The 67,419-nt window shown below is 54.2% G+C and overlaps 1 protein-coding gene and 1 pseudogene across 1 annotated transcript; one reads left to right on the top strand and one right to left on the bottom strand.

Moving 5' to 3' along the window:
* Window positions 1-6,919: 6,919 nt before the first annotated feature.
* RET (ret proto-oncogene) lies at window positions 6,920-62,824 on the bottom strand. Its single transcript, XM_069571643.1, has 20 exons — window positions 62,506-62,824; window positions 37,057-37,320; window positions 35,005-35,292; window positions 32,438-32,679; window positions 30,959-31,154; window positions 29,456-29,655; window positions 27,054-27,312; window positions 26,215-26,340; window positions 24,568-24,678; window positions 23,643-23,765; window positions 22,431-22,687; window positions 19,841-19,988; window positions 18,318-18,425; window positions 16,930-17,144; window positions 16,725-16,847; window positions 14,533-14,603; window positions 13,110-13,247; window positions 11,962-12,061; window positions 10,340-10,487; window positions 6,920-9,006 (listed from the first exon to the last, which is right to left on the bottom strand). The coding sequence occupies exons 1-20, from the start codon at window positions 62,573-62,575 to the stop codon at window positions 8,849-8,851; spliced, it is 3,345 nt and encodes a 1,114-aa protein (XP_069427744.1). The 5' UTR covers window positions 62,576-62,824; the 3' UTR covers window positions 6,920-8,848.
* Window positions 38,082-40,097, top strand: LOC138430015 (ras GTPase-activating protein-binding protein 1 pseudogene; annotated as a pseudogene).
* Window positions 62,825-67,419: the final 4,595 nt, after the last annotated feature.

Raw genomic sequence — 67,419 nt, 5'->3', positions numbered from 1 at the left:
GACACAAGGTACACAAGCATGACATTCCTACCTCATGTTGCTGGCTCTCATCGTGTTCCCTAAGGAAACCTCCTGCTTCTTATATTGTTTCTTTGCAACACCAACCAGCTCTTGGGTCTATCTTTCTAAATGGCATAACTTCACCAAGGATGTTCTGGGCCTTCAGTGGCCACTCTGAGGAACATTGACTTTGAACAAGTTTGTTCATTTGAGAAATGCATTTGAAATTATGCACCAAAAAATAATGCGGAACAGAATCAACCTGCTTATGAGTAGAGGAGTCCTCTGGAATCTCACAAATAGTCCCCAGTACTCTGGTGTATATTTAGTATTGCATTATTTTTGGTGCATGCCCCAGATAAATACTGAAACTGAACCTGATACTCCATGGGCTCATAGTTCCACTGTTATGGGAAAATAATCAGAAGAGAACCTATTAAAGTTCATATAGATCCTACCAAACCATTGCTTAAACTTCTCCAATAACCCTTGAAACTGTAAGCATAGTAAGGGATCCTGCCATTATAATATGCCCACATTACAAGGACAGGTTTAAGACCACAGGACCATGAATAAAATTGTTACTCCTCACTTCTTAATTCAAATGCCATCCTGTTACTCCTCACTTAACTCAAATACCATACTTTCTGTAGTGAATCTTTGCTTAGCTTTTTCAGTATGCTTCTAGATCAAGACTCAATCAATTGCTTTCTTTGTGGTTGCATGGTAAAATATACGTAACATAAAATTCACAATTTTATCCATTTTAGAGTGCACAGTTCAGTGGCATTAAGTACATTCACGTCCTGATGCAACTGTCACCAATATGTCTAGAATTTTTCATCACCCCCAAACTGAAGCACTAACTTGCCATTTTCCCTCCCCCCACCACTGGCAACCATTTGACTTTCTGTATCTAAGAATTTGACTGCTGTAAGTACTTCATGTAAGTGGAAAAATCTAGTGTTTGTCTCTTTGTGGTCTGTCTTATTTCACTTAGCATAACATTTTCAAGCTTCATCCATGTTGTAGCACATGTCAGAATTTCATGCCTTTTTAAGGCTGAATAACAACAGTCAATACTTTTTCTGCCTTCATCTGGGAGGGAATATGTTATAGCAGTGAAACTTGAGGGCATCAATCCTCGGGTTCATGTTTCACAACTAAGAAGTAATCTGGAATTCCACATAATTGGAAGGCTATCCCAATAGAGGACCTCAAACTGAGGCTTCTGAGACCCCCCAAAGTGGCTGATCTTCAGAAGCAGGGAGCTGACTCAAGACCTTTAGAACAAGCAGACAACCTACGGTAGTGTGCAAGATATAGAATAGTTCTCCCCAAGATGTTAGACCAAAACGCTAATTCTTGTATGTGTGTTTGTGTGTTTATTGGCTTGCTTATTCTTATTCTCATTTTCTGTAGATCTCTGGTTGTCATTTACCAATAATGACCCTTTCTCTCTCCTGTCTTTTCTCTTTATTACAATGGTTATGTCTGAACCTACTCATTCTAACACCATTGATAGATTATCTCAAGAAGTAGCCACTGCCCTAGATCTTAAACTGACTGCTGAGTCTACCCTCCATCTTGAGACCCCGTGATGAAAACCACAAGGAAGCTATCATCTCATCAAAGGAGACAATAAGAACTACAGTTGATGGCAGCTCCATTTGCAGCAACATGGAAAACAACCTTAAACAAGTTCACCCGTGACTCTGCTTGTGTCCTACTTTATCAGAAAAAAGAAAAAAAAAAAACACAGTTATTACAATCTAGGTAATTGCCAGACCTTAGGTTTGAATTCCAGAGTGATAAGTCAAATATTTGCCACCTGTAAAAGACCAACAGCAATCCAAACATGTAGTGAGTGCAACTCATATAAGCCCTGGTTCCAGCCTTCTGTTATGAGTAACTTCTTTCCTAGATCGCCATTGTCCCTACCAGAAATTACATCTTTTGTAATCAGGATGCCTGGTCCTGTTTGCTTTGGGCTTCCCTGGTGGCCCAGCAGTAAAGAATCCACCTGCAATGCAGGAGACACCAGAGATGCAGGTTAGATCCCTGGATCAGGAAGATCCCCTGGAGGAGAGTATGGCAACCCACTCCAGTTTTCTTGCCTGGAGAATCCCACAGACAGGGAAGCCTGGTAGGCTACAGTCCATAGAGTTGCAGAGTCAGACACGACTGAAGTGACATAGCAATATCTCATGCAAGTTAGGAATAATATTCCAAGACTTGTCTGTACACAGACTCTAAGTCTCTAAATGACCAAGGCTGAAAATTCTGAGTTTCAAAACAAAGCCAGCCTTGATTATGCAGCACTCAACCTGGGAGAATTTCTGTCTCATTGTTTATGTGAACAATTAGAGCAGTGTTCCATCAGTAGAAATCATGAATATAGGTTTGTAAGAAACTTATCACTAACTCTGGCAAAAGACATTAGCAGTACCGCCTCTTCCCCAGATGGAACACCGATCAGTCCCATCTTGTTGATACAAGTAGTGACGGACAGTTGCATTGCTCTAGACTTCTTGTTGCTTAGACATAATCTGTGCCATTCCTAATACCCTACTTGTGTCAGTGAAACAGGGAAGCTGGGACAGACAATACAATGCCTTCAGGCAAAGCTACTTCACTCTCTAATAAATTTGATCCTCATGGTCTATATGGGATTTGTGCTTGGCTTGGGTTGGGATTCTTCGTTCAATAAACCTTACAGGGTTTATTAACTGTTCTTATTTTCATCCTAGTGGTCATGATGCTGGTTCTTTGCGTCTACCTGGGACCCAAATGCTTCTGAACAGCCACTTTCTTGTCAGGTGATCAACATGATGATACAACAGGAAGGTAAGGGAAAATCAAGTCCAAACAACCATGGTGTATTACCTCACATTTGTTAGAATGACTCTTATGAAAAAAAAAAAAAAATCAATCAACAGGGACTTCCCTGCTGGTCCAGTGGTTAAGACTCCATGCTTCCAGAATGCAGGGGATATGGGATTCCACATACTCCCCTCAGCATGGCCAAATAAATACACATTGAAAGTAAATAATAAATATAATCCATCCTTTAAAAAACAATACCTCACAATACAGTTAACCATGGAGATGACTGAACAATCAGCCTCTAAGTGGTGCAGGCCTGGATTTATAAACTTCCTTGTATTCATCAATTTTCAAGCAAAAAAATGACCAAATGAGAGGAACTGAGAGACTGAATATACAGACAGACAACGGCCAGCCCACGTATAACCAAAGAACTCCAACCCGTAACTTCTGCAGTAACCAGCCTAAAATGGTCAGGATTTGGTCAGTAACTGCCAGATTCCCTGTTTTGCCCCCGTTTCCAACTTGAATGCCCAAAGAAAGCCAAATATATTCTCCAAGTGAATCACCCAAGATGCTCATTCTAGTTACTTTAGTGCCTTCAGCCGCTTCATGCCAATAGCTTCCAATCACAGTATACCTGAAGCCTCCCCCACTATTTTTTTTTTTCCTGTAAAGCTTTCTTCCTTCTCTGCTTGCCTTTGAGTCTTTGCCAAAAGCAAGAAGATGGTGGCCTCTTCCTTTGCAATAACAAGTGCAGAATAAATAAACCCTGCTCATTTTCTTTTGGGTGGTCTTATTTGTTTCTACAAAGCTATATAGATGATTTAACTCTCTTAAAAAAGTACAATTTCCTGGGAATTCCATGGTGGCCCAGTCATTATGACTCCATGCTTCTATTGCAGGGGGCATGGGTTCAATCCCTGGTTGGGGAATTAAGATACTGCAAGCCACAACAGTGCAGACAAAAAACAATTCTATTTTTTGCCACAACACTTCTAATTTCTTTCAATGACTATCCTTTGAGAAACCGCAATCTTTCCCTCTTCTGTGTCATTCCTGACATTAAAAATTGTTTCCTATGGGCACTTCCCTGATGGTTCAATGGCTAAGACGCCATGCTAAATAAACACATACATACATACATTTGTTTCCTGTAACCTTATCTTTCTTTTAATATGTTCATGAAGTCCTCCGACCCCTTTACCCTGGAGTTCTGAAAAATCCAAGAACTTTGGCTTCTCATATCCTGTGGCCAGAGAGTCTCAAGGAAAATTTTCAAGCTTTTTAAAACTCCCAGAAAAAAAAAGGTACAAAACATGGACCAAGTCACGTGCTCTTGTTGAGAGGAGCTCCTCAGGGCAGAGGCTGTGACAAAGCATATATGGGCTCCTTGAAGTCCTTCAAAGTCCCTTGCCTCCGGTCACAAGAGGCAGCCTTATGTTCTTTTCTTCCGGGCTATGTGTGTGCCGTTGCTCAGCTGCGTCCAACTCTCTGCGCCCCCATAGACTGCAGCCTGCCAGGCTCCTCTGTCCATGGGATTTCCCAGGCAAGAATACTGGAGGGGGCTGCAATTTCCTGCTCCAAGAGATCTTCCCAGTCCAGGGATTGAAGCCCAGTCTCTCGTACCTTCTGCACTGGCAAGCGGATTCTTCACCACTGTGCTACCTAGGGCTGGACCCTTCCCAACCCACAGGAATGACTTTCCTCTAAGGGAAAATGAAAAGTGCAGAAAAGGACTGGACCACAGGTGAAAACCAAGTGCAGCCTGAAAGAGTACCATTGATAAAACTGACATAAATAAAAATCAGGATGTAAAAAATGAACTTTGCATTTTTATTCAAAAAACTCATGGTCTGCATGATAAATAGTCTCTGAAGTATCAAAAATTCTTTTTCTTGAAAAATGATTTTTTCCCCCTTAGTTTTAGAATGTACTTACCTCACCTGCCCACACCAATTTTGAACTTGAACTGTGCAGTGTCATCTGAAAGGATGCAAGATCAAGGTCTCTCCTGGGGTGGTACAGAAGTCCTGGGTCACACTGATTGGGGTGGTCTCTGGTCGCAGCTCCCTCCATGTGCCTGGCCCAGTTCCTGTGACACTGATGTCGCTGAAGCTGACCCAGCAAGATGGCCTCCCTGTCACAGCTCCCCTGAGAGATCTCCATTCGCCAGGTCCTGTGACTTAGCACATTCCAGAAACATCTGCAAAAATATCTCATCACTTGACACAGCAATTGAAACCTGAGGTGCACAGATTAACCGAGATTTCTTTCAAGCATTCACATATGTGCCTCTTTAATTTCGGGAGTGAAGCTTATCCTCCTAGCTGTTAGCTAACACAGCCACCCATCCAGCCTCTTCTGCAGGCACAGCACCATACTCCACACTGAAAAACTCTCTACATACAGGTTCTGGTTTCTCCTGATCTCAGCCAAGAATTATTCATGTGAATCCCAGCTCCCTAAAGATGTGGGAAACTCTACAAAGTTCTTGTAATTATTAAAAAAAAAAAAAAAAACCTTTGGCTGTGCTGGGTGGCATGTGGGGATCTTAGTTCCCTGCCCAGGGATCGAACTCATAACCCCTGCCATGGAAGCATGGAGTCTTAACCACTGGACTGCCAGGGAAGTTCCTATAAAGTTCTAGTGAGCCTACCAAGGTTGTTGCTGTGGAGAAGGGATGGAGTGGGGCAGGGAACCTGAGTGTACGGTGCTTTCTGGATGTATAGGCCCACCCAGAAGGTAAGCACCATGTGCAAATTCACGCAGAAGGGAGGGTGTGCCCCCACTGTGGCACACACCCTTCAGCCCCACTCTTACTGCATCTTTCCAGGGACACAGAGGTAAGGATTTCTTCTGTACTTTCTAGAATCACCCTAAATACCACCATCCAAATATCCCACATATAAACATGCTCAAAGGAGAAGAGGGAAATATCCACTCTTCTGCCTGGAAAAATGCTCTGTTTCTAGTGGGGGAAACTCTGCTTTCCCTTTTATGTTAAGTGTTTGTCCAAGACATTCTCAGACATTATGTTCAAATACCTGCTCAGTTGTTCAGTTGTGTCTGACTCTTTTGTGACCCCATGGCCTGTAGCCCACCAGGCTCCTCTGTCCATGGAATTTTCCAGGCAAGAATACTGGAACAGGTAACCATTCCCTCCTCCAGTATTCAACTCCATTTCTAGCCAAATAAGCTGACCTTGTGAGTAATCCTGTGTGGAGCTTGGTGAAGAATGTGCCTTTTCAGAAAAATAAACCACACATACACACAGACAATACTTATGGAAGCTTTCTCCTCTTGAAAAAGGAGTTTTTCGTATTTTAGTATTAGCTTTTTTCAACACGGGTTTCTAAACATTCAGAGGCAAATAACTGAGTCTAGAAATTATATTCATTTCCCATCCCTGAGGTCTAGATTGAAGGAGGCGCTGAGGGCCAGGAGCTCGAGCACTGTGGGCCTGGGGCAGCCCCTGGGTGACTCTCACACCTGCGTGTACACGTGTGCACCCAAGGCCCTCTGTGTCCAGTGCACAATGTAACCGCAGATCAGACCTATGTTGCTAATAACTTGTGTTTCCCTACTGACCCACCAACTGCTCCTTGCCAGGTTTCTGAGGAGCTCATAGCATTCCTGCATAACCCAACAGGAAGTCATAAACAGAAGCATTTAGTATTTTAGATTTCATAGTGGTTCAGGGCAAAGTTTTTCCTCCAGCAGGCCCTTCAGTCATGACAATGCATTTTAGTCTCTCACAACTGTCCAACTCCAGCTTCAAGAAGCAAACAGCAAATTGCTAGAGAAGAGCAAATACCTGAACTTGACATTGGCTGCTGCTGTTTTAGGGAAGGAATCCTCTGAGTGGCAGAACAAGCTTAGTTTTCACAGTTACTATTAATGTGGCTGTTCGTGTACATATCATACAAGGTAAGTCAACAACATCACCAAGAGGCCCCACAGTCCTTCGATCAGTCTTACTTCCCCAGTGGTCACAATAATAGATCCCCTTGTGACATCTTACTCCTGATATGGAAACTTTAAAATCAGAAACCTAATGTTTCCAACCAGAAAGTTAACAAGAGAAAAGAAGTTTACACATCGTACAATACATGATTTTATTTACATAACTGAAATGATTTTCTTAGTCACCTTGACTACAAAAGCAAATTGACACGGGATGATTTAATAACCTTTCATAAATAGATTTAACAAATTTTAAAACAGATTGTTACTTAATACTCAGTAATCCTTAAATACGTAGTAACTTCTGTGTATATGCATATGAAAATTGTCTGAATAGACTAACAAGTGTGAATACCTGGATAACTCAGGAACAGACAATTAGGTTATGAGTCAAGGGTTAACTCCCCACCACTGGGTCAGCCAGTTAGACTTGGAGTTCTCCCTCTGCTGAGAACAAACCCGCTACAGCCTCTTCACACTGAGTAGGCATTTTTAATAACTTGAGAAAGTTTCTCCCTATTTCTGCATTTAACAAGACTATCATTAAGCACATCTGAAACCCACAAGTTTACTACCATGACTAGGTATCTGTAAAAGAACTTATCACAGTGTGTCTGAACAATGGCCCAAACTAAAGCCATGTCGCATCTGCAGTTAAGTGTTTTTCCAGTGCTCTCCCTGGGGGTGTGCACACACACACACACACACACACACACGGCTCCTCCACATAACTCATCCAAGCCTTCTTGGCCACAAAAATGCCATAATTTTACCACTTTACCACTTTGGTGAAATGGCTGTAAAATCCAGCATTTTCATGAGACATCGTTAAGTTCTTTCACAGTGCTTTAAGTTTAAAGACCAGGCAGTGTTTTGGTAACTGACCCTCTCCTGCAAAGTGACAGCATTGGGACAGAAAGAAGAGCCCCCGGGACTTCCCGAAAGCCACCCCCGCAGGATGGGAGGAGTGCTGAGTGTCTGTGACCACAAACAAGCAGTGAAGAATGACAAGAAGCTTGTGAGTCATGGTCAGAACCTAAAAACAAAAATGTCTTGCCATAGCAGCATTACGTTACAAACACAGGAAGAGTGGACACGTACCTTTTCACACAAGCTCTATAAGAGCCAAAACCCTGTCGTTTCCCATCAGAATTGTCATCAGAGGTGTCACAGTCCTTGGTCACTTGTCGACCCTACTTCTAACCGAACTAGCTGAGACTGAGCCCAAGTCCCAACCACGAACGTGTGAGATGAGCCTCTGCCACTTTGGGGCACTGGATGGGTGGGTACTGAAGGCTGTGGTTGGGGAGGCTGGGGAGTTCGCGGCAGCCAAGTCTCTGTGGTCAGAATCCTTGGAGATGAGTCCACTCCACTCCAAGGCCCCCTCCTCCATACACTTTCCATCACAGGGGTGTGATCTCTCAGCCAGGTGGACAAATGTGTCCTAAAAGCCCCCTCCCCTCACACCACCTACCTACATACTAAATGTGGCATCAAGCCTCTCCGTTGTGCTAAACCTAAGGATTATTTTAATCATAAGAATCAAATGTCTTCCTAAGAAAAGGTTACATGATTAAAAAAAAAAAAACACAACAGGATATTGAAGGTTGTGGCGAGACCTGTCCAGAAAGTCCCCTCTTCCCCTCCAGCCCTGGTCAGGCTCTGACATCCCTATGCGGCCTGGCCGGGCTCTTGTTCTGAACAAGGACAGGTCGTCTGGGCCAGGGTTTTTTTCCCCTGCTGCCTTTTTTGGTGTGTGTGCTTCATGTTTAAATCATGTGGCCTTGTTTGGAGGCAACCAGAAAAAAATCAAACAGTTCAGGTAGTGAGTGAGGGGCCCATACATGTGAGCGCAGAGTGCGTGGTGCCCACGGATGCACCGGCTGGGCGCTGCCGAGGGCTGAAGAAGGAGGAACACCTACACCGTCCAGCACGCTACATCTGCTGGGTGGCAAGACCGCCAGCCAGTGTGAAATGTGCAAGTAGGGGCCGGCAGACCTTCTGTTCTCAGCATGTTTCTTCCCCTCGCGAGTCCATTACTTTTCACAAAGAAATGTTAACTATCAAATGCGTCCATTAATTGTGCCGCTGAGGGTGAAACCATCCAGTTAGCATATACACTATCATTTGCATATCTTGGACACCCAATGTTGGTGCCAGCGGCTCTCGTGAGTGGTACAGGACTCTCTTCAGGCCAGTTCGGGTCTGACATGCCTAAAAATGAAAACAGATCATTTGTTCTGCGCTGAAGAACCCAAACTTCATGTGCAGACAGTAAGGCCTTGGCAAAACTCCCTTTGAGGTTCAAACCAAACTTCTGGTTTCTGGGCCAACTGCCTGCAGGGTTTCATGCTCCAGGTTTCCAAAACATGGGTAATGTTTGGGGGAAGGGGGGAACATCACATGTTCTCTTGGTAACTGTAGCTTACCAGAAACTACCAATTTTGACTTTTGTAAGCTTCAGACTCTCAAATCTGATCAATCTCTGGTGACCTGTTTAACTCTTTCTGTAAGACAGCATAAAGCATCAGAACCTTGCGGTACTGCCTGGCTTACTGCAGCAGGAAGCTTCTATAAAAAGTGCTCTCACGTAAAGGAGCCTACTTGTCTTCCATCCCAGCCTACTACAGAGGAGAGGATCTTCCAAATCAAGGGTGCACGCAGCCCAGTCCCACAGCGTCGACGGGACAAATGGCAAGGAACACTAGCCAGCAAGGAATCAATGACCCAGGAGGCATGCAAAAGGAACAACCTCGGCTGAAAAAAGCTTGAGACTCCAAGATTTCAAAACACTCCATGATGAAGTTAGCAAACAGGAAAAAAATTTCAAGTATTGAAGACAGAAGAAGGAGTTTTGGCAAGAACCGTATTTACTGTCCATCGCAAGACCACAGCACCACAGACTACGTTCTTTCAAAAAGCATTTTGCTCCAGCTTTTAGCACTGACTTCATAAGTGACAACTGTCATGACAGTGTGTGATACAAAGGATGTGAAAACAGTAGTCTGTGTGTGTCCCCCCTGCTCCCCCCGCCAATGGTGGTCCCCAGCACCGGGTGACCTCCAAGCCCCCCACCCCCACTCACCCAGACAGAGCCTGGGGGGATGCTGGCTGTGTTCTCAGTGCAGGCAGGGTAGTGCTGGTTCCGCCTTTCTAGATTAAATGCCTCCCCAGGTCAGGAACATGTACCCCAGTAGTTAAATTAGAAGTACCATGACTAAATCCCCACCCCGGAAATGACTGAGTCATCATTTCTCAATAGCCCCTGAGAGTTCTGCCCCACCCTCTCCTCTATCATCTTAAGCTGCTGGGCAATGTGGTCATCACACATATTTTCACATCCTTTAAAAAAAACATAGTTGTTAAAAAAAAAAATGCCTGAATGTAAACGGATGCAAAGTCAGACATTTACAAACAAAAAGGTTCAGAGCAGACTTTGGTTTCATTCAAACCAGAAATACTCTTAAAAAGCATTACAGAGAGTAAGGACAGTGCAGAGAGCAGGAACAACGTGGCTAGAATCTAGTAAATGCATGTGAAATTCTACCATAGAGTTTGTTTTCAATCCACGTGGAGGGGAGGGTGCGAGGGAGGGGAGCGTTATTACAGTCCACCAGGGGCGTCTCCTCCTCCGACAGGCCGTCGTCATACAGCAGGGAGTCGGATGGGGTGGACGCGGCCAGGTCCAAGTAGTCCTGGAAGGGAGAGAGAGCTGGTCACCCCTGGAGCGGGCCACTGCTGGACACGCCCACCCCACCCCTCACCCACGCCCTGCCTGAGAGCAGAAGCCCCAGCTGAGTCCCATCTTGCACCTATCAACCTCTCACGAGATCTGAGCCCCTGGCCAGGGTTGCCAGCGCTGAGTTCCCTCAGCCTCTGCCTCGTCCAGCCCTGCTCTGTAGTTCTCATTGCAGAGAATCACCTCCTTGGAGGCAGAAAGGTATTCATTCATTGTCCTGGTCCTCTCTCTGCAGCGCTGGGGGCACCAGCCCCAGCACAGGAGAACAGGCCTGTTTATAAAACCTGAGACTCTGGGATTGCAGCCCCGTGACTCATGTGGGAAGGCCAAGACACATTCCCCATCTGCTCCACACTTTCCGGCTTCCCTCCAGGCACTCCTGCTATCTCCAACATCAAGTCAGGACCAAGAAATCTGAGTCATCGGTGTGAGTTTTGCACAAGATGCTGCTAGAGGGTTCAGCTCCCAAGCAGGATGATTTGTGAGGACCAGCTACTTCCCACTGCTCTGGATAAAGGTGTCAAGAATGCTTTCAGTGTGTTTCTGGCTGGTTCTCAGCACTGTTCTAGGAAAGCTGTCTGTAGGCATCAGCTATTACCTCTGTTTAGGGTGAATCATAGGATTTGCCCAAACGATACACTGAGTTTGGGTTTTATTTCAAGGGGCCCAGTCCATATATCTTGCTTTCCATGTCTGGAGAAATGACCACTTTTAGTAACTGTGTTAATATAAGGATGAAACCACCAGAGGGCAAGCAAGGTCTGTGTCTATTTTCTTTACTTGCATCCCCAGCATGTAAGGCAGAATACGGGAGGCAGCCCATTGCCCAATCAATATTAGTGGAAACTGTGTTGACTTCCTCCATCACATAGAGCTGTAAACTGGAGGCACACAGATACGTTGGTTGGCCCACACTGAGCTTTTGGAAATTGCTATAAAAACTGGGAAAAATAAACGTCCCTGAAAATTCAAAAGCCCTGGCATGCTGGCACTCATATTCCTACAGGTTACATGTGTCTATGGTGAGAGGTCCTTCAGAGGCAGCTGGTGGGCTGCTATTTGTCACAGTTTCCACTGCTCCCTTCACTTTCCACCTCTAGCCAGACCCTTCATAGAATCTGAATTTAGGACACATTCATTCCAACTCTACTTTTTCAAGCTCCATTATTGAAAATAATTTTGTTTGGCTTTGGAATATCTTCTTTCCACCCCTGTCTGTGGAGGGCTCTTCCTAAGTGTCAAGGTAAAAATCCTGGAGGTCCAAGAGGCCTGGATTAAGGATAAAGGCTCATGCCCACCCCACCCCCCACCCCCGCACCTGGAGACGACAGGACTATCTCACTCTGCACAGCCGCACTCTGCCTTTGCACTGGGAATTCCACAAACCAGGGTGAGGGAGGTGGCACCAGGGATTGGCTCTGGGTACTCACTCTGCTCTTAACCATCATCTTATCCAGGTCTTTGCTGATGTCGGCAAACACTGGCCTCTTGTCTGGTTCCTGCTTCCAGCACTGCAGCATCAGACTGTACCTGGTGGGACAAACAGGTGGGTGATGGCAATCCAGCAAGGACTGCCCAGTCACAACCACCACACGCAGTACAGTGCGCCCTGGGTGCCAGAGGCTCTGTTCCCAAACCCCGAGGCTGTTCCTGTGTCACTGACATCCTCCTCTGAGCTGGGCCAGGGTATGATGGGTCAGCAGAGGCTCAGTGTCTGGCGCTGTGGTCCAGCCATGCTCACTATGGCAGCTAACGCAGAAATGAGTCCTTCACACTCTTACGAAGGATGAACTGGGTATGAACACAAACACCTGCCAAGCACTCTGTCTTGCACCTCCCTCTTCCCCTGGGGCTCTGGCAGGACTGCAGGGGCCACCCTGTGGGTGAGTGCTGGGCCTGTGCCTGCCAGTCCAGGGTGCCCAGGGAAGCAGCGCCTACTCACCCTTACACTCCCACGGCCCTGAGCCAGGCACATGGCAGGTGCATGACAGACCTTGTAGAATGAATGGACCAGTGTTTTTGCCCATGGACGACCCACTCTCATATGTGCTCAACCTGTCCTCCAAGGATCATCTGATGGAACCACCATTTGATGAGAAGATTCTGGTGCCCTCGAGCTGAAGTCCAGGGGCCACCTGCCTGCTCTTGGCCTGCCTTGGTGTCTCCGCTTGGGTGCTCCCCTACATGCACCCCTGGAGCCATTCTGAATTACCTGCCCCTCCCCAAGCACCCTGGGATAGGTCTTCAGCCTTGGACTGAGCCTGCTCCCTCAGTCTGAAGCACCCCCTCATCCTTCCACCACCTCTCCTGGGGTCCTGCTCCCCCTCAGACTTCTAAGTCCCCCCAGGAGGCCCACCCAGCCCCCAGTGGAATCTGGGTCCCCAGCATCTGCCATCATGCCCAAGAGTGGTTCTCTGTCATCTGTGCCTTTGTCTCAGCCTGTCGCTTCCAGCTGCCCAGTTCGCCTGGGGCTGGCACCCACGGCTGCCCAGCAGCGGGAAAGGATGAGTGCACCCCACCCTGCCAAAGCCCGGAGTATCAGTGTCTCGGGAGGCTGGACCAGAGAAAGCATGCTCACATCTCCTCGCTGCAGTTGTCCGGCCTCTCCATCCGGTAGCCTGTCTTCAGAAGGTTGAAGAGCCGCTCTGGAGGAATCCCAGGGTAGGGGTTGCCGCCCAGGGTCACAATCTCCCACAGCAGGACGCCGAAGGACCACCTGTGGAACCAGAGGGCCAATGAGGGGCTGCACTGGGTCTGCGGCACCCTCAGCACCCCAGATATCATTCCCCTGAGCAGCAACAGGACCCAAGTTCCCTGTACAGAGATCAGTCCAAGTGCCCACGGTTTCAGCCTGGGCTGACCAGACAGATGGAAGTGGAATGGAGGTGGGACCAGGTGTCTGCCTGCCTCACCCTGAGCCCCTGACAAGCTGCTGCCCAAGCTCAGACCCCACACCCAGAAGGGGCAGGTGGCTGACCCCTGAGGTGAAGCTCTGTAGCATCCGAGACGGCACAGGGAATGCAAATGAGCGCAGTGAAAAGCAGGTGGAGCCAAGGCCACGGGACACCGGGGGCACTCTGCAACACCCCTTCACTTTTTCTGTGTACTTGGAAATTTTCATCAGATGTTAAAAGGAAAAAACACTGCAACGGGAAAATACCTAACTGTGAGGGAAAATTTACTGTGAAGTGGGGACAAAATCGTATCACAAAACAGCAGGATCACACAAGCCCACTACAGTAATTACGAATATATACCTGCATGCCACGGACAACTCTAGGCAAGGCCTTTGAGAGCTGGCCCTAGCTATTTAGGGATGGTGGGGTCCCAGTGACTTTTAGTCTCTTCATTATGCTTTCCTCTGCATTTCCAGTTGTTTTACAGTCAACTTGGTAATCAGAACACAGTTGTTAAAACTGTTTAAGAGTTGCCTTTTCACAGCCTACCTTATTCAAAATATGCAAGGCTGTTTACAGCAGAACATTTGGAAACAAGTCTGTTGTGGTTTTGAAAACAATCGAGAATAGTTGGACTATTAGTCCAACTAGTAGTTGGACTTGGAAGACTGAGTTTTGGTCTTGGAGTTTAGGAGACCCACTCAAGGTCACCCCACCCTAAACCCGTCTCTGGGTGGGGACCAGTCCCCGGGGACCTGCTTGAAGCCAGCTCATACTCAGGCCCACAGAGAGGGAACTGTTTGGCTGGGACTGTGTGTCACTGAGATGTCCAAAGAGAGTGCGGGGGAGGCGGGGGAGGCGAGGGGGTCTGCAGCCATGGCTCACGCCCTCATGCAGTGGCACTCAGAACTACCGCCTGGGCCCTTGCCATCTGCTGTGTGAGTACACAAAGCTCCCCCACCTGCAGCCCCCCAGTTTGGGGAGGTCACTCTGGATGGTTGGAATGAGCTGACAGGCACTCAGGGCAGCTCTGTTCCCCTGGGGAGCTGCCCAGACAGGTGCATACGTGTAACCTCCACCCCAGGAAAGGACATCCAGACTCACACATCACTCTGGGTGGTGTAGATATGATCAAAGAGGGACTCGATGGCCATCCACTTGACTGGGATCCGACCCTAAGGAGGGAGTGAGAGAAAGGCATTAACGTTGCTTTGAGATCCGGGGATCTGGTGTAGGGGAGCATGTCTCAGGCTCTTTCAGCTCTGAGGGGACGCTGAGTGATGACTGTAGTGTGTTCCTGGGTCCAGACCAGCAGCACAGCCTCACAGGGGCTGGAGTCCCAGCCCCACCTTCCTAGGCTTGGCTGAGACACCAGAGGGAGTCAGTCAGCCTGCCCACAGCTATACAAGGTGTGCTGGTCACGCACCACTTCCAAGGAATTGATGCTGAGTGCAAGCCAGGCCCCACTGTGGCCACTTCTGGGGAGATCAGGGACACCCCGAGTGCTGCCCAGTGCGTAGGGTGGAAGCACTTCCATCAAGATCTCCCCTGATATCTGAGGGTGAAGGAGTTTGGGAAACCGACATCCAGTGTTTCCATCTTGGGAATTTCTGACACAAACGAACACACTAAAGGCCCTTCTGAGAAGCTCTGAGGGAAGAAATCCGTGTGAGTGTCTTGAGTCTGGTTTTTCCCGCTTGTTTTATCCCGGGGCCCTTTTAGCATCCTCTGGAAGACTGCCCTCCACCATGGAGAGGCTGGGGTTCAACCTAACAAATCCTTTCTAATGCAACGTAAGAAAGAGCTTTTTGGTACAAATAGATCAGGTGGCTTTCCTGGTGGCTCAGTGGTAAAGAATCCACCTGCAGTGCAGGAGATGCGGGTTTGATCCGTGGGTCAGGAAAATCCCCTGGGGGAGGAAATGGCAACCCACTCCAGTATTCTTGCCTGGAGAATTCCATGGACAGAGGATCCTGCGGGGTTACAGTCCATGGGTTGCAAAGAGTTGGAGGTGACTGATCAATTAAACAACAACAAATAGGTCAGCCTCAAGGCACAAATCAATTTTAAAAAAAGGCATTTGCTTTGGATTTTAATGCGTTTATTATAATTCCTTTTTTAAAAAAGTACTATTTAGGATTCATACCCTACGTGAAGTGTGACTGCTTCGAGGGTGTGTGTTTCTAACAACGCCTCCCACAGGCTGTGCTCTCAGGGGCCGAGCTTGGGCACCTTGTGCTTCCTTGCTGGGTGACACAGGGCCTTCCCGAGGACCAGTGCATCAACAGGAAGTTCCATCCACCCCCCTCCACGGGGTACGGAGCACCCCTCTCCACTTCCCCTTCAGCACTTCTAAGATGTGCTGTCACAATGGAAACCCTACAAGAAATCAAACATCATCCTCACAGCCCCGGGAGCACCTGGGCTTCTCATCCCTCAGAGCAAAGCTGAACTGTGTTGTGGTTTTCTATTTTCCTTTTTGAGCAGCATCTGTTCTGAATGCCAGCTTAGCTGTGTGTTTTGAGGGGGCCTGTGATCTGCCCTGTCTAGTCTGTCACAGAGGGGCTACTGGAGAGGGGCTGAGAGGATAACAGCACCAAGAGGGTCAAGACCAATGTCACAGGGAAGGGGACCACACCAGGGAACCAGGTTTCCCAAGAAGGGCCCCAAACCACCTGTTTCAGTGACTTGGAAAAAGCTTCCCAAATCTCTACCCTGCGACTCCAGACTTTGTCTCCAGGACCCACCTGATCGCCTTCCAAACTCACTTAGTCAGTACTTCCTAGGCCCATGGACCAGGAGCATACCCTGTTGTAAAGTGGTTCATGCCTTCTGTGAAGAATGACTAGCAAGCTTGGGTTTAATTCATTTTTTTTCCCCAAGCGAAGGATACAGAGAGTAAAACAGTGACCTTCACTCTGCAGCAGTGAGAGGAACAACTGCAGACAAGAAGACTTATTTCTGCAGTGGTAGGTGACCTTTAGAAGTGATAGTGATGAAAAGCGAGAAGCTGCAGGAGCCCCGCTCCCCAGCAGGCAGCACGTGTGGCTGTGAGGAAGAGAAGGAACAGGCTCAGGACTGAGTCCTGCTCTGCGTCTCTGGGGACCCAGGACTAGGGACGAGTTCGGGGATGAGGACTGGAAGTTTACACTCTAAAAACCTGCTTTAAAAAAAAAATGAAAAAAAAAAAAATAAAAACCTGCTTTATCTTCTTCAGATCAAAATCTGTCCCCACTCTGTGGGCACCCTGACTACTGCCCTCTGCCCTCAGGCCAACACACCCCAGGACCTGGTACCTTGCTCCTCTTCACATAGGAATCCTCTTCATAAACATCTCGGGACAGACCAAAATCTGAGATCTTCATCCTGCGGCCTTCAGCTACCAGGACGTTTCTGGCTGCCAAGTCCCGATGGACGAGCTGTGGGGAAGACAACAGCAGGGACCCCTGAAACCCGGGCCCATGGCCGGCAGAGGGAGCACGGGGCTGGGGTGGCACGCACCTTCATCTCAGCCAGGTACTGCATCCCTCGTGAGATCTGCCAGGCAAAGGAGATGAGGTCGCCCATGGTCAGGGCCCGCTCCTCCGGGTTGTCCAGGTAACTGGAGTTGCGGCTGCCCCCGCTGCCCACGTAGCCAGGCCCCGCCTTGCGGCTCTCTCGGAGGAAGCCCCGCAGGGAGCCGTACTTGGCATACTCCACGATGAGGAGCAGGGGCCCTGGGGGCAGAGCGGTAGGTACGTGGACTGGCTGCCTAGGTGGCCCTGGGCAGGCAGGAGTTGGGCCAGCATGGGGCAATCGCTCCCGGCAGCCTGAGGACTCAAGCCCTGGCTCACTCTCACATCTCTCTGCTCTCCACCCTGCAGTGCTATGTTGCTTCAGCTGTGTCTGACTCTGTGTGACCTACAGACTATAGCCCGCCAGGTTCCTCGTCCATGGGATTTTGCAGGCAAGAATAGTGGAGCGGGTTGCCATGTCCCTCCCAAGGGATCTTCCCGACCCAGGGATTGAACCCAAGTCTTTAATGCCTCCTGCACTGGCAGGCAGGTTCTTTATTACTAGTGCCACTTGGGAAGCTCCTCCATCTTGCAGGGGCTTCGGATTCCAAAGCCAGCTGCCTGGATGGTTGACCACAACCTCTTTCCTGGGGGCCCAGGGCAAGCAGTCACTGCATTTGGAGCTGCCCTGGGAGATAACCGCTGTTGCTCAGATGTCAGGCCTTTCTGTACCCCTGGTCTTGCCACAGTATTGCCTGGGCACAGCTGATGGAGGCAGAGGTTCTGGACTGCCCATGGCCACCCTCTCCCTGCCCTGCCTGCTCTTGGGCCACAGTCCTGCCCGAGGCCTGGCCCTGAGCACTACTGGTGCTGACTGGTGTCCCTGCTGCTCTCTCCCTGTCGGCCTCCCACCTCCCTCACACCCCCACACACACAAAGTGGGAGGCCCCCAGGGTGGCAAAGCAGTTTTGGAAGACCAATAGAGCAGGATGCTCTTATGTGAACAATGGTGATGCTGCCGCTGCCTTTGCCACCCCAGGCTGGGGTGGGGCTGAGATCACCTGGAGGTTATGGCATATCTAAGTAGGTGCCCAGGAGACACTGCTCATCTCTGGACTTCCCTGTCTTAGGGGCTCGGCCTGGGGCTGGCTGACAACCAGGATGTCGCCAGAGACCTCATGGCAGCTCTGGAAAGCCCAGGAACACTCCTGTGGCACCCCTCATGGTCCACTGACACTCAAGTTCCAGGCGAGGGCCAGAGTCAGAGCCATGCTTCCGAGAAGAGAGAGAACAGGCCAGAGAAGAAAAGGATGGGGAAGGGGGAGAATGCAGAATGGAGCGGCCCGGAGCCCCTGGCCTGTGCCCGGGCAGCTGCTAGTCCCCGGCCGCTCTTACCGTCCTGGCTGCAGGCCCCGTACAGCTTGATGACTTGCGGGTGGTTGACCTGCTTCAGGAGGTTGAACTCTGATAGCAGGTCCCGCAGCTCGCTTGGAGAGGCATTCTCTGAAACGCACAGAAACAAAGCGGGTCGCAAAGCCCCTGCTACCACCTTGCTGGGTCACAGACGCACACGAGGGGTCTATACAGACTTGTCTCCTTCCCAGACATCCTACCCAGGTTCAGACTGAGGCCTGCCAGGACTTCACTGCTTGGGGCTACTCTCAGCCCACGGAGGGTCAACAGGGGCCTCAAGTGCCTCCAGGGAGTAAGAACTGGAGGAGCGCACTTTCATGTGAGCAGATCTTTCCATGGAAAGCCTTCTGGGCTGGGCTGTGCACGCAAATGGCATTATTTCCCTGCAATCACCATCTCTCAAAGACAGAGGTGCACAAAGATACCCCTCCATTAACCCTTCTGGGGAGGTAAAGGGACTCCCTGGTGTCCCCAAACACCTGCTGAGCAAGCACTTGGCAATGGGGGTATGTGAGGCCCTGGAGAAAGGTGAAGGCCGTGAGACTTCACGGAAGTCCTCTCGCCACATTGAGCACGTGAGTCCCAAGGGCAGAGAGAGTTGTACTCAGGAGCTTGGGTGTGGAGGTCTCCTGGCCAAACCGTCCTCCTGGGTCATGCCCCACATCCCACGGCCCAGGTGTGCCACTGCCTCTGGCCGTAGACTTGTCTGGAAATAAGACAGCTGGGAGACGGGGTATTGGAACCCTTCGGACCACACATGGGTGACCCAGGGCCAGTCTCACTGTGCCCTCTTAGGGCCTGGGGTCTCATAGGCAAGGGGTGACCCCAGTCTGAGGGCTTGGGTAAGTACACAGAAGTACCTGGCACTGCGTGGCTCCCTGACTGCTTAAGATCAGTGTGCGTTAGCCCAAAATGTGCCCACCACATGGCCACTGGGCCCTCAGTTGGTCCAGCTGAGCCAGAGCTGGGCCATGGCAGAGGACTGTCTACCCAGTCCCTGCTGAGAAGCAGCAGTGAGGATACCCAGCTTGTGGCAAGACTGGGGCAGTGCTGGCCCGCTAAGGGCCAGGGGGGACTAGGCAAGGCAGGGCCCTGGGGAGCAGGGGCCAGTCCTTACGAGTGGTCTCTTCACCAGGACTTCAGTGGACGCTTGGCGAAAGGAATGAATGGGGCAGACTGGGGTGGGGAGAGCTGTCAGTTTTGAACTAAAGGGCTTTTAATTTAAACTCTGATCTTTACCCAACATGGATACAGAAGCAGCATGGCTCTGGAAGCTCTCAAGGGAGGACTGTCTTACCCCACTTCTCCAGGGACCTCACCAGCCCACATCATCCATGGTGGGGGTCCCTAGACTGCAGCCGCTCAAGAGCAGGGGTGGGGGATTGGTTCTTCGGGAGCAGCAGGCTGACTGCCAGAGTCCTGGCTGTCACCAGGGCTTCGTCCACCCGCTGGGGCCCCCGCAGATGTGAGTGGCAGAGCCCCCTCTGTACTACCCGGTCAGGTACCTTTCAGCATCTTCACAGCCACAGTCGTGTACCCCGCTTTGCCTTTCAGCCGGAAGGCTGTGGCCTTGACCACTTTTCCAAATTCGCCTTCTCCCAGAGTTTTTCCAAGCACCAAGTTCTTCCGTGGGAATTCCCACTTGGGATCCTCCTACATTGGGTGTGAAGGAAGAAGAGAGAGAAGAGAGATGATGAAGTTAAGAGCAAAGGAGAAGGCAAGAGCCGGCGGACAAGCTCCAGTGTGCAGACAGGTGACAGTCACCATGGCCAAGGGCAAGACCCCACAGTCAAGCCTTGAGGTGATGACAAGATGTGTCCCCCCACAGGAAGGCAGCTGTTGCCACAGACCGGCTGGACTCCGTATGCTCATACCCTCACTGGCCTCCACCTACTGTAGACGCCCAGGGCCTGGTATCTCCAGTGAGGGACTCAGGGTTTACTCAGCACCCACAGGTGCTCACAGAGGAGCACAGCCCCTTCCCTGGGAGTCAGGCCCAAGCCTCATGGCGCCGCCTCTGCTTTGGACACCAGGCACTGCAGCGGCCCAGGCTCCAGGACTTCCAAGAGAACTCAAGCAGCACCTGTGGCCCCAGGTGCCTACCAGCCCTGGACTCCCAGCTACAGGTGGGGGTGTCAAGGACACCTTCCTGGTGTGGCAGCCTCTAGAAAGTTACCACTGTGCCCCTCAGGAACCCCCGCCCACCCTTCCCTGGAAGGGAAGCATGTGGAAGCATCTGCTCCCCCACAGCCCAGCCACTGCCTAGAACTTGCACACACCAGCCTTCCCAACACGCCATGCCCACTGAAGACCCCTCTGGGGTGGGGCCTTCCCAGACCCCGAGGCTGGCTCGAAGACCTGAACTCTGGGGATGCTGAAGCCTGTCTGGAAGCTGCCCTCCCGTCAACACCGGGTGCCCAGGTCCCCAAGTCTCACTGCGGCTGGGTGTGGCTCCAGGGGCTGCTTATGATGTGCCTGCCAGGCTCGCCTAACCCACAGACACACCACCACTGGGGACCTACTGCCGCGCAGGGACCAGAGCCCTGTGTTCTTACGTCTGGGAGCAGAGGCAGCCTCCTCTCAGCACCACAGTCAGGGGCGCCTTCCAGCCAGCTCCCCAGGCGTCCTGGTGTCTCAGTTTCCCTAAGAACCCATTCTGCTTGTTCTTTAAGTTGCAAAAGAGTCAGTCGTGTCTGACTCCCATGGGCTACAGCCCACGAGGCTCCTCTGTCCATGAGATTCTCCAGGCACTGGAGTGGGTTCCCATTTCCTCCTCCACCAAGAACCCATAGTCAGGCTCAAAGGTGACAACACAGTGCCACTGCCCTGGTGTCCACACTGCACTGGATAACGACTGGCTGCACACAGAGACTGGGCTAAGAGGGGATATCACTGATTTGTTTCTCTTTAAAAGTGCCAAAAACCCAAAGTGTCCTCCCCACTTTACGTGAAACACAACTAAGGCCAAAGGGTCGAATAATGTGTCTAAGACCTCAGAGCTGGTTAGTGTGGCCCCTGGGCCTCATGCCCAGCTCTGGCTTCTCTGCACTCTGGGCTGGAGGCCGAAAATGGACCGTGGCCCCCCCAGAGAAGAACCGCTCTCACTGTGCATCTCAGCACACACCGCCAGGGCATATAAGGCGATCAAATGGCTCATCCCTGGGCCACCAGGGCCATTCCCAGATGTGGTGGCCACAGGGGCCTCCCTCCTGACTTTGCCGGTTCCAATCACTCAGCAGGTGGGGGGTTCCAATCACTCAGCTACAGTCCCCATAGCATTTCAGTCTCCTCAGCAAGCACACTGGAGGGCAGACAGGCAGAGGAGCGGCCTGGTCGGGCAGGAGGTGGTGTCTGAGGCTCCCGCACTGACTGCAGGCCCAGACCATGCCCTGGAGGAGGCGGCTCCGGCTGACTCTTCCCGCCTTGGCAGGCCAGTCACAGAATCCTGGGGCTGGGCTCCCCCACAGATGCCTGAGAGGCCTCTCAGCACCCCCACTCTCCAAGCCACGGACAGACGCCCCTCCCGGCTGCTGCCACCCCTGGCCAAGCCCCCCACCCGCCAGCGTGTCTCGCCTGGATGTGGACAGTGTTTCATCACGGGGCTCCTACCCAACAGACTCCCCAGCAGAGCAACCTGTGGAAATGAAGGCAGAACACGGGCCCCAGCCCTAGGGGGGGTCCTACCCGCTGATAATAAAACTCACACTCCTCCTCAGGGCCTCCCCCCAGACTTTGTCCTCCAGCACTTGGGGCCTCCGCAGAAGAGATCTCAGGTGGGTACAGCATGGCCTGCCCTCTTCTTGGAACCTAACGGCCCAGATCTCGCTCATTTAAATCAGCGCCCATCCTTCTCCACCCTGCTTCACGCTCTCTGCCCCACCCCTGCCTTCTGCCCTCCCTGAAGGGCAGCTCAGCGGAGGTAGAGGACGGCTGGAAGCTCACAGGGTCCTCCCAGTGGGCAAGGGTGCACTAGCCCTAGGGGCCCTGCACCCTCTGTCCCCCCATCCCTTCCCCAGCTGCCCTAGGCCAGAGGCTACCCACAAGCTCCCTGGAGCGGCTTCCTCTCTGGCCCTGCTGCCACACGGAGAACCTCACCGGGATCTTGAAGGTGTCCACCGAAACCTGGTTCTCCATGGAGTCCAGAGAGGGCCGGCGGGCACCAGACGAGGAGTAGCTGACCGGGAAGGCTTGGGCGGGTCGGCGGAAGGTCATCTCGGCCGAGGCAATGGGCGGCTTGTGGGCGTTCTTGTGGTAGCGGTGGATGCAGAAGGTGGACAGGAGCACAGATACGATGAAGGAGAAGAGCACGGCCGCCGTGATCACCGTGCGGCAGAGCTCATCACACAGGGAGTCTGCGGGTAGGCGGGGGCCGTGAGAGAAGACACCCCAGGAAAGGGACCCCCAACACCCCACAGAGCCACACCTGCGACAGCCAAGAAGCGGCTGCTGTGACCGACTGTGAGCTGCCTGCCAACCCTCCAGACCCGTGGCAGGTACTGTTCTGTATGTTTTTGCTACAGGAGACTGTTACTGCCCTTTTCTGGAAGGAATGAGCATTTATAAGCAGCCTGCCTGAGGTCACACACCAGTTGTGCAACCCTGCATCCCACCCCACCCCCCACCCTAGAACGCTGCACTGAAGCCAGAGGCCCAGGGGCCCTCGGGGCAGGAGGAGAAGCTCTTCTCCTGCGCTCCTGATATCTTCTGTTATTTTATGTTCAATATATAGTGGAGAGGAAAGACAAGTAGCCCAGGATCTGGGCCGTCCCAATGACCACTCAAATGCCAGAAAAGCTCCCCATGTGTTCAGTGGGGCCCCCCTGTTCTAGAAGAAGCACCTGGAGGGTGCTGGGAGGGGGAACCCAACTGCCCAATGCCACAGGCCCAGGAAAGGCTCTACACAGGGACAGTCTGAGTAGATGCTGAGTTATTTGGTGGAAGAACTAATTTTTCAGTCCAATCTTTATTACAGAACTTGAGGCCAGGGAATTCTTTGGTGATCCAGCGGTTAGGACAGGGAGCTTTCACTGCCGTGGCCAAGATTCAATCCTTGGTTGGGGAACTAAGATCCCACAAGCCTTGCCAAAAAAAAAAAAAGGAACTTCAGGCCACAAGGCGGTCTTAGTATCCCTGAGCCAGCTCCTTGTCGGCACATATGGGGGAACCGAGACCCCAGGGAAGGAGAAGTTCTCCTAGGTATCTCTTCTCCCTGCAATCGTCTCCCTCGCTCCCTGGAGGCTCAGGGAGGCATCGGGATCCCAGCCAGCTCTGCCACCCCCCCCCCCCCCCCCCAGCACCGCAACGCACCCTGGCTGTCCTCCGGCTCGCAGAAGCACTTCTTCTCCTCAGGGAAGCAGTTGCAAATACCGAAGCCAGCTTTAATCCCCCGGCGTTCCCCAGGCTCGTGCCCACCAATGATGCTGCCGCCCCCTGAGGACAGACACCACCCACTCAGCAGCCCACTCTCAGCCTCCAGGGGGACCTGGCCAGCCAGGACCACCAGACAGGATCATGAGAGGCCCCTCCCCACCTGATGTCAGCACTCTCGGGCCCAGGGAGCACAGTGAGCTCAGAAGTCTGGGTCACCCTGGGCAGGAGCCTCAGCATGCATGTGTGTGTGCTAAGTCGCTTCAGTCATGTCAACTCTTGGCAACACTATGGACTGTAGCCCACCAAGCTCCTCTGCCCATGAGATTCTCCAGGCAGAAATACCGAGTGGGTCACCAGGCCCTTCTTCAGGGGATCTTCCAAATCCAGGGATCAAACCCGCGCATCTCCTGCGTTGGCAGGTGGGTTTCCTTACCACTAGCACCATCTGGGAAGCCCCAGTCGCAGCATGATGGGCCCCCAAACCAGCTCCCTGGCCGTATCGGGCAAGAGGAGGAACCCCTAGGCTGCCCTGGGCCCTGGCCAAGGTCCACACTTGGTAACTTTTCAGAAGCAGAAAAGGGGTAGCAGGGGCAGCTGGGAGTCAGCAAAACGGGGACAGGGAGTAGTGCCCCATGAGTTGGCCAGGGCAACACTGGAGAGTGTGGGTCAAGCCAGCAAGCTCTAGTTTTGGGGGAGGAGCACCTTTATTCAAACAAAACGTTAGGAAAGTGCTAGGCACTCAAAACCCAGGAACTCGGCTGGTCTGGCTGAAGTCCAGGTGAGAGTGGTTACTGCCCGCTCCCCCTCCCATCCAGGCTCCTGCTTGCTCAGGTTCACCATGCAGGCTCATCAGGCTGCTTACGGAGGCAGTCCTGGGGGCAGATGTTGGGGTCTCTGCTCTCCACGGCGTCACAGTGGCCATCGGGGCAGGTCCTGATGCTGGGGGAGCAGGTGGAGAAGTTCCTGGTGATCCCTACAACACAGAGCGGGCAGGTATGAGCACAAGGGAGCAGCTGCCCTGTTCGGACTGCAGAGCCAGGAAGGTAGCACCCCAGGGCCTTTCAGGTCAACCCTGTACCCCACCCCATCCCCTGCAAGGAAGAGCAAACTGAGATCTGAGCAGAGAAGAACCACACACAGAGCCCCACCAGCGGGGCATCCCTGAGGTGCAGGGCAGCCAGGATGGTGAGGGCCAGAGGAGCCAGGCAGTCCCAGAGCTGAGCCAGGCTCACATCAGAGAGGCCAGAAGAGGCTGGGACCCTCTCCAGGCCGCACTGTGGGTGGGACCCTCAGACTGGCGGGCCCAGCTGGCAGCCAGCCACTGTCCACACCCAAGCCTGCCCAGGTCCCTTCTATTTGGGTCCACGTCCCCTGGGCTGGGACTTCATGGATAGAGCCTCTCTGAAGACCATTTTGGATATTTTGAGTTACTTTAAGGTTTGTGTTTTCATGGAGTAAAGCCAACTATAAATGACATGTCAACAGTGTAGCCTACCTTAATTCCTCCACTTCTTGGATGCACAGTAATATTAGCAAGAGATCTTCGAAAAGGGTCTGTGAACTATGTGTCCAAAAGCATTGGGTGAATGGGGGGAAGAGTGGGAAGAAGGGATAGTCAGGGAGTTTGGGATATACATGTACACACACTATATTTAAAATAACCAACAAGAACCTACTGTATAGCACATGGAACTCTGCTCAATATTCTAAAAAAACTTCAATGGAAAAAAAATTTGAAAAAGAATATATACATGTATCTGTGTAACTGAATCACTGTGCTGTACACTGGAAAGTAACACGGCATTGTTCATCAACTATGCTCCAACATAACATAAAAAGTTCAAAAAAAGAAGGCACTGGGTGAATACAGTGGCTCAGATAGTAAAGAGTCTGCCTGCAATGCTGGAGACCTGGGTTCGATCTCTGGCTTGGGACGATCCCTGGAGAAGGAACTGGCTACCACTCCAGCATTCTTGTCAGAAAATTCCATGGACAGAGGAGCCTGGCAGACTGTAGTCCATGGAGTCGCAAAGAGTCAGACAGGAGTGAGGGACTAACACTTCCACTTTCACGTTCACAACTGCATGTGTATTTGTGTGTTTACGGGTAGAGAAATGGATATATACATGTTAATTACCATCTGGTTTGGGCACCAATACAGAAATTCAGAATTAAAAAAAAAAAAAAAAGAAATTCAGAATTTTAGAATAACGTAAAAAGAAAACACACACAGCTCAACTTTGGTCCCAACCTTTTCAAGTCTAGAGCAAGTTTAGCCTCAGGCGCCTGTGATCCCATCTGTGATAAACAGTTGGAAAGTTCCCTGCTCCCTGCGCTCGTGACCACCGTCTCCCGGCATCAGGGGCCGCGGCAGGGACCAAGCGCAGGGGGAGACTCGATGGGCAGGGGTGGGAGGTGGCGCAGAGGCTGGCAGGGCCCGCCCGCACAGACCCCACTCCCACTCAGCCCGCATCACGCTCCCCACCACCCGGCTCCGCCCAGGGCCTACCTTTGCCGTCTCCCTGCCTCCACTCGCACCTGCCCGTCAGAGAGCCCAGGCCACCGCATTCCTCACATTCGGGCCGCCTCTTGCTGACCGCGCAGGACAGGGGGCAGCCAGGCTCCTCAGGCACGTCTAGGGGTGGCAGAAAGCAGTCCCAGGGGGCCAGCCTGCCACGGGCACCCACGGGTGCAGGCAGCACTGGCTGAGCTGTCCCCACGAGTTGAGCCCAGAGGGGAGGCAGTCACTAAGCTCTGCGGGCATGGGGTGGTGAAAGGGCTGCTGGGGGATGGGGTGGCATCACCGTCACACAGTGGGGGCAGCTAGGGCGCTGAGTATGGAGTGAGGATGGGAAGTGGCCAGACTCAGCCAGGGACACACAGGACACCCAGTTAAACTTGAACTTCAGAGAACAGTGAATACCTGCTTTGTGTAAACAAAGCCTTAATACCACAGAGACATAGGGGAGTTTGTCTTCTAACACGCTGCAAAGGCTACATGAGACGTACTTTTACCATGAAAACTGCTCTGTTTACCTGAAATTCACACTCAGCCTGAGTCCTATAGTACCTGGCAGCCCTAAAACAAGTGCGCAGGTAGGGCCTGCTGACAGGGCGATGGGCAGCAGGGGCCACCCACACGCTGTCACTCTGCACTGAACTGTGTACACCCCGCCCCCGTCATCCTTCCAGTGCAGGTGTGTGCTGTTTTCTCATCTTACAGAGGAGGAGGCTCAAGGAAGCCCACCAGTCAGCGACGGGGTACAGGACCGCACCCTTCTACAGGAACAGCCTGAAGCTCTGCCATGCGCCGTCCACCCTGACCCTTCCCGCAGCCTGGGCACTCACACATCCCTTCCACGCTAACGAGCAGCGGGGCCTGGGCTTGCTGGCGGGTTGGTTTCTCGGCGGCCACCACCGTGTACTGGAGCTGGGCACACTCGGGCCGCTGCAGGGCCTCCGTGTCATTCACAAACAGGGTCCCCGAGGTGTCCTCAGCCGAGGTGACCATCCCCAGGGCGCTGCAGTTGGCGCTGGAGGGCTGCAGCCTGTACTGCACTTGGACGCCGCTCAACTCCTGGCAGTTTTCCACGCAGACTTTCCCGATCTAGGCATGGGATCAGGGAACCCTTAGCTGGGTGGCTGGACCACCTGGGACAGTGGCTGGAGGGACTCCGTGCCAGCTTGAGTCCCAGGACAGTTTCCCACTCAGCCCAGAGATTGCGGCCCCCAATCTCCCCATCCTCCAGGCCCCTGGAGTCTGTAGACCCATCTGCCTGCCTGGCCTGGCCCTGCCCACGCCATGACACCACCCTTCACCCCTGTTCCTGGGAGCTGGAGGTGGAAAGAACACAGGGTTCCGGGCTTTGGTTTAGGGACTGGCCCTCCAGGGAGGCGCTTGCTGGCTTGCCCAGCTCACTCCTCACTTGCTCCCTCATTCAGGCACAAAGGCAGCCTGGATGCCTCCCACACACCTCCCTCTCCTCTGGGCAGGCCCGTCATGCTCTGGGGACCACTAGGGTCCATCCTTAGTGTCCTGTCTGGGTCTCCTGCCTGGTCAGCCAGAGCACGGCACCTGGGCCACAGTTCACACAGCAGGGTTACTGTCCCACCCGGGACCTGGAGCCTCCTAAGACTTGGGCCAGAACCCCGGGGAGAGAAGGGATACTTCTCTAGGCATGCCTCATGGCCGCAGTGGTCACTGGGGCCTGGAACTCTCCTTTTCCCTCCCTCACCACCCAAGTTGGAGTTAGGGCTGCTGGGGCTTGAGATCAGAAGCTCTGACTAGTCAAGGCCAAGGGCTGGGGGACTGGCAGCAGGCACAGTGCCCCCTGCCTGCAGCTATAGGCCAGGCCCTTGCTCAGCCTTGCTCCGGCCCAGGGCAGAGCCAGGCTCCACCAAGCCCACTCCTGACACCACAACAAAATCACCTCCTGGGCTCTGAGCACTTCCTTGTGCACAGCAGGTTCACTTCCACTTTCTCCTATGATCCTCAAGATTGCCTGAGGTCACCACCTTCAATTATAATCATACTGGACTTCTAATACTAAGGGGGGGCTGGTGAGAGACTACAGTGTGTGTAAGGCTGGGATGGGACTCAGGTCCCCGCACCCTCCTGAGTCCAGGCCCAGGGAAAGACTTAGTGGGCAGGGCTGGGGGGCATCGCAGAGGTTGGCAGGGCCCGCCGTCCCAGAAGCCACTCCCACTCAGCCCTCATCACCCTCCCCACTGTCTGGCTCTGCTGACATAGCCCTGGCAATGCCTGTGCCCACCTCAGCCCCCCTGGACACTCCTCAGGCTCCTCTGCTCCATCACCTCTCACCACCCTTGCCCTCTACCTCCAGGAAAGGCCTGGCAGGGGTGGCAGGTGGGGAGTCGGGCTGTGTCCAAGGGTGGGGCTCTTCTTGTGCTAGGTCCTGAGTGGCTGCCAGGAGCGGAGAGGGCACGGGAACCAACCACAGAAACTGGCAAAGCTGCTGTCCTATTTAGAAGATGACCCTAAATGGGACATGGCCACAGCTATGCCATTAGGAGAATGCAGTATGTTAAGTCATATGCTTGGCGTAACCGCAAGCAAACTTTAAAAAGTGCTTCAGAGAAACATTCTAGAAAGAACTGCACCAAAACGTTAGACACTGGCTGATATGAGGAAAAGAGATCGCTCCTGTCTATCCCTTATATCCTTTTGATGAATTCTTACTACTTTTCCTTTTCTTTTTTTTCCTACTACTAACCACTATTTTCTGATGACAAACGCAAAATAAGCTCTAGCAAACAGACTTGCAGGAAAGTAGAAAGTAGAAGCACTCCCTGTCTTTCCCTGCAGAGGTCTCCACTAATGCCTGTGTTTGCACACTTGGAAATTTCCGGCAATGAAGACTTGGTTTTGAACATATGGAGCCATCTGAGACCAATACTTCTGCAAAGTACTTTTCCCACTTCATTCACCCGGAACATCTTTCCAAGTTGGCATAGATTTACCTGGCACTGCTCTTTCATTAGCAAAAAATGTAAAAATGCTGAGAAGGGAGAGGCCAAAGATGGGCCCACAAAGCCCACCAGCCCCTCTCACGACTGCTCCATTCTCCCACGGCCTTAGCCTCCCTGGCTCTGTGCCTGTTGCTCCCCAGGGAGCAACTCTGTGTGCTCAGGGAGGGGGTGCCCACACATGTCCCCCATGTGACCCCCCATCTTGGGGGTCACTGCTCCTCCATTCCCCTCCCCAGGTTGGCAAGAGGCCAGGGGCTCACCTGGGCGAAGCGGTGGGCCCGCCTGCTCACCGAGAAGGAGTAGGCGCTGGGCAGGCGCAGGCTGACTGGCAGCACAGACACGTTGAAGTGGAGGAGGACAACACCCTCCCCCGGGCCCTGGAAGTCTGAGTCGTTGACCAGCACGGCCAGCTGCACAGCCCAGCTCTCCGAGATGGGGAGGCTCCGGTTGAGAACCAGCCCTGCGGGTGGAGGCATGTGATGATGGGCAGGGGCCCTGCCCAGGGTGGAGACCACTGCCCCACGCTGCTGCACATCTCCCCTGCAAAGCATTCCCTGGACACATGGGTATACGTGTGACAGCAGGTACTTTTACCCACACGGTACGCAGACAACAGACCTGGCAGGAGGCACTAAGGTTGAACTACTTTAAACATGAGTCACTGTGCTGAGCTGAACCCAGAAGACCCTCCTCAGCTAGGAGGTAACCTCAGCAAGGCATGTGTGTGTGTGCACATGTATAAGAAAGATGCATGTCGGGGGCAAGCACACAGAGGTAAAGACCCACCACCACCACCATCACCACCATCAAGGTCCAGGAAGACTGTCCTGGCCCCTGAGAACTTCTTGTAACAGCACCAGCCTCCTGTGGACCCTCAGATTCCACAGCCTCAAGCACCCAGGAGCTTCCACACTCCTGAGCAGTCACTGTGTGCCAAGGCTAAGATTTGCATTTAGTGGAGCACAAAGGTGAGGATCTCTGGGAGCACGTGGAGTATAGAGTGAGTGTGCAGGAGCAAGGATGACATTTCCCCTCACACAGAACAGAGGTCATCAGAGGCTTGGTGAGGAAGGAGAAGATGGGAAATAGGATCAGGCCAGGCAGAAAGGGGTAAAGGCACCAGTGATCCTGGGTTCCCCAGAAGCAGGTCCCCAAACAAGGATCCAAGCACAAGGGGCATATTTGAAAGGTGATCCTACAAAACACAGGCAGGAGGGCAGGTGAGGGAGGCCGGGAGGTTTGGCGTCCTGCAGATGAGCCCTGGGGGCACATGGTGCTTAGCCCTGAGGGCGGGCATGTTTCAGAAGCCAGACGGGACAGTCATCCCAGAACCCTTCAATTTGAGGGCACAGAGCTGCTACTGGACATCAGCTCCTGTTAGTGGAGAGTTGCTGGTTGGGTGTCAAGGATCCCTGAGCACTTGAGCACCTAGGAGGTGGCACAGCTGGTGCCAGGGGCCAAAGGGAGACAGGTGTTACAGTGAGCCCTGGCGTGGTCAGCACAGGGTAGTGTGGTGGGGTCCTGGCAGGGTCGGCCTCGGCCTTGGGACAGTTCAGGGAGAAAGGACAGCCTGTAAACACCCACCAAGGTGGCCAAGGTGAGCCCAGCAGAGACAAAGGCTGGGAAGAAGGTTGGAAGGGGTGGCCACCTGGGTTGAGGGGGCCAGGATAGGTGTTTATGTGTGCAGGGTGCTGCCCTGCCCACGGAGCGCGGGCCGCCTGTTCCCAAGGGGGCCCCGTCAGGCCACACTGGTCCCCTCTTACTGTAGTCATGCACAGTTGCCCGCACAAAGCTGCCGTTGGCCTGGGCCAGGGTCTCATTAGGCGCGTGCTCCACTCGGAAGGTCTGGAGGGCCTTGGTGTCCCTAGACAGCAGCGTGTTCGTGTACCGTCTCAGGAGCTCCCCGGAGGCTGGCACCACGTCTGCATCGAAGACACGTAACGTGGCCACCACTGTGCCCTGCAAAGCATACGGGGGCCAGTCAGGGCCCCGAAAGCCAGAGCGCATAGCAGGGCACGTGCCCCACAGGTGGATCAGGTGTGTGCGGTCAGAGCTGGCTCCAGGGTCAGACTGACCAGGGTTCAAGCCGCAAGGGGCCCCCAGCCAGCATGCTTGTCACCCTTCCTGGGCCACTGCACCTCACCTCTGCAACAGGTGCGACGGCATCTCCAGACTTCCCGTGATTATGGGTTAGAGCAGATGCCCTGGTGCTCTGTGGAAGACCTCATCCAGGTCCCCACAGTGCAGAGTGGGCAGCCCGGCTCTCCTTTGAGGAAGCTGGGCCCCGCACAGTGGAGGAGTTAGCTCAGCATCATGGAGTGACAGACGACAGAGCTGGGACCTAAGCACAGTGTCCACCAGAATGCTCTCCTAAAGCTTCTTCTGTACCCCAGGTTGGATGGGGTCATGAGTGGGGGTTCTGAGTAAAGTCACAGGTCATCTCTGCTCTCACTACTGACCAGGCTCCAGAGTGTCACCGTGGAGTTGCCCTCCCAGGCTCATGAGACACCTCCCTACGCCATGTGCTTTCCTCCTGCCCATCCATCCACCAAACTTGCTCCGGGGCGCCCAGAGAAGCAGGCAACCACCGGATATCCGACCCCGACCCTCCCCTTGCTCCCGCCAGCCTGTCGGCTGCAGGATAGCCCAGGGCCCAGCAGGTGGCAGTCACGCTCCGCCTGCGGGGCCAGAGGAAGGCGGGGCCCCGATGCGTGCGGGGCGGCGCAGGGACATCCCTGTCAGATCCAAGGGCCCGTCTTCCTCCACTCCGGGGTACCTTCCCTGAACTCACTGGCCCTCCCTTGAGGGGCTGACAGCCGGAAGAAGGGAACGCCCTCCTGGCAGATGTCCTCTCGTCTCCGTGGGGCAGCGCGCCCCGCCTGTGCAGCAGCACAGTTGCGCCCCTCTGATGTGAGCCCTGCCGGTTGAGTCAGAGGCTGGGCACCCCTACCCCCAACCCCACCGGCACCCCAGCCCCTCCCCTCGCCCGCCTCCCAGGGCAGGGGTCAGCTCGGTGCCAGTGGGGCTGGTCCTCTCTCCTCCTCAGCCGTCCTGGAAACCAACAAACCCCCACAGACAGACTGACGGACAATGAAAGACGAATAGCTAGAGTGGTCAGCCACATGACTGGATGGCTAGGTGGACAGCTGAACACACCAAGGACAGATGACGCATGGAGGGACCCAGATGCCCAACAGAGAGGCGACAGACACCAGACGAGCACCAGACAAACGCATAGGCACCTCCTTCCGCTTGAACTCCACCACGGCGCTGGCGCTGTCGACGCCCCCGAGGAAGGTGGGCGCAGAGTCGTCCTCGTCGTACACGGTCACGGGGAAGGGCGCCATCACCTCCTCCTCGCGGGCGCCCACGCGAACCGTGCACGCGGCCACCAGCTCATACTTCTCCCGCTGCTCGCGGTCCAGGGCCCAGCGCGTGCTCACCTCCAGGCTGTCCGGATCGCAGCGGAAAGGCAGACTCTCACCTGAGCACCAAGCAGACCAGCAACCCCGGGATGACCCCGAGCTGCGGGGAGGGCGAGCTGCCTTCCTCAGGGGCCCACAGGAGAGGAGACAGAGCTGGGGTGCATGCTGGGCCTGGGCCGCGGCCCTTCTTCAGCTCCACACCAAGCACAGTTTGCAGTGAAGACTATGCTCTGAGCGTCACTGTGCCTGCAGCCTGCACCGGTGCTGACAGGGAAGAGCGGGGACCAGGAGGTCTGCCTCAGGTCCTCAGCCTGATCACCTAGGAGGGGCACACCCCTTCACACACCTTGCCTGCCTCCTCTGTGGTGAGGGCTGGCACCAGTCAGGCTGCAGGCCCAGAGATCCAGCTCCTAGTGTTTGCTGGTTTTCAAAAAACTGTTAGCAATTTTCTTAACTATGGAAGCAAGACATGCTCATTTTAGAGAATGTGAGAAAAAAGCCACAATTCCACGACTTGAAAACCAACATGGGGGACGTTTGGTGTGATTTCACGCTAACACACACGTTTCTGACTGCCTGGTTTGGATCCCTGCCCTATACACCTGCAGGCTGTGCGGCCTGAGGCTGACGGCTCTGTCTCTTTGCGTTTCAGTTTCCTCGCCAGAAGATGAAGTGAAGTGAAAGTTGCTCAGTTGTGTCTGACTCTTTGAGACCCCATGGACTATACAGTCCATGGAATTCTCCAGGCCAGAATACTGGAGTGGGTAGCTGTTCCCTTCTCCGGGGCAGGGAGGGGGTCTTTCCAACCCAGGGATCGAACCCAGGTCTCCTGCACTGCAGGCGGATTCTCTATCAGCTGAGCCACCAGGGAAGCCCCAGAAGATGAGATGCTGTGTTCGTCACCAGACACTGCTGTGAGTTCAATGACTCACTGCAACCTGGTGAGGGGAGGACCAGTAATAACATACTCTTCAATCCAAGCCTGTCCTGGAATTGATCCTCCAGAAATGACCCAGAAAGGGGGAAAAGCAGGAGGCTTGAAGGTCAACAGTGACCACCCCATAGCCAACCTCAGGAGGGCTGTCAACTCCACTTGGTGGAAAAATCACATCAAAGCCATGTTATTACACGTGGATTACACGTTTCCCTCTATTGCTTATGGTTACAAAAACAGCTTTTATTTTTCTTTTAAGTGAAAAAGGCAGCACACTAAACCATAAGCTTTGGGGACAGTTTTGTACAAAGACATCCATCCCTGTCGCAGGATAAATGAAAGGACGCTGGGAGTGTGAGTGACTACTTTCCTCACACTACTGAGGTTTCCTCGAACGTTATGACCATGTGTGGTGGGTGCCATCAACTTGGTGGGAATCCAGGCTTCATTTCCTAGCTGACCAGCGTAGTAAGTGTCCCCTTTAAGTCCCCTTTAAACTGTCTAATGGCACCTCACTCATGGTGGCTCAGTTGCCTTCTCTTATCTCCACTCGAATCCAGTGCCCTTCCCCTACCCCATTATCCGTGTAGCCTCCCCAGGGCCATCGTATATTAGGACCATCTTGTGACAAGGTCCACTGTCCTTACAGCGGCCCAGGCGGAATCCTGGAACCATGCTTTGTCCCCTTGTGAATCTCCCACATTCAACTCCCCAGGAAATCTTGCTGGATCTTCCTGCAAAAACATGCCCAGAACCTGTCTGCTTCTTGTGGCCTAAAGGCTTCCACCCTCAACCCCAGCCTCATCCTCTCAAACCACTCATCCTGCTTCCTCCAAACCACTCACCCCAAATCATTTTTCACACATCAGCCAGACTAACCTTTTAAAGGGAAGTTATATCCTGTCAATGACACCCTCCCCCGCAACCCTTGCAAATACCTTCTATGGCTCCCTAGTCCCCTCACCAGGAAGTCCTGCCCCCTCCCTTGAATATTTCTGCCCTCAGCAGCCTCTGCCCTCCTCTCCAGCTACACTTCCCCCTTGGCACTTTCGAAGGAGCTCACCCTGCTTGCTGGGCACCCCCTTTACCTTGCTCCAGCCACCTGACTTGGGACAGTGGTCTCCACCACTCTATGCCCTCTCAGCTTTACCTCCCACCTAGTCCCTTCAGAGGCCACCGAACATCCTTAGCGCCTGTGTGGTCTCCACCTGCCACGGGCGGGGAAGGTCCAGACAGGTGGGATTTGGGCCTGAACTGTTCACTGTTTCATCCTTGGTCCCGAGAACCATGCCTGGCCTGTGGCCTGCATACATGAGATACACGTGGGCCTCTGAATGAATGGATGATGGGGTGGTGCAGAGTCAACGTGGACAGCTCATGTAGAGGAACCGCAGCACTGCGCCTGGCACTCGGCAGGCATCGAGGAAGGCTCCATGCAGCTGGCACTCACCTCCCAGGAGCCTGTAGGCCACGCTGATGTTGGGGCAGAGGAACTGCACGGGCAGCAGGCGGAACTGGTGGAAGGTGCCAGGGGGCCTGTTCTCCCGGATGCGGAAGGACAGGCCTGACTCGGGGAAGCAGAGCTCCCGGGGTTTGAGGGCGCCGCAAGCCGGGAAGGAGGCATTGATAACGGAGAAGTACACTCGGGCACAGCCCGGCCACTGGCACTCGGCCTCACGAAGGGACGCGGGTGACAGGAAGACCCGGAGATAGACGGTAAGCAGTGGGAAGCCGCCGTCTGCAGAGAGACAAGTCAGGCCCCACCGGGGCGTCAGCCACACCTGCCTAGCTGGGACCTGAATGGGGAGAGGGCAGAAGCTCGGGGCTGGTGCAAAGCCTAGTTCTCACCAAGGCCTGCAGGGCTCTGCTGGGCACCCCGCCCTGGCCTCCACCTCCTGCTTGCCCCGCTACGGCCCTGGACTTGGGATCTGGCAGCCTCAGGGCCCTGAGGCTCTGCTCCCTTGTCTGGGGGTGCCTCACAGGCCCACCTCTCTGGTTATTCTGAGTTTCAGTTCAAATACCCTTCCTCAGAGAGGTGCCCTGAGCCCTGGGTCTAAGATGGAGCGCTTCCCCAAGGAGGGCTCTTGGCACCTCAGGCGACCTCCCTTCTCTCCCTCACCCACTGCCCCAGGCACTTTCTTTTCTCACTTTTAAAAACACTACAGGGGTGGGATTGGGTGGCAGGTGGGAGAGAGTTTCAGGAGGGAGGGGACGTATGTATACCTGTGGCTGATTCATTGTGATGTATGGCAGAAGCCAACACAATATTGTAAAGTAATTATCCCTCAATTAAAAATAAATAGAAATAAAACACTTATTCTATTCTATTTTTGCCCGTGCTGCTGCTTGTGGGATCTTAGTCCCCTGACCAGGGACTGAACCCAGGACCTCAACAATGAACGTGCAGAGTCCTAACCACTGGACCCAGGGAATACCATGCCACCCCTGCAGAGACACAGACTTCCCCAGCACCTCGAGAGGGGATTTCTGGCAAGTTCCATCATGGAGGCACTATAGCAAACCCCTCCAACCCGTCTGGATCTCAGCTGGGGCAGGGGCTCTTCCTGGGCCTTCTATCTCAGCCCTAGGGAAGTGTCCCCGCCTCACATCTGCTCCTCCCATATTCATCAGTCCTTGCTTCTCCCTAGCCTGTCCTCTGTTGCTCCAGTTCCCTGCTGTGGTTAATAATTCTCCATGTAAACTTTCTCTGTTCTAATTACCATGATTTCTCTCCTGACTAGAGCTGGCAGGTGCATGAGGACAGAACACGCCTCCTATGAAACTCAGACCCTCGGCAAATTCCACTCTGGCAGTACTGTTCACAGCACAGTGCCTGGCTCTCAGCACTCACAGGAGTTCAGGGCTGGCGTGAGGGTCCAGGGAGGCCCCGTCTGTGGAGCAGGAGGTGGGGCTGTGATCACCATTTGGTGCCACAAGGCAGCACTCTGCTCCACAAACACCCTCCTCCCAGTGCCAGGGCTGCACGTGGGCTTCGCTCCAGCTTGGACCCCTGCTCTGAGCAGCCGGCCAGGCCTTCCTCCTGTCCACTTTCCTCCCTGGCACCAGGCCCCAGTCCTCACCAGGTGCCAAGGACAGCCTGCTGCTGACGGCAAGGTGGGTTCTCCGTGCAAACAGCTGCTTCTCCACCAAGTTCCAGACCATCCGCTAAATCAACATCTTGGGACTTTTCTAGCCTTTCTTAACTCTTCTCTCACAACCCCACATCTCTGTTAATCCAACTAGAAAAGACATTTGGAGCCAGCACGGAGTGAGCCCCTCAAGTCCTACACATAAGTTCTCCAAAATCCCAACAGCCTCAGAAGGCCTGAGGGTCCTCAGTGGTCCTCAAGCTCATCCTGGCTCCCTCACGGGCTGAACAAAGAGGACAGCCCCACCTCACTCCCTAGGAACTGTGTGATGGGCGCTGAGGAGGGACAAGGAGAGGGCAGGGCAGGGCGTGGGCAGTGAGGCGTGTGGGGGTGGGGTCAGGGCCCCCCCTTACTGCGGATGTTGAGCTTCTCCCAGGAGCTGTGGTCCAGGCTCTGGTTAAGGTAGAGAAGCCCCGTGTCCTCCTGGATGCGGACCCAGTCGTTCTCGTGCAGCCGCGTGCGGTAGGCGCCATAGAGGTGCTGGCCCAGGCGGAAGCTGGGCACCTCCTCCGGCACATCCCGCAGGGCGTGGACATAGAGCAGGGGCGTGCCGGCTGGCTGGTCCACGTATAGCTTCTCCCAGTAAGCGTCCCTGGAGAAGTAGAGTCCCAGCGGGGCTGTGGGAGGCAGGGAAACACGTGAGGGAGGGAGGGAGGGAAGACCACGGTGATCGAGACGGCAAAGCCCAGCAGCCCTCCCAGGCAGATCAGCTTTCCCAGCGGCTTGACTTCACATTTTAGTAATAGCTTCCTTGTGGGCCAAAAAGAAAACCTTACTAATTTAAAATTCTGATCTAAGTAGGTCTTTCTCGTCTGTAGTCCTAAGAACATCAACACACAGTTATCTGTAGAGCTAAACACTAGCTGCAAATACACTGCTTTAAAACAGAAAAAGGAGGGCACGGGCGCGCGGCGACTCTCCGCCTCCCGCCCCCACTGGCCCGGCGCGCGTGGCCGTGTCCGCGTCCGCGTGCCGCGCCCAACGGCCACGCGGGGCGGGGGCGAGCCGCGGCCGCCGCCCGGGCCCCAGGGTGATCTTGGGGGCCTGGGGCCCCGCGCGGCCGGATCGTCAGCTTTTCCCGCTCGCTTTCCCCGCGCGCTAGCGAGGCCTTCCTCCTTTGGTGGGGGCTCCTCCTAGACCAGAGGAGGCTTTTCTTTGATGGTGGTGGTGGTGCGGGAGGGGGGAGGTGAGGCACGGAAGTGCGGTGAGAATTTTTCGACACTGGAAGCCGAAATGCTGCTCCTAGGTTTTCGAATTTTTTTACAGGGAGTAAAGGGGCAGCGAGTTCATGGGTATTGAGTGATGATAATAACTAACATTTTTCTAAGCCCTCACTATGTGCCAGGCACTGTGCGGAGCAACTTGTGTTTCTTCTTTACTCCTGAAACGCCCCGATGAGGCTGAATTGACCAAAGCAATGGTTATGGAGAAGCCTAGTCCCCTGCTGGTCGGGCGGGAATTTGTGAGACAGTATTATACACTGTTGAACCAGGCCCCAGACATGCTACACAGGTTTTATGGAAAGAACTCTTCTTATGTCCATGGGGGATTGGATTCAAACGGAAAGCCAGCAGATGCCGTCTATGGACAGAAAGAAATCCACAGGAAAGTGATGTCACAAAACTTCACCAATTGCCACACTAAGATCCGCCACGTTGATGCTCATGCTACTCTGAATGACGGTGTGGTGGTCCAGGTGATGGGCTTGCTCTCTAATAACAACCAGGCTTTAAGGAGATTCATGCAGACCTTTGTCCTTGCTCCTGAGGGCTCTGTTGCAAATAAGTTCTATGTTCACAACGATATCTTCAGATACCAAGATGAAGTCTTTGGTGGCTTCATCACTGAACCTCAGGAGGAATCTGAAGAAGAAGTAGAGGAGCCTGAAGAAAGACAGCAGACACCTGAGGTGGTACCTGATGATTCTGGAACTTTTTATGATCAAACTGTCAGCAATGACTTAGAAGAACATTTAGAAGAAGCTGTTGCTGAACCAGAGCCTGAACCGGAACCAGGACCAGAGCAGGAACCTGTATCTGAAGTCCAGGAGGAAAAGTCTGAGCCAGTATTGGAAGAAACTGCTCCTGAGGATGTTCAGAAGAGTTCTTCTCCAGCACCAGCAGACATAGCCCAGACAGTGCAGGAGGACTTGAGAACCTTTTCTTGGGCATCTGTGACCAGTAAGAACCTTCCACCCAGTGGAGCTGTTCCAGTTACTGGGATACCCTCACATGTTGTTAAAGTACCAGCTTCACAGCCTCACCCGGAGTCTAAGCCTGAATCTCAGATTCCACTTCAGAGGCCTCAGAGGGATCAGAGGGCGCGAGAACAGCGAATAAATATTCCTCCCCAGAGGGGACCCAGACCAGTCCGTGAGGCTGGTGAGCAAGGCGATGTGGAACCCCGAAGAATTGTGAGACATCCTGACAGTCACCAGCTCTTCATTGGCAACCTGCCTCATGAGGTGGACAAGTCAGAGCTTAAAGACTTTTTTCAAAATTATGGGAATGTGGTAGAACTGCGTATTAACAGTGGTGGGAAATTACCCAATTTTGGGTTTGTTGTGTTTGATGATTCTGAGCCTGTTCAGAAGGTGCTTAGCAACAGGCCCATCATGTTCAGAGGAGAGGTCTGTCTGAATGTGGAAGAAAAGAAGACTCGAGCCGCCCGTGAAGGGGACCGCCGGGATAACCACCTGCGGGGACCTGGAGGCCCTCGAGGTGGGCTGGGTGGTGGCATGAGAGGCCCACCTCGTGGAGGCATGGTGCAGAAACCAGGATTTGGAGTGGGCAGGAGCATTGCTCCAAGGCAGTGAAATACTCTTCACCAGTCTTCAGGCAGCAGTACAAACTAGCTCCCACAGAATGATGAATTTCTTCAGCCAACCTTGGTATCTTGGAATATGATCCTAGTCTATCACAAACTGCTTAAGTTTGTACAATTTTACTTTTTGTGTTAATGGTGTGTGCTCCTTCTCTCCCCTGCTCCCCACCTTTTCGTCCTTCACTTCCAATTTTGTGGAATGATATTTTAGGAAAAATGGATTTTTAAAGAAGAAAAACAAGACTGAATTTCTTTGCTTTATTTGCATATACAGACTGGATATTTTTTTTTAACAGTTTCCCCAAAAGAATGTGTCTTGCTTCTTACTGACATTTGGTATGTTTCATTCACTGGACTATTTCTTACTTACTTTCTATGTGTTTCAAAAGCCTGTGAGAATTACAGGATTTGATAAACATTTTGAAGACCGGAGAAACCCAAATTGTTTTCCTCTTTGAGAGTCATGACTATCTTCTGGTGTGGAGAAATTGCCATTGGAAAAACTGACAATTTTGATTCTCATTGATGTGGTTAAAAACTGAATAAAAGGTGTTCGAGTTTTCTTTTAAAACATGATCACAAAACAATTCTAAAATCTACTGTTTTTGACATTGGAATTTAAATTGTGAGATAGATTTAAATGTCTAGAATGCAACTGATAAGCTTTTCTTGAACTGTTAGTTTTTTTTTTGAAGTAGAGTTTTTTTTCAAGTTTAATTTGTATTTGTAAAAAAAGAAAAAAAGAACAAAAAAAGTTTCCAAATCTAAGTAACACAAAACCAGAGCAAAACTTTGTGCCTTCTATTTATCTTTGATTCCAGTCTTGGCAATTGTTTAAAGAAAATAATTTAAAAAAAAAAAGACCCCTAAAAAAATAAAATAAAATAAAACAGAAAAAGGAGGAAGTGAGGAAGCATAAACAGTCACAAAATCATCCTCAATTACCCAAGACAGATAAGCACGTAAACCACTCTGCTTCCACCTAGACTTCTGCACAAATCACCTGGAGCCAGAGTTTTCAAGTGTACAAGACGCTGCCAGACAAGCAGAGCAGGCAGGGGTCCCCAAAGATGAACTAGGGCACTTTGTAAGTAACAACGTGTGTGCACGCTAAGTTGCTTCAGTTGTGTCCAACTCTTTGTAACCCTATGCACTATAGCCCTCCAGGTTCCTCTGTCCTTGGAATTCTCCGGACAAGAATACTGGAGTGGGCTGCCACACCCTCCTCTAAGAGATCTTACTGACCCAGGGATCAAACCCGCATCGCTTACACCTCCTGCATTGGCAGGGGGGTTCTTCACCACTTGTGCCACTTGAGAAGCCCCTATAAGTAACAAAATATTCACCTAAAGTCAAACACGCTTCTACCATAGTACCGAAAAATTCCACTCCATCTATCTGAGAAAAATGAAAACATATGTCCGTCAAGTGATTTGTTCACAAATGCTGGGGTTATTCACAGAGCCAAGAACTGGAAAGAACCCAGATGTTCTCCAGCAGGTGATTAGATAACAAATCTCGGTCCATCACACCACGGAACCCTATGCAGTCAGGACGGGGCACAAACTATTGATACACACGACAGCCTGGACACATCTCATATACATCCTGCCAAGTGGAAGGAGCAGCACAAAAGAATCACGTGGCGCCGTTCCAGCCTGATTTTAGGCGACAGAAAATCACTCCTGGGTGTTCATAGGAAGGACTGATGCTAAAGCTGAAACTGCAATACTTTGGCCACCTCATGCAAAGAGTTGACTCATTGGAAAAGACTGATACTGGGAGGGATTGGGGGCAGGAGGAGAAGGGGACGACAGAGGATGAGATGGCTGGATGGCATCACCGACTCGATGGACCTGAGTTTGAGTGAACTCCAGGAGGTGGTGATGGACAGGGAGGCCTGGCGTGCCGCAATTCATGGGGTCACAGAGAGCGACTGAACTGAACTGAACTGAACTGAACCAGTTGCGGGTGGGGGAGGTGACAGACTAGAAAAGCAGGGGGCACATTTTGGGAAACATATAGGTTTCATATCCTGATGGGGTCACACAGGCACATCCATTTGTCAACAACATACAGCCAAGATTTCTGCGTTTCAACCTGTGTAACTGTGGCCTAAATCCATCACCAAGGGGGCTGTGAGTAGAGCTGTAAAATGCCAAGAGGAAGAGGGATGCTGACTGTGGCCATGCTGGGTGAACCCACGGAGCACTCAGCCTACTACTTTCTTGACTTGGTGTATGTTCAACATTTTGCATCATGAAAAGTTATTTTTAAATAGTAAGAAGTTTTAAAAAGATGGGTAAATGGGCAGGCGATGCTTAAAAAAACCATTGAGAACCTGCCAATATTCTCTACAAAGCACAAAAAATACTACCGCACAAAGCAAACACGAGAAACCCTGTACTTGTGTGTAAGTACGGGTTCTCTTTTCAATCAGTTTGTTTCCACCTACATTCTGCTGTTCCTGCAGCCACCAGGGTGAGTGGTTGGTCCGCTCCGCACAGTGGAAGACACCCTGGGGCTGCCTGGGTCCTTGAAGACACACTTGTGTGTAGGAAACAAGTGCCAGGTGGAGTCAGGTGAGGAGAACAGGTTAAGACCTTTTGGATCGAAACAGTGAGAAAGCTGGAAGGTTGACAGCACTGTGCCAGGTCTCCCAAGGATGACTTCAAAGGCAGCCCGGCTGGGAATGCCAACTTGGAGGGAAGTGTGCATTGATTGCGTCCCGCCCACCCACAGTGTGTGCTCCTCTGCCAGACAGGCCTGGGCCACGGAGCCAGCAGGAGAGGGAGGGAACAGGAAGAGAAACAGAGGGAGAGAGAGGGAAGGAGGAAGAAAACAAAGGAGGGTAAGGAGTAAGGGGGAGACGATGGAGGAGAGAGATGTCTGGCCAGTAGCCAAAGGCCTGGCCCTGCATACCTGGCACTAAAGACAGAGATGGAAGGAGGGGGCTGCAGGCACAGCGCTGACCTATCAGACCTTTGGAAAACTGCTCCCTAGGAGTGCTGTCCCTGGAGTGGGACCCAGAATCACTGGGCCTCTGCAGGTGAGGTACTGGGAAGGGCAGCTGAACTCCAAGGAGCTGGCCCTGTGCTCAAGTCGGGCTCTGCACTGTGGCCTTCCTGCCCCGCCGCCTCTTGGAGGAGGGGATCCACCCAGAGCACCATGCTGCCTGCCATCCAAGGGGGTGGCAGTTCCAGGAGCCCCAGGAAGAAGTCACCCTGAGGAACTCTGGGGAGGGAGCGCTGAGACCTGACTTCCCCTGCCAAGGGTCTCACTGGTAGAGGCCACGCCAGGAGCCGCCCACACGTGGCTGGATGCCACCCTCCCGTCCCACAGCCTCCCGACTGGCCATGAGGACATGGGCTGCCTCTCAGATGCACTCAGGGTGCTCCTTTCTTTGGGATTTAGTAGCCAACCCTAGCAGGGACAGCCGGCAGCTCAGAGAACTGTGTCAGCCCTAAATGGCCTCAAGACTGGCCTTGTCCAGGCTTCTGTGAAAGGGCAGCCAATGGCATCAGCTCGGAGCAGGCCTTTTGCAAGCTGGGCAGAGTGACGGGCCGCAGCTGACAGATCCTCCTGCACAGCTAGGATTCACTGCACTGGCTCGCGCTTCCTGAGAAGGACACAGTTTGGGGTCCCAAGAGGACCCTAAGGCACTGCTCATCACTGCTTTTGTGACAAAGGCAGGAGTGCCCCTGTGGTGTTTTCTCAGCCAACGGGAGGGAAGGGGCAGCCGCAGAGGGGCTGCCTGGTGGGGCTTGGCTGCCGCTGCCCACCTCTAGTGCACTGGAGCCCCACTGCGCTGCCTGGAAGAGTAATAACCCTGGGTCTGCCCTCCTCACAGAAATCAGAAGGGCTCCCAGCCCACAGCGGCCCCCTGTCCCGCCCCAGTAAGGCCAGGTCTGGGAAGGCAAAGTGGGGGTCAACACCAGACCCAGGCCTGCTGCCCCAAGACAAGTGCCTGATTCATAAGCAGCAGCCTGGCTTCCTTTCCCTCCAACACTCCATGAAGGTTGCAAGTCAGAGGGTCTTGGGGGAGCTCTGGGGTGGGCTGTGGGGGGCTGGGGAAGGGGCTGGGAAGACGATGCTCACGGCCCCATGGACAGGAAGAGGAGTGGCTTGCTTTTCCCTCCACTGCCACCTTCTCCAGAGGACCTGGCCCACTTCATCCGCCGACCTCGCCTCTCAAAGGTACAGAGTGGGGTGAGCCTGGCCAGGTGGACCCACACAGCGCAAGGCCAGGCCCCGTGCACACGGTGACCACCCGTTTTCTTTGCAGCCTCAGACAGAGCTGCTGATGGGATCACTGCTTTGCAAGCAGCCACTGGGGCAGGACAGGAAGAAAGTTGTTTGTATGCTCGAGGGCACACGCATAGCCAGCCAGGGGATTGGGATTCGGACGGCCGTCTTTTCAGCGGCACAGACCTCACCGGCCTGCTCAACCCCATGTCACACAGTCTGGAACCCACGGTTACTGTGCTCACCCTCCACCCCCACCCCAAGCCCTGAGTGGTGACCGCAAGTCAGGGACGCTGGCCTGCAGTAGAAAGCAATCCCTGAGGTCACACCATCTCTCGGGAAGCTTGACTTTCTGGCCACAAAGAGAATGACAGATTTCCCAGTGGCTTTACAGGGTGGTGGCCTGGTGGCAGTCCAGGCTCGTGACACCATGCTGGGTGGGAAGGGGGCTCTGCTGGGGCCGGGCTGCCAGCCTCTTCCTCATCCTGGCAGAAAGGTGAGCACCAACTACTAGCGATCTGAGATGCTGCCTGCAAGGCCCCAACACAGAGCTGCAGGAGACTCAGCTGGTGGGGAGCGGGGAAGCCCAGGGTGGGTGTGGGTGGGTTCCCCAGATGGCCCGCAGCCGAGGGCAGCCTGTGTCTCCCAGCCTGCCTGGCCACCAGCTCTCCTTGGTGTGCCAGAGCCCTCCGTGGAGAAGTGAGGTCTGCATTCTCGTCCCCGGAGTACTGGCAAGGATGCTGTGGGAAGCCTGCACCCACATCAGCAGAGTATCACGACTTCTGCCTCCTTATTCTCTCGGGATATAAACCCTGTGGCCTTGGTCAGCTATGCAAGAACCGGCGGCCCTGGGAGCCACCCGTGGGGGGGGCCTTGCAGATGGGTCTTCTAAGCGGGGTGAGATGCTCACTCCACCTGCCAGGCAGCGAGGAGCAGATCCAGAATGGGGCTCCTCCCTTTGGGCCCCCTTGAGCACATGTACTTTCAGTGGTCGGGGGGCTGGGAGGTGCCTGAGCTCCAGGGAGCCCCCACCTCCGAGCTGGTCCAGTCCCCACCATACAGATCTCATGTGCGGGATGAGAGCACTGCCTGCTCTCATCTCTTGAGCCAGGTCCTACGGGGCCCACGTGGGGCCTGGTCTGTTGCTGCCAAAAGGGATTTGTGGGTTGGGCGTTGACTGTGAACAGAAGCAGTCTAAAATGCACTTAAAATGCTTCCCAGGTGGTCCCTGCTCAGGGCATGGCCGCCTTAATGCTCCTCCTTGTCACAGACACTTTTAGATGGGAAAACACATGGTCCAAGTCAGGGAATGAGAGTGTGGGTGCAGGCAGGGCTGGCCTCAGGTGGGTGTAGCCTGGGAAGACCACAGGCCCCCATGCTTGGTTTAATGCTCTCCTGTTGTTGTCCTAAAACAACTCATAATTCTAGAACAATCTGCATGCCATGCTGGGCCCCACAAATGATGGGGCAACCCCAGGGGGTGCAGAAGAGCCCGGAATAGGCCATTAGAGGTGTCCCGTTTCCTGGGCTGTGCAGCCTTTGTAGAGTTCTGGCCTCCTCTGGGCCTTGCTTTCTCTGACTGTGAACAAGAGAAGGGCAGGCTGGGGAGAGAAGGAGCTGGGGCAGGTGCAGACAGGCCTCACCTTTGCACAGGTACACGCGGTATGAAGTTTCCACTTCCAATTTATAATCACTGGGCAAACCCCTTCACTGCCCCATTAAACAGGTAAGAACCCAGAGGCTGGGAGGTAGGTGAGAAGCCTTCCCAAGAGCAAACAGCTGGAGGCTGGGCATCTTGGGGTTTGGTACGATGACTAACAAAGTGGCGATGGGACTCAGGGCCAGAGCAGACACCAGCCCCTCCAGGAAGCCCCAGGCCCTACCAGCTGACCACCCCTCCCTGCTGGCACCGTTTTGCCGGTAAGGGCTTCCTGACCAACCTCTGATGATAGTCTCCTCTGGAACTTGAGGCAGGTTGACACAGCAGGACTTGCAAAACCTGTCCCACCCACACCTTCTACCCCTGAATGCTGCTGAGTGACAGGGTCCTCCCCCCACACCTGGTCTCACGTTTCTGCCTCGACAGGGGTGGCCAGCACCACCTGGGGTTCTGGCCCCTCAAGTTGCTCTGGCATCACACCAAGGAGTGAGGAGCTGGGCTTTGCTCTCACAGGAGCAGGGAGGGGTCCCACACTGCTCATGACATACCTGCCAGAGGCCCAGGTTGCCGCTTGCATTTGCAGAGACCCCAGGCCCCCTTCATGGCCTGCGTGTGTATGTGAGTGAGTGTGTATGCACAGGCATGCAGCCAGAAAGAAAGACAAGCACATGGGCCCAAGATCCCATCTGCTCCCACCCTGCCCCACCCCTGCCGGAGAAGATGTGCAGCTAATGCTCAGTGGGGACCACGGGCTGTCCTGCTCCAGGCAGGGCCTCCTCCAGCATCTTTACAAGCAGAGCCAGCAGGATGGATGGTCTCATTCAGCGCACGCAGTCACCAGCCTTTTGGTATCCTGGAAAGGCAGTCTTCAATGTCCCACACCTGGCTGGATGTGTCATTTACTCACATTTGTATGCAGAGAGAAGCAGGCCCAAGTCTCTACTTCACTTTCACTCATTCAACCGTCCCCAAGCTCAGCGCCATGTGAACGCTCACGTGCACTCCTACACACACCCATCACACTCGCACTCATTCTCAGACCTACACAGATGCTGTGAGCCCCCTCCTGTGCGGCGGGGGACCGTGCAGGTGGACGAGGGTTTCTGGTTGTCATCCCTCACTTCTGCAGCACAGGGTGTGGGGACATCATGCATGCTCCTCCTCAGTCCATACCAAATGCATGCAGCCCCTGGGCACTAGCGTAGCCCACACCCTTGCCCCGCGATCACCTCCCATAGCCCCCAGATGCACCCACTGCCAGCCTCAGCTCCCCTGTGTACTGGAGGGTCACCTCCCGCTGGCCGCGAGGATGCAGACCAGTCCTGGCCCCTGCAACCCAGCCGACTTCTCAACATGCAGTGAGCTGTGACCCCACTCTGGGGAGGGAGCCCCTTCCCCGAGCTCCCGCCCTCCGCCTCGGGGAGGCCCACAGAGCTCTCTTACACTCATCACTGCCCATCAACTCTCACGTTAACCCCCTCTGGCCCAGTCGCTGTGCGGGTGTCTCTGGACTGGACCCAGACTGATACACACATCTGTCTTCCACTTAGCATCTCACTTGCACGTTCTCTCACACTGTTGCAGACCCAGCCCCACCTCCCCCATCCTCTTGCTCGTTTAGTGAGACAGACCGAGCCTAACCAGCCCTGAATGCAGGCTCACCTCACCAGTGCCCCCTGGTCAGCCCTGGCCACGAGGGGTCATGCACAGCTTCCCTGAGGTTCCTTCGACCTCCTTGCTACCCTCGACAGAGGATGTGCTGCCAGTCTGACCATACCAGCCCAGATCCAGGCAGGTGCTTCCTAACTGAGCACCCTTGACTAATCAGAGTGAGTGGCAGTCACCGTGGTCATCCTACACAAGGCCCCGGACAACGAATGTCCTAGGACTGCAATGTAAAAGCCAGAATTGGGGGCTCTCAAGAGAAAAACGCATGGGGAGATGGTCTGATCTAAGACCTGAGAGGGGGGACAACACTGCTCACATCTGTGTGCAAAGCAGTACCTTCCTGCAAAATCCACTCACCGGGCAGCCCTGCTCCTGCCTGCGACGAGCACCAGATCCTGCAGATGACAGCTTTATTATGGTCCAGCACAATCTCCTTAACAGACGGTTTCCTAATGCCATCATCTTCGCCGGGAACAGGAAGCAGGCCTCATGGACTCCTCCCAAGGGAAGGCCCCTCTCCCTGAGGGCCAGCTGTCCCTGTGGGGGGTCCCCCCAGCCCCACCGCCCAGACAACAACTTTTGGCACCATTACCCTCTCCTTGCCCGCCCCACGCCCCTCCTCTCATATCCTGTTCACGTTTTCTCTTTATTCTAGTTGAATATTTGATATGTACAAACAGTATATTTTGCAGAACGTTTATGTCAAAATAGCATTCTGCAACAGACACTCAACTTAATTGGACGTTTAACAACAGTGCTGCCCCTCCCACAACCCCCCTTCCACCTCATCCACTCGCAGCAAACATGAATCTGGGTCTGTGTTTTCCTTGCCCTTCTTTTTAAATCACTTTTACCTCTTTCTTGAAAGGCACTTCTTCTGAGCAGAGAATTCTGTGTGTGCATGAGTGCGCACTCATGTCCAACTCTTATGTGACCCCATGGACTGTAGCCTGCCAGGCTCCTCTGTCCATGGAATTTTCCAAGCAAGTATATCTGGAGTGAGTTGCCATTTTCTCCTCCAGGGGGACCTTCCCGATCCAGGGACTGAACCTGCATCTCCTGTACTGGCAGGCAGATCCTTTAGCATCTACACCAACTGGGAAGCCCACCTGGGAAGCCCTGAGACTTCTACAGGACAGTTATTCTGTCCTTCAAAAGCACAATTCCGCGGGTCCTGCTTCTGAGAGCTCTGTACTCGTTCTAATGGTCCCTTCTTGGTTCTCTCCTCTCTCTGCTTGCTTCAGGACCTCCTGTGTTTGGAGCTCTCCTGTTTCACTCTGATGAGCCAGCCTGCTCACTCCCATGTGGGTTTCCTCTGTCTCAGCTTATCTTCTAGGTGTTCTCTCCAGAGTCCCCTTAAGCACTTGGCAGCCAGTCCCACAGCTCGAGTGGCTGCCTCTGGGCCAAGGACTGCCACGCTCACCAGCCCTGACCTCCTCCCGAGGACCAGAGCCATCCCTACCAACTCGCTCCACCCTCTCCCTCATCTCAGTCCAGCTTAGAGGACCACCTAGCCTCCCTGAGCCCACTCTTTTTTTTTTTTGGCTGTACTGGATCTTAGCTGTGGCATGCAAGATTTAAGTTCCCCGACCAGGACTGAAGCCAGGCCTCCTGCTTTGGGAGCACAGTCTTAGTCACTGGACCACCAGGAAAGTCCCTCGAGACCACTCTTGCCCCCACAGGGCCCTTGCCCCAGAGGAGCCAGGGTCAGTCAGATCAGGTCACAATCTGCCTGAAAGAACAAACTAGTGAGCGAAACCACCAATGAATCTATAAAGGAACAAACTAATACATAAACGGTTTCATGGACAGAGTGGCAGGGGGTGGGGGTGAGGCTAACGGCTGGGCATATTTGGAAAACAGTGAGAATCTGGGATAGGAGAGGGGGTAGGGCATCAGAGAGGTGGGTGAGATCACCTTGGCCAAGACCCCCTGGCTTGGTCTGACAGGCACTGGGAGCCACAGGTGGGTGGCCAGTGGCAGGATGAGCCCAATGGAGCCTCACGGATGCCCCCCACCCCACCCAAAATGTTCATGAGGCTCGCGTGGGGCACACAGAGCCCTCTACTGCACGGCCCGCCTGGGTGAGGCCCGAGGTGCCATTGAGCAAACGAGCCCTGAGGACAGCGAAGAACGAAATCACTCACCACGGCTCAGGAAATGAGGACCCAGTAACTGAGGAACACTGCCAACAGGGAGACGCTAGGCAGAACGGCACACGTGTGCACTCACAGGCAGGGCCACCCTGTAGGATGCTCCACACACCCTACAATCTCCATGTTTTGTCCCAGGTGGAGGCTAGTTTTGCAAGGGATTGTAACGTAATTTCTGCTTTTTACGAAAAAAGCACAGATCAGGAGAGCCTGTGCCTATGAGCGCAGAGAGGGCCCCGCAGGCTGGCACACTGTGGCCATAAGTGGGACTGGTGGGATGCTCCGTTCCTCCTGTGTGTGGCCATAAAACCATCACCACCATCACCCAACCCCAATCACCACCCCCAGCTACACCATCACCACTATTCTCCCCACAACCACCATCACCTTCACCCCCCCACCTACACAGCATCACCACCACCATCACTAACTTCACCTGAACTCAGCCCCTCACTATATTATCATCCCCACACCCTAATCACCACTGACATCACAACCATCACAACCACACCTCACACCTTCACCCACCACTGCTGACCACGCCTACACCATCACCAGCCACCATCACTCCACCCTCCAGCCATCATCACCATCACCACTCTGCCAGGCATCCAGAGGCTTCCAAAGGAAGCAGCTATGCCAGGTTTGACCCACAGAAGATGTGGGAAGACAGCTGGACTGGAAAGACCCACCAGGCCAGCCGGGGGCCTGCCCTGCTCACTGCTGCGTTCCCAGAACCTTGCCTGATGCCCAGCACAGAGCAGGCGAGAAGGGAAGGCCTGGGTTGGCTTCAGTAATTTGATGGTTCACGGACACCTCACTTTGAGAGCCAGCCACCTCTGTTCATGGGTCCTGGGCTCAGCTTAGCGGTCACAAGCCAGTGCCTCCTTGCGGGGAATATGATAGCTTGCCCCAGTCCTGACGCTGGGAACTGAAGCTTCTGTCTACAAAATCATCGAGAAAACTCTGGCCTGTGCAGGTGTTCCCAAAGCTGGACAGCTAAGTACATATGTGGGTGGTGAATAAAAGCCAGGGCTGGCTACTCTACCTGGTGCCCAGTGAGGACGCTAGTCACCACGAGTGCAGCCCCAATTCCAGTCTTAAATTCCCTCTTCCCAAATGCTGCCAGCAGCCCTCAGCCACTGTGGCCACAAGGCTGAGTGGGCTTCCAGGTCTGGCCTGGGCAACCAACAAGGGCCAGCTGGACGGCCTGGCACACAAGGAGGAGTGAGCAGCCAGCCTGGCACACCCAGGGTGCCCGGGGCTCTCCATGCTCCTGAGGATTCTGTCCAGCGCAGAGCCCAGGCTCCTGCCTGCCTGTCTGGTCAGGGGCTTCACACACAGCCCAGCTCTGCAGGCCTTCCCTCCATCATCCCTTCAGATTGAGCCTCACTGTGTGATCCACGGTGGGCAGGACAGGCGACCCCATGCAGGGATACTGTGTCTCCCCATACACCTGAATGCCTGGGCCCTGCTGGCCAGGGTGGCTGGGGACCTGGAAGAGCAGGTGAAGAGAGGTGGAGAGACCTGAGGACAAGGTCATCAGGTCATGCCTCAGAGGCATCACAGACCTGTACGCACAGGCACCTTCCTCCACACGTGAAAAGCTCTGACTTGCCCACCTTGCCCGAGCTCTCACTGCAGACCTCACTCTCCCCGTTTCCCAATTCTGAGAAAGAGAATTCACCTCTTGCTCTCAGAACGGAACTGCAACCTGGCCTAGGTCTCCTGACACCCCCCTCCTCCGCCATGCCATCCGCATAGTCCTCTGCTGATGGGAGGGAAGGGGTCAGGCTGTGGCTGAAGGTTGGGGTAGTGAGGTGTGCACACAAGGTCTGCAGCCCAGCTGCATGGAACCAAGAGCCCAAACTCCTCCCTTGTGCCCAGGCCCCAACCTTCTGCTCCCAGAGGCAGGGGTGTGAGGCTGCACCCAGCAAGCGCCCACAGCCACCACCCACATCCCCACCCACCCGGACCAGCTGCAACAGCCTCACTCAGATGATGGACACTCCTGCCCAAATGTGATTTCCCAGCTGCTGCTGAGTTAATCACCAGCCTCACTGGCAGTTCCTTCCGGCTGCTGTGCAAAGGAAACGGCCAATTAGGTTACAATTAATTTCTTTACCCAGGGCAAGGCCTGGCTGGAAAAAGACTGGCCACCCAAGTGGCCTGCTGATGGCTGTGCAGGTCACCAGGCTCTCTTGGCTCTGGGGTTCCTGTGCTATGTGGCCCCAGCCAACAGCAGGTGTGTCGCCCAGGGGGGGCGACAGGTCAGGGCACCCCAGGCTTTGACTCTGTCCCCCTCACACCCAGCAGGGCACTATGACCCAGATCTCAACAAATCTGTCACCTCCCTGCATCTCCTTGAATAGCCAAGGTCCTGCCCATTTCTGCCCCTCCCCCCAGCACCGTTCTCGCCCAGTCCAGGTTTAATGTTAACCAGCAAGGGCTTCCCAGAAGGCTCATCAGGTAAACAATATGCCTGCAATGCAGGAGACACAGGAGACCCGGGTTTGATCCCTGGATCGGGGAGATCCCCTGGAGGAGGAAATGGCAACCCGCTCCAGTATTCTTGCCTGGAGAATCCCATGGACAGAGGAGCCTGGCGGGCTAGAGTCCCTGTGGTCGCAAAGAGTAGGATACAACTGAGCATGTGTGCGTGCGATCGCGCGCGCGCGCGCGCACACACACACACACACACACACACACTTCACCTAAGAGAAGTGAGTCTAGATAGAAAGGAGAGATTTCAGCGTGACTCATGAAAGCAGAGACACAAGTGCAGAGCCAGGCGCAGGCCACGCTTCTCCGCCTGCCGCACGCTGGCTCCGTGCTCAGCTTCTGCATCTGTTCCCAGCTGTGAACAGGACAGGGACCCTCCCTGGAAGGGCTGCTGGGACCAAGCGCCTACTGCGGGGAGCCAGAGCCACTTCTCCGCCTTTCTCCCTCCCTCCTTTTTTTTTTTTTTTTTTTTACAAAGAACACATGGTTTATTAAAGACAACTTGTCATCAGCAGCATTTAGTCAAAGAACAAAATGGATGACAAAATAGAAGCAGACTAACATTCTGACCCTTGGAGTGAGACTGACTGAATTCATTCAGCCCAGTGTCCAGAGTCCTAGGGGCAGTTTCCCAGGAGGAAGCCTTGGAGTCTCGGGGTCTCTTGGCACCTCCCTTGAGAGTCTTGGGAGGGGGAATTGCCAAGGGCAGATCCTCCTATTGAGGGAGCTCAGTCTAACCTGGGTATGGTCCCTGTGCTCTTTTGACCTTCATACAAGGTCAAGGAGAGGACACTGGACCCAGGTCTGCCACTGAGGCAAATCAGATGCAGTGATTCAAGGAGGACGGTCCCAGGAAAGAGGAGGGCAGAGGGATAGGCAAGAGGGAATGCACTGGCGTCCTGGTCGGTGTCTGCTGGGTCACGGGCTGTGAAGGGATCATGCAGGGGCTGACCACCAGCAGATGCGTTCTGGGATGAGGGCGAGCCAGGCTGCTGGGAGGAGGTGTGTTGTTGCCCCATACTGGGGTCTTTACACCCTAGTTCTCCCTTACACCCAGTTCTATTCCAGAGCTCAGAGCTCCCCCAGCCAGGCCCTCCTGGAAAACCAGGAAGGTCCCAGAGGCAGGGAGAGAGGATGCTGACTGACTCTGGAAGGTCAGGAAGACCATGTCTTCAACCTGCTTCCTCCTTTCCAGCCTTACCCTTCATTTCCAAATCAAGCACTCGCCAATCTGCAATAAATAACCAGGAGTCTGAATCAAGAGCAAACATCTCCCAGATATTGTGCGGGAAGAGGAAGAAAAAGGGAAGCATACAAAGTCCCAGAAGCATCCATGGGACAGCCTGGCAAGGAGCTGCCTCCTCCCTGACTCCTGAATGAGACCTCCCTGGGCCCACAGAGGCTTCCTGCTAACCCTGGTCAAGGCCGTCCCACCCTGAGCAGGGTCCCGGTGCTCGTGCCGCTTCTGGGTGTGAGGGGCGGGGCGCACTGCTTTGGTCCTTCTGCTGTCCCAGGAAACAGCTTCAAGGGACTGGCGGCACGACATCACACAGCTGCAATTACGGTAATCAACTTACCCCAGATCTGCCTGGTTATTTTTAGTTTGGACTGAGGTTTAGTAAGACAGGACAGCCCGGGGTTCTTCTATTGCTCATCCCTGCTTGTCCAGTGGGCTGGGTAGGTCACCGGTCCCCAGAACCCCCCACATTCCTCCCCAGCCCCAGATCTTCCCCAGGATGGTCCTTCAGTTCAGTTCAGTCGCTCAGTTATGGCCGATTCTTTGCGAGCACGCCAGGCCTCCCTGTCCATCACCAACTCCCAGAGTTCACCCAAACTCATGTGCATCGAGTCAGTGATGCCATCCAGCCATCTCATCCTCTGTCGTCCCCTTCTCCTCCTGCCCCCAATCCCTCCAAGCATCAGTCTTTTCCAATGAGTCAACTCTTCGCATGAGGTGGCCAAAGTACTGCAGTTTCAGCTTTAGCATCAGTCCTTCCAAAGAACACCCAGGACTGATCTCTTTTAGAATGGACTGGTTGGATCTCCTAGCAGTCCAAGGGACTCTCAAGAGTCTTCTCCATCAATTCTTCGGCGCTCAGCTTTCTTCACAGTCCAACTCTCACATCCATACATGACCACTGGAAAAACCATAGCCTTGACTAGATGAACCTTTATTGGTAAAGTAATGTCTCTGCTTTTGAATATGATATCTAGGTTGGTCATAACTCTCCTTTCAAGGAGTAAGTGTCTTTTAATTTCATGGCTGCAATCACCATCTGCAGTGATTTTGGAGCCCCCAAAAATAAAGTCTGACACTGTTTTCACTGTTTCCCCATCTATCTCCCATGGAGTGATGGGACCAGATGCCATGATCTTAGTTTTCTGAATGTTGAACTTTAAGCCAACTTTTTCCCTCTCCTCTTTCACTTTCATCAAGAGGCTTTTTTTAGTTCCTCTGTACTTTCTGCCATAAGGGTCCTTGGCCACTGGCATCTCACATATAAGAAGGGACACCATTGCTTCTGGGACATTTGAGCTCAATGCGGCTTTAGGGTCTGTGTCTTCTGAGACTATCCTCAGGGTCCCAGTGACTCAACCCCACAGAAGGACACTGGATGAACCTGTGTTCCTCTTCAAAAGGGACCTGGGGTTCAGACACTGAAATGTCTCTGGCCAAAAACTGCTTCTTGGCAACACCTGGTGGAAATCTGATAAAGCAAAGTAAACTCAACAACAAAAGAAGGTCCACCCAATTAAAACAGGGGCAAAATAGTTACTTCTCTAAAAGAGATACAAATGGCCAAGAAGCAAGTGAAAAGACTCTCAGCATCACTGATAATTAAGAAAAAGCAAATCAAAACCATAGGTAAGGACACTGCTCTGTATTCAAGAAGATGGATACAATTTAAAAATATAAACAGAAAGTAACAAGTGTTGGTGAGGATGTGGTAAAACTAGAACCCTCACACACAGCTGGTAAAATTGTAAAATGTTTCAGTTGTTACCAGAAAATAGCTTGGCAGTTCCTCAAAAAAGAAAGCTGAAATTATCACATGACCCAGCAATTCTATTCCAAAGTAAACACCTAAGAGAACTGAAAACAGGGATTCAAACAGATACTCACACATAAATTTTCACGGCAGCATTATTCACAAACGTCAAAAGGTGTAAACAACCCACATGTCCACCAAGAGATGAATGAATAAATAAATGTGATACATGTTGCATTGGCCCAAAAGTTCATAAACCCAAACAAACTTCCTGGCCAACTCAATACCTGCAATGGAATATTACCCTTAAAAAGGAATGAAATACCAATACATGCTACAATGTGGATGTACCTCCTACCAAGTAAAAGGATCCCGATACAAACCAAAAGCCAATTTATATTAAATACCCAAAATAGATCCACAGAGATAGGTGCAGAGGGGCAGTCACCAGGGGCTAGTGTGGGGGGACTAGGTGCACTGCCTAATGGGTATGGGGTTTCCTTTGGGGGGCTGACAATAAGGTTCTGGAACTACACAGGGGTGATGAATATGCAATGCTGTGAATGAACTAAATCCCACTGAATTGTTCACTTTAATTTTGTTATGTGAATTTCGTACCTCAAAAGAAGTGAATTTTAGTTGTGTATCACCCCTTTCTTCCCCCCATCTCCACAGGAGAGATCACCCTGGAAGAGGCAGGGGCACAAGTCCAGAGGGGACCCCAGGAGTCTGCACAGGTGCTCCAGCGTGCATCCCACCTAACCACCATGCTCTCCTCTGCACATCAGCTTCTCTTGCAGAGAGAAGGACTCTGTGATGGGATTCCAGCCTGTGGACATGGGCAAAGAGCCCAGGGCCCTACAGGCCTGACTCCTCAGAGCTCTGGGCCCTTCCTGTGCACAGTCAGGTGGGGAATGGCTACCAAGGGTGGGGGCGGGGCAGGAGCAGGAGACAAAGGAACAGTGTTGAGACTTTGAGACTGGGGGTTTCTGTCACCCCCAAGTCCAGTCTTTCCTGCTCATACAGGTACGGGGGATCGGAGGCTGCAGAAGCAGATTCAAGAGGGTCCTCGGCGAGACTTCTCAAGGCTTTGTGGAGTCACACGCGCGGTCTCCTGTAAAGATCCCCTGCAGCTGCCAATCTGATGAGGAGGCTCAACCCAGTGGCAAAGCATGTGCTCACAGCAGAGTGCATGGTAGCTGTGCGCCCATGTCATTGCTAAGAGGTGGCGGAACGGAGCCCTGATTCCATCCTTTCTCCTTCCCAGAAAGAAAAAAAAGAGACAGCAGTGGATGGAAGGGCAGGATGGGGGAGGAGGCAAGGAGAAAGCCCACTCACGACCTGCCCCCCAGCTTCTGGGTCTTCCCGTGTTTCACTGTATCTGTGTCTTTGACTGTTTCAGGGGCAGAAAAACTTCAGGAAGAAACCCCGTAAACTCTTTCCCTCCATTCGGACTCCTACCACCAAGCTGCGCACCCCCAGATCGCCCCCCACAACCACAGCTGTCTCACTCTCAGGTTCTGGCACACAGAACGTATAGCTTCCCAAGCATTTTCCAGGCTGCTCGTTAAAGCTTAGGAACTTATACTTTCTCTTTCCCTCTTTTTGTTAATTAAAGTTTAGGAACTTGTATTTATATGGTGTCTTTTTCCCATTTGCTAAGACTAAGAACCACTGGAAATTTCTGGCAATCACATAGGCGGGAATGGGGAACTAGAACCAGTTCTGATGTCCATTGTCTTACCAGGGAGGTTCTGATTGTTTCAGAAGCAGACTTTCTCCTATTACAGGGCAGTCAGAGCTGGTACTCAGGGCACAGCTCAGAGCTCTGCCTCCCTCTCCTGGCCACCCTGCCCCTTGGGCACTTCTCTGGAGCCCACAGCTCTGTGGAACCCAGACAGTAGCTCCCAAGTCAGAAGAGCAAAGGCTTAAGACAGGGATAAAGTCAAGTCACAGTACCTGAATTTGGGGGCGGTGGGCTGAGGCCCCCAGGACCTGGGTCTGCAGGGGCAGGGGCGTCTCTCTGAGCTGGTCCCAGGACTGGGCCCTGCCTGCCACAGAGGCCCCCAGCCCCACTAGGTATCACTGATGTCATGGAAAGCTGGCGTCGGCTGGACCAACAGGTGGGCACACACCTGTCCAGGTGCACAGGTGGCCTTTCTACAGCGGTGCCTTGACTACTATACTCTGTGGAGCCACTCACCAGGCAAAAGCAAACAGAGGTGTTTGCTCAGGGCTGGCCACCTGCTCTCCTTGAGGGCCCAGGTGGTGCCTGAACGGCCTTCCCCAAGGACCCACTGGCATCATCACCCCCACAACCACGCTTTCTAGTTCTACCTCCTTGCTCTCTCTCGCCCCACCCTACTGTGCCCAGGGTCTCGGAGTGGACAGCTCATAGGGCCACTGGCTTACAGCCTCCAGCCTCAGGGACAGGCACCAGGGACTCCCACAGTTACCCAGCGGTGAGGCTAGAGCTTGATGGAAGCCCAGGTCTTGTCTGGTCCAGAGCTCAGGGAAGGCGGATGGGAGGAGGGTTGGGAGGCAAAGCCAGGCAGGAGGTAGGCTCCGTCCCCAGGGGCTCCCAGGGATTCTCTCAGGTCCTTTTAAGGTGTGGTGGAGCCTGTCTTAGGAGCCACAGCCTCCCTTGAGCATGGGAACGTGGGGGTCGGGGAAGGGGGGCCTGGGATGCCACTCTGCTGCTCTGGAGCAGGGAGGGAAAGCAGTGTGGGCTCTGGAGGTCTGAGTCTTCACACCCCTTCAGGACCCCCTAAGGGCACCCAGGTCATGGCCCTCAGAGGGACATCCTGGGCTGATCTCTCTGAGTCATATCAACCCCCCAGCCTTCCAGAGGCTGAAGTGCACCCACCCATTAAGCATAGCACTCGGCCCGTGAAGACCCAGGGGAAGCAAGTGAGAGGGAGAGAGGGAGGGAGGGGGATGACCTCCACTGCCATCATACCCTGAGGCCCAAGCCCAGGAGGGCCCCTTTCCTGCCTGGCAGCCTACCATCACCCCTCCCGCCCGGCCCCCCAGCCTGCCTTCTGCCACGCACTTCCATTTGAAATCACACACACATCTGAGATAAGTGACCGCTTGGCGCTTCCTTTACTGCCCATTTCTCCTATAGGGAGACATCTCTGAGGTCAAAGTCACCTTCTGCGTTCTCCCCTAGTCCTGGAGAAGCTCCCTGGGCAGCAGGTGGTCCCTCCGAGGGTGTTTGTGCGCTGCTCACCAGTAGTGTTATTGTTACTATTAAGTCACTCTCTCAGAAAAACAATTGCAGAAACCAGGAGGAAGAGGAAGAAATGAAGAGGAGGAGGAGATGAGGGACTGGAGCGGAACACAGCCCCCACACGAGGAAGTGTCCTCCCCCACATCCACAGGAAGGGGGTGGGTCTCCACAGTGGAAACTAGCCGCTTCTTCAGCATAGAAGAAAGCAATACTGTTGTGGGGGGGGGCACTTCTCCAGCTCTGCCTCTTTCCTGGGGTGCCCAGTGGGCACTTTCTTCTCCCAGCATGTCCTGGGGTCCAAGTAAGGAGACACAGTCGTACCCACGCGCCCTGAAGCCCAGCCCCTGCCCCTCACTCCCACTCCTCAGCACAGCGGCTTCTGTCAGGTTCTAGGTCCCCAGGCAGAGGCGGGTGCAAGGGCCACATTCTCAGCCTACACCATTAGCACGCCTCCTTCCTGGGGCCAGTTATGGCAGGACCCCACCTGGAGGCAGTTACTGGACCCGTAGGACTCCCAGACATCAGCTACAGTAGCAGTCTCACCTGAGAAACAGCCAGAGTCCTGGGGGCTCCTGACTCAGGTGCTGGCATGGCAGCACACTTCCCCCCAGACCCAGGCCAGGCTGTCCCTTGAGCCCCCGGAGCACCGCACCAGGGGGTGACCAGTGGGTGAGCAGGCTCAGGCCACCTTCCCCACCGCCCAGGACCCCTCCTGAGCCCTGTCGCAGGTCCCCACTGCCGCTGGCCCAGAGGAGGGGCTTGCTGAAAACCAGAGAACCAGGGGTGCAGAGTCATGAAGACCTCTTCACGGGCTCAGGTACACAGGCTGTGGGAGCCTCAGTTTCCTTACCTATGAAATGGGAAAACAAGGCCACATCCGTCCGGGTTTCGGGAGGATACAGTCAGTAGCAGACAGGTGGTGCTGAGCACAGGATCAGCAGGCCGTGGGCCCCCTGGGGTGGCCGTTGCTGGCATCACCTTATCCAGTTAAGACCAATCGGCAGAGGACACCTCTCTCAGGTCACAGGGGAAGAAGGCCTCAGGCGAGGCAGCATTTTCCTGCCCCCGACCCCACTTCCCCTTGGCACCCCATACTCCAGTTTAACAGATACCATAATTTTTAATTTGTTTTCTCCTCCCCTGGCTAAAAGGCCATTAGCACCCCATTAGGTGAAAGAATCCCATTTTCTTCACACCACCAAGGAAACCAGTGATTTACTTAGCCGTCCCTAATGCAATTCTGCAGAATAAAGGCAATTTTGCAATGGTCTCAATAAACTTCCCCATTTGCTCTCTGCTCGCAGACCCCACCCTTAGGAGCCTACCAGCTGACCCAGTCCCTTGCTCCCTCAGAAGGCTGGACTCTGCTAGGGCCCAGGACAGTCAGTGTGGGCCACAGGCAGCTCCCAGAGGCCAGAAGGGCTTAGGGGGCTGTGGTGGAGGACAAGGGAGGCTGGACCCAGGTGAGCCTGGTGAAGCACACCATCACTCGTCCCTGGCCAGAGAGGGAAGGGGCAGAAAGAGAAACAGAGTCGGCAGAGCAGCCTTCCTGGCTGAGGACCTGCTGGCACCCGCTGGTCCGGGCAGGAGTGGCACACCCAGCTCCAACTGCAGAGGGCCAGGGCCCGCAGCCTGGAGAGCAGGCTGTAAGTCATGGCCAGTACTGGGAGTGAGAGGCCCCAGGGGCATGCAGGCACGGAGGGCAGGTCCCTCCTAGTGGGCAGAGGTGCTGAGCAAAATGGGACCCCAGAGGCCAGGCCAGGAAGACAGGAGGTGTGAGGCCTAGTGAGGAAGAGCAGGAGGCAGGGAGAAGGTGCTGGGTGAGCGGTCAGCCTGAGACATTCAGGGTGAGCCCTGGAAGCTGGGACTCAGTTTCCTCATCCACGCCACAGGGACGCCGTACCTGTACTGGAGCAGCCAAACGCCACAGTCTTCTGAGAACAACTTCTAGATGATGGGAGTTCTTTAGCTCTGGATCCAGGATGCCCCGGGTGGACGGGCTGTGCCCCCTGAGTGTGAGTAGGGAGGGGCAAGTGTCTCTGTGTATACACACGGGGGTCCCAGTGTATGGGAAAGGCAGGGAGGGGGGCTGGGTTTCCCAGATGAGGGTGTAGTGTGAGGGGCCGAGCATGGGCGTGAATGTGTCTACAAGCCTCATGATCATGTATCCTTGAGAAAGGGCAGTGGTGTCTCAGTGATCACCAAGAGTGAGTGTGAGTGTGTGAGCATGGATTCAGGAGTGTGTGTGTGTGTGTGCACGTGCCCATGGAATTTGTGCCCTCACACAAATTCCAGGCTGTGGGTGAGCAGTCCTGCCCTACTCTGGGAGTCTGTGTCTGGGATGGCACCTTTTCTGAAGGCGCACGCACTCTGACACAATGAGAGTGTGTACACGTGGAGGGGGGCACACCCTAGGGGTCTGGTGATGTCCTATGACCTTGCTCTGAGCACCCCTGAGCCCTCTAGCCCATCCCTGCCAGCCCTGAGGCAGTGCTTTCTTTCCCCAACACTCGGGTCCAGGCCACTGCCGCTCCGTCTGGTTGCCTCCCTACCCTGCCTCTCGGCAGCTGTCCAGCACAGAAGAGAGCTTCCGGTCTGCGGGAGGCAGGTCTAGGCCAGCAGGGAAGGCTTTCATCCCCTAGAGACCCAGCAGGTAACAGGCACGGCCACCGAAGGGCTGCATCCACAAGGGGGCGCCCCGAGGCCGGGCTACTCCCAGCCTGGGCGAGTCCCGGAGCAGTGGCCCCGGCTCACTAGCGGCAGTCTGGAGCACCACGCCGAAAGAGCGCAGGACCGCCACTCTGAGTAAAGTGTGCCCGCAGGCCTCTCCAAACGCCCGGCTGTCTCCTCCTGGGTACCTCTCCACTCTGTGTCACCAGTCACGGTTTCTTACTCATGCCGTTGGAAGAGTGGGTGGGGCAGGAGGCCTGCTTTCCCTGGATGGGAGGGCCTTTCTCCCACCACCCCACTCCGTGAGTCCAGGCTGTGAAAAAGCCACTTGCATTCCTACCAAGTGTCACAGGTCCATGCTAGCGGCCCCGCCCCCAGTCCAGTCCTCCTAGCCTCAGCTGGACACCCTGGCTAAACATAGGAAAGGCGTGGGAAGTCCTCTGCTAGGCTCTGAGGCAGCCCAGCCCACCCTGGCTTCCGGCTCTCACCTGATCACCCGCCCATCACTACAGAGTTGCAAAGCAGAGTTACAAGAGATCTTCTCAACACCTTGTTTGTGTTTACTTCTCCTGTCTTGAGCCTTCTCCTGCCTGTTTCCCCCTCCCAGCACCTTAACCCCAGACTCCCAGTGCTTCCCCCATTCTTCCCCAGGGCATGGAAAGGATTTCTCTCCTGCCTTTCCTGTGATTGGCTGGGGGCCATCCCAGTCTAAGTATCTGCCTCTTGAGCTTAGGATCCAGTCACACAAATGAAACCTTGGGCAGGCCTGTGAAACGACGGTCTATGCAGGACCCAGAGCCAGAAGCAGGGAACCTTTTGTATTCCCAAAGGCCGCAGGGAAAGGTGGAGGAGGGTGGTGGGGGCTACTCTCACAGGGAAATTTGGTGCATACATACATATAAGTATTTAAGATAGAAAAATCGGGGACAATTTGAGAGAAACTAAAATTCGTGGCCACGGGGGGTAAGGAGCAAAGATTCCACAGCCTTGGGGTTCATTCATCTTGTCAAGAGTTTTGGAGGTGGGGACAGTGACCAGTCTTTGCAAAGCCACTTCGAACCCTCCCAGCACCGATGCTGATGGCACACAGCCCTACTCCACTCCAGGATGGTCAAAGCGCTTGGTGCTGGTTGGCCCCGAGCCGTCAAATGGTACCAAAGGCCCCACCTTCAGGTGCCCCTGCGGGGCAGCAGCAGGAGACTCTAAAGATGCGGGTGGAACTGGAACCAGGGCCGGCGGCGCTGGGCCAGCCCTAGCGGGCCCTCGAGGGCAGCCTCCCTGGAGGCCACAGGCCTGGGGGATTTTTAAGGAGTAGGGTGGCAAGATCGCACAAGGGAAAAGCAACCGTTTTAAAAAGAGCAGATCTCCGCTCTCACCTGAGACAGGATATCAGAGCTGGAGGAGAAACGCACCGACGTGGACTGCGAAAAGGAAACCAAGACGGAACAACTGTTTACAGAAACGCAACTCCTCCTGCCCCAGTGGCAGGCTTTCTAGGGCTACCTTATCCGTCCTCCCCGAACTGCACCGAAACGCCGACAAGACCCGCTCGGTTCGCCCCGAGACGCCGCTGTGGCGCGAGGCGCAAGCAGGCAGGCAAGCGCGGCTGCGACTCCGGCCCTGGGCACCGACCCTGGCCGCCCGGCCCGCGTCCCTCTCCGGCCCGAGATCCGCCCAGCCTGGGGCCCGAGGCGCGCTGCCCGCCACACCACCCCACTCCCAGCGGAGCCCAGGCGGCCAGTAACTGCGTGGCCCGCTGCCCGCCGCAAACAGAAAGGCGTTTTCGAACGCGACCACTCCACCGCGCGGCGCCAACTTCGCCCCGGCCGCCGCGGGCACCAGTCCCCGACAGAACTCACCTTCGCCGAGCAGGGGCAGCAGCAGAAGCAGCAACCGCAGCCCCGCGGCGCTGGCCGTCGCCTTCGCCATCGCCGATGCACACACTGCGGCCGCGGCGAGAGGGACGCTTCCTCGGGCTGGGGGGCTCAGCGGCGGGGTGCGGTGCTCAGCCGGGCCGCCCCATGCCCGTCCCGGAGCGGAGGGCGCGGCGAACACTGCGGGCGCCGAGCGTCGGGGCGCGGGCTCCCAGGCACTCTCCGCAGCTGTGCGCGGGGCTCCGGGCGCGGGACTGAGGCGGGGAGGGCGCGGGCTGCACCCGAGGCGAGGGCAGGGGCGGGGCGGGGCGGCGAGGGGGGGCGGGCTGGGGGCGGGGCGGGCGCGGCCAGGGTGCGGGAGTAAGGGCGGGGCGCGGGGTGCCCCCCCGGGAGATGCCCGGTGCGGTTCGCCCGGCGCGAGGGTTAGGAGACCAGAGCCGGACGCGGGGCGAAGGCCGGGCGGGGCACGCGGAGGGGCGAGGTGCGGGACCCGGGCACCGGCCTGGCGGCCGCAGCCCCGAGCCGCGCACCTCCGCACGCACAGTCACTCTTCCTCAGCCTGCGCGTCCTCTCGCTGTCTCTGCGCTTCGACCTTCCCTGCCGCCCAGAGAGGGCAGGGGAACCAGGCGGGGATGCGGGGTCTGGGCGGACTGGCTGGGGGTGCGCCGGAGCGGACAGACGAGGCAGGCGCCCCGCCTCCAGGCTCCGGGCGCGGCGCGCATCCTCCGCCATTTCTCGGAGGGGGGAGGTGCGGTGGGAGCGCGGCCTCTCTGGGGGCCGGAGGAGGGAGGAGGGAGGAGGGCAGAGCCCCCGCGAGGGACCGCGAGCCGGCGCGCCTTCTGCGCGCTCCAGGGGTGCGCCTGGCGCGTGGCTTCCTAGTCCCTTCGGGGGTGTCCTAGCGTTAGTTTGTGAACCCCTCTTTAGGACTGGTCCAGCCAATGAAAACAAGAAGCAGACTGGGCACACCTTTCAAAGAGACGGGGAGCTGGCTTCAACGGGATGCTTGGAGGGTAATACCCTTTTTCCCCGACCGCAGATTAGGATTCTTAGGGTGTGGGGCTCACAGGGTGGCAGAGCAAGTAGCAAGGAGGAACTGGAGCCCAAAAGAATTTAACTTTTGCCCCAAGAAATGATGCCCATAAACACATCTGATACTAAAGAGGGAGGATTCTGGATCCCTAAGGTGGGAGGTCCTGGGGTGAGGTGGTAGGTGAGTGCTAGGCTCCTGGGGGGAAAGGCCACTGTTCTCCCACCTCCCAGCTGCCTTTTGAGGTCCGGCCCCCACCGAGGCACAGAGGAAGCACATGGGACCTTGGGGTGGGAGGATCCCAGGTCCCTAGGCCTGAGGTGCCCCTGTTTCAGGGTCTTTTCTTCCTGCTGTGCACAGAGCCGCGCCCTCCCGCCTGGCTGAGCTCAGAGCTGAGTAAGAGCTGTGCACATCTCTGCAGATATGAAGTCAAAGTGAAGTCACTCGCTGTCAGGAGGAGCTGCCAAGACAGGCTGGCTGGGGGCTCTGCCAGCTGAGATGTCCAAGCCGGCCTGCTGGCAGAAGGCCAGGGCACAGTGCTGCCAGCTCAGGAGAGCCACCCTGCGGCCACCAGACCTGCTGTTGTTGCCTGCCTCACCCTCCCAGGGCCTCGGGCCCTTGGACCTCTGGGGCTAGAGTTGGCTGTGGGGGACTCCCCTGGGTGTGGACTGGCCCTACCTCTGGTGCTGATAATATCCACCAAGGCTGAGCGCTCAGGCCTGTGCACAGTGAAGGGACCTAAGTTAGGAAGGGAGATCCCAAGAGGGAATTTTTTGTTACAGGCTTCTGTGGCAGGAGGATGCAGAGGGAAGACGGGTGGCCTGGCGCATTCTTCCAACTGGCCCCACCCTTGTGGAGCCGCCCCGGCCAAGCCTTGGCTGACACCGGTCAGGCCGAAGGTCCAGTCGTGCTCTGGGTGACCATCTCGAGGGACACTGTGCTCCTGCCTGATGCCCTCAGGCCCTTCCACTCCCTCTCCACCACCACCCTTGGGTGTCTTGAGAGGACATCGGACACTATGGTGGGGGTATTGCCTTCTTAGAAACAGTCCAGGGAGCCTGCTGTGTGTAGTTCTGTCCCCAGCTGCGTGGGTGCACATGTATGCAGGAACGCGGATGCACACTCTCCCCCACGTGTATGCCCAGAGACCCGACCAGACAGTCATCCAGGACAGGGCAGAGGTGAAGCACTGCGCTTTCTGGCCTCGGGTCCTGCATATCCATGAGACCCCCACGAGACCTAGACAAGGCCCACCTGCACCAGAAGGCCTGATGTCAACTCTTTGCCCCAATCACCCATCCCTGAGCCACCTCAATGGAGTTGTTTTTCTTCTCTGAATTTCTGGCCCCACCTTGCTCTTTTCCCTTCCTTCCTCTGATCTTCCTTTTCCTCCCTCGCCTGCTTCCCTCCCCCTTCTCTGGAAGAATCTCTTTTCCATTCCTTCCTGCAGCACAATCACCAGGCTAGCTGCATCACTGGGGCCTCAGGGTCTTCATCGTGTACTAGAACATGGAAGTAATAATACAGTAACTACCTGGCAGTGCTGTGAGGCTGAACCCAAATGAAGCTTTGACAGAATCAGCACCGTTTCTGGCTTTCTAGAAAATGAGATTTTTTTTTCCTTTGGCTCTTCTTCCAGGGGTCCTCTAAAGTCCAAGGTGCTGTCTGGGTGGTAGGCTGGGGGCAGCGACCTGGTGTGAAGGTTGCAGGTGGGCTCTGAGTTGTATCCCAGGCATCTCTCTCTGGTCTGTGTGACCTTAGCATGTTTGCAACATCTCCGGACCTCAGGAAAGCAGAGCTCCCTCCCCTTAGGTGCCTGAGGACAGGTGAATCTGCGGCAGTGGGCAGGCTCTATCCTGGTTATCACTGATTCCCGTCAGCTGTGGAAGCTGAGGCCGAGGCCAGAGTGGTCAGTGGACCTTGCTCAGGTAGCTCAGAACACAGGTCGCCCCTAAAATGAGCTGTCTGCTGCCCTTAGCTCTGGCTTCCCACCTGCACAGGTAACAAGTATGTTACCTGTATGGGGATGGCAGCCAAAGATACCAGTCTGCAGGAGGCAATGCCTATCTCCAGCCCTCCCCACAGGACCTACAGCTTTCTCAGTGGAAGGAGAGAGAGCGCTAGAACCCCAGAGTCCTCTTTGCCACCGCAGCACTTATCTGAGCGTGTAATTACACATTCGGGAGTGGTGGGTTGATTTATGCTCATTCATACCTCACCCGGGCTTTGGGGGCTTTGCTCACATCAAGTCCCCAGCCCAAGGGTACCACTGGCTGGAGACCGCTGGAACCGGATGGGGGCTTCAGGCCTGGCAGTGCGTGCCTTTTGCCTTGAGGACACCAAGGAGAAGGCCTGTCCTGGCTTACAAACAAGCCATAGCAGTAACAGGGAGCTCGTATTGGCCAGTCCGACAGATATGGCCTGAATGCTCTTTAGAAAAAAACATCTCCCAGGGCAGTTTCATAATCTGCCTCGTAATGCAGATTTAGACAAGTTTTTACGAATGCACTTTTTAAAATAGGTCTTAATGGATCCTTTGCAGTAGTTACAGTCCATTGTGTAAATGCAAACAGAAGGCTTTTTGAAAACATGTATTATTGATCAGAAAGGCAGCAGCAATTAGAAGCCAGTATGTCATATCATTCAATACACACTTCCTATACAGCCCTGCTTGTGCTCACTCATAACTTTCTGACAAATTATCCTGTCACTGGGAAGCCTTTTCTTTTCCCTTTTGCTTCTAGAAGCGAAGGCAAATCTCCCCATCAGTTATTAGCTAGAGGTGAATGAAAAATTAAGCTTACCTTTACCATCGCAAAACCCATTTATGACTTCTCCAGTTTCCAAACTGAAATGGCAAAACCTTCAGGTAAGATGGATGATGCATCTCGATTTGGTCTGTGGCCCACAGTGGAAAAACAAAACTGGTGACAGGTAGCATGTGCTTCGGGAGGGCAGAATCACAAAGCCAGGAAGGTCTGCCTTGTGGCAGTGTTGCTTAGCCAGGGTCCACAGGGCTTGGATGTCCCTCCCTGATCATGTAACCTAAAATGATCAACAAGCATGAAGTTGAGCCTTATTTTTGCTCAAAAATTTGTATATGAGTCTGTATTTCACCTGATCTGCACATTTACCATTTGCTCTTCTTCTTGAGAAGTTCATCTATTTAATAAATATTTGCTGGGCACTGACTGTCTTCCTGGCACCCTTTCCAAACTACAGTGAGCTAAGCCAAGACCCTCCCTTTGGGGTACTTCTCAAGGACAATCGCCAACAAGTAAGGCACAGACACACAGGGCATTCACAAGTGACCCCAGATGGGGAGGGACACGGGGAACAGTGTCTGTCAGGGCGGATGTCCCAGGGAGTTGACTTTGGGCAAAGAAGATAGAACTGTGGATGCTGCCCATAGGGAGTGGGGAGGTGACAGGGTGGGCCTTGGGTTTCCTCTGTTGCCCCAGGGGTCTTTGTCTCCCCATGAAGCACCTCCTCGGCAGCCTCACCCACCCCTCTAGAAGGTGCAGTTCTGGTCTCTGAGAGGGTTACAGCCTGTAGGATTGGCAGAGTGAATGCTCTGACCCAGGCAATCTTTCGGAGCGGAAAAAGCCTGCTGTGTTCTTGGTGTGCTGACAAATAGGAAGTCCATTGACTTAATGTCCTGTAAATGGCTTCCGAGGCCTCCTTGCCCAGGATGGGGTGGGTGCTGCTACATCAGTCTCAGGCGTGCGGGTGCTGAGGCAGTGTGTGTGGGGCGGCCGCTGTCCCTGGAAGGGAGGGGGAGAGGGGCCGGCCACCTGCCTGTGAGAGGGCACAGCCTGTGTGGCTTCCCCAGCCCCCTGTGCTTACAGGCCCACGAGAAGCAGGGCACCGAC

The sequence above is a fragment of the Ovis canadensis genome, chromosome 25 (genome assembly GCF_042477335.2).
Source record: "Ovis canadensis isolate MfBH-ARS-UI-01 breed Bighorn chromosome 25, ARS-UI_OviCan_v2, whole genome shotgun sequence".
Taxonomy (NCBI): domain Eukaryota; kingdom Metazoa; phylum Chordata; class Mammalia; order Artiodactyla; family Bovidae; genus Ovis; species Ovis canadensis.
The sequence above is the reverse complement of the archived record's forward strand: the minus strand, read 5'-3'. Positions and strand labels throughout refer to the sequence as shown.

Bases quoted from the DNA above. Each gene is read 5' to 3' on its own strand.
- RET (XM_069571643.1), bottom strand. From the start codon at position 62,575: ATGGCGAAGGCGACGGCCAGCGCCGCGGGGCTGCGGTTGCTGCTTCTG. The intron at 31,155-32,437 runs GTGCCTATGCGT...TATGCTTTGCAG, and splicing joins TGGAGTTCAAGCGGAAGGAG to GGCACAGTGGTGGCCACGTT. The intron at 16,848-16,929 runs GTGCGTGCCACC...TCTTCCCCACAG, and splicing joins AGTACCTGGCTGAGATGAAG to CTCGTCCATCGGGACTTGGC.